Source organism: Aedes aegypti, chromosome 2 (genome assembly GCF_002204515.2).
Source record: "Aedes aegypti strain LVP_AGWG chromosome 2, AaegL5.0 Primary Assembly, whole genome shotgun sequence".
Lineage (NCBI taxonomy): Eukaryota > Metazoa > Arthropoda > Insecta > Diptera > Culicidae > Aedes > Aedes aegypti.
In genome coordinates, this window is record NC_035108.1 from 171,217,819 (window position 1) to 171,289,907 (window position 72,089).

At 37.2% G+C, this 72,089-nt stretch overlaps 2 protein-coding genes across 2 annotated transcripts; one reads left to right on the forward strand and one right to left on the reverse strand.

Annotated features, from left to right (window-relative positions):
- Positions 1–3,704: 3,704 nt before the first annotated feature.
- On the forward strand, positions 3,705–36,535 carry LOC5565973 (myrosinase 1). Its single transcript, XM_021843136.1, has 6 exons — positions 3,705–4,349; positions 19,227–19,458; positions 19,960–20,532; positions 20,591–20,902; positions 35,885–36,123; positions 36,192–36,535. Exons 1-6 carry the CDS (start codon positions 4,204–4,206, stop codon positions 36,436–36,438), a joined length of 1,749 nt encoding a protein of 582 aa, XP_021698828.1. The 5' UTR covers positions 3,705–4,203; the 3' UTR covers positions 36,439–36,535.
- Positions 36,536–56,446: 19,911 nt separating this feature from the next.
- Positions 56,447–58,361, reverse strand: LOC5565972 (myrosinase 1). The gene is made up of 4 exons (XM_001650290.2): positions 58,216–58,361; positions 57,960–58,149; positions 57,332–57,904; positions 56,447–57,265 (listed from the first exon to the last, which is right to left on the reverse strand). Exons 1-4 carry the CDS (start codon positions 58,257–58,259, stop codon positions 56,483–56,485), a joined length of 1,590 nt encoding a protein of 529 aa, XP_001650340.2. The 5' UTR covers positions 58,260–58,361; the 3' UTR covers positions 56,447–56,482.
- Between the last annotated feature and the right edge of the window lie 13,728 nt (positions 58,362–72,089).

Sequence of the window (72,089 nt, forward strand, 5' to 3'; positions counted from 1 at the left end):
ATACTCGCAATACAGTCCCATCAAGAAAATCATCATTTTGAGAAAAACGCATTTAAACATTAATGCAAATGTTTTCGATACACTGTTACTGACAGCGGAAAATTCTCGTGGCATTACTCTACACAGTATCATTGCAGTATAAGAAGATGCCCAACAACTATAATATAAACAATGCGATTGTTTTTGATGCCCAAATCCGAACTTCTACCATATGGGACTTGTTATCCGAGTATTTCTTTCGCCAAACGCAAATATACTCGCATACCAGTCCCATTACTTGGGACTCGCTTACTATGATATCACGTCACCCTGACAATTCTAAAAATTAGGATTCAAGACACTTTTTCTCTTGCAGTTGTTAGTAACCGTTCTATTAATTGCAATGGTTCCTCGAAATTATTAATCTATACGGTGGTGAAAGTGCAGAAGATTTCCCTGGGTTTGATTTGACCCATGCGGCCGGACGATACTAAACATTCCTTAGATTCAGCTGCATCACGTTGGATTCCAAGCACGCCAAGGTGTATAAGCGAAGAATAATGTTTGAACAATCTATTGACGACAGATTGCTACTAATTCGCCAGATATGGATAAACCTGCGGTTTGTCCTGGACCGTTTTCTCAGCATTAGACGTCGCAATTACTCAATTTTACCATCCCTATCGACGATGCCCGTCAAAATTAGCGCATTCATATGCTAGCCCAAACCATTAATTTCTTTGGATGATGAGCCTGCCGGAGACTTCAACAAATGTCGAAGCACCATGCAATTGCAATACCTAGTAGCAATGTTTCAGAGGTAAGCTATTTTGCTTTTTTTTATTTAGAGGATCGCTAGGATACATTTCTATATGTTGCTCTACAACATGTCAACCAGGAGGCATTCTGAAAAAAAAAATCGTCTCAAGTAAGAAGATTTGCATAATCTTCATCTCAAGTAGGAAAATTTGGATAATTCCTCTTTCTAATATGATAAATACTACGATACAAAATTACAGAAATCAAAAGAGGAGTAAATTTGCTGGAATTTCGCCGAAATCTACTGATGGGACTGTTATGCGGGTACTTTTCATATGGGACGCACATGGTTTGGTATTTTTTTCGCATTTTTTTCATACAAAAGTACAATTTTCTTAATGATTTCAAAAAGTACACTAACAAAGAACGCTATTCATGAAGTTAAGTCGAAAGTGACAAAAATTCAAATGGGACTGTTATGCGAGTATGGGCAGATTATGCTGAAGTTAAAGAATCGGCCTTTGATTCTTAACTTGCACATTCGTTCATTGATCGGCCACCACCCGATCACGCGCCTTTGCATATCACCCATCACTATGAAAGCTGTTCCCAGCTCGCGTGTGTTGCCGCAGCTCTGGGAGATGGCATGATTACCTCTAAACGTTCGCACCAATGCTCCTGTCCAGCACACCTCCTGCAGCGCTACGATGTCGAAACCGCGGGTCTTCAGTACATCGGAGAGTATGCGAGTACTTCCAATGAAGTTGAGAGATTTGCAGTTCCACGTACCGAGTTTCCAATCGCTAGTCCTTTTTCGTCGCTGTGGTCTTTGCCGATTGTTCCGGTCCGTATTCTCTCGTTGACGTTCCTGTGCTGATGTGTTTTTACGGTTGGCTTGCAGGGCCTGACACCAACCCCCTAGATTTCCGGAGGCCCATTCCCCCTAAATGTTCGGAGGGCCATAGTGCGCAGTTTAGCTTAGAGTCCTTCTCTGGCACTCGGACGATGATCAGCCGCCCCTGACATGGAGAACAGACGCTGTTGTGAGCCGCTCCTAACGTGGAGTACAGACGCTCCAGGTTTGCAAAAGCAAACCCCCCCTTCCCTGTCAGCATACGACCAAAGTTCCCACCGGGGGTTGGTTACCCGATCTTCCCCAAGGTTACTCGTACCCCGGCCAGTACCACGAGGAGGTAGGGATAGGAGTTTCTGGGCAAGAGGCTAAGGACCGCACAAAGGGGTCTATTTTATTCCTGCAGGTACGCGAGGTACCAATGGTACGCCATGCCCAGCCATTTACCGCGCCCAATATTATATGAATATTAATAATGACACGAAAATGGCTCCGTAATGCCTTCCAGCGCTTGAGCCTTTGAAAAATGAATCAATTGTGAAAGATTTTGGTGTTATGTAAGAGCAATGTGTCTTTGAAAACATTTGAACATGCTTAACGGAATGCCTGCTTAAATAAATTCCTAATATTTTATTTGAAATAAGTGTTTTCAATGGTTACGCTTCCAAAAGCACGTAACTCCAAATTTCGCCTTCTTCTTCTCATTCAAAACTCCACCAAGAGGTTACAAATAACTATATAAACCAACTTTGATTCAAATTTCGATGGTATATTTCTTATGATAATCACGGCCAATGAAAACCCCTCTACACTCCCGTGCAAAAGTTTGGGTTCACCCCCTCAAAAACATACAAAAGTGTTCTGTCCATATCTCTGTGATTACGCGTTTAATTGAAACTCTCTAAGCCGCATTCGAAAGGGAAAGAGTTATTCTTACTTCGTATGTAATTTTCTCAAAAACATTTTTTTTAATTTTTGTACACTGAATTTTAACTTTAAGTTGTAACATTTTTCAAAAATCACACTGAAAAAACATTTGTAATTTCCTCAGCATTGGATCGACCAAAATTTTAAAACAAGGAGTCTTTAGAATCGTAATCTTATATTCTTTGAAGAGCACTCACGAATTTTTCGGGAAAAATCTGAAAAGTATTCAAAATCATTGAAACAGTCATTCAAGTCATCGTGCAAAAGTTAGGGTTCACCCCCTAACAGACATGCAGCTTTGCCCTAATCCGACCCGAGCCGAAGTGTCAGGTTTGAAAACCCGAGATCCGACGATCTCTAATATTTCCCCTAGCATCCCAAGATGTCCTCCTCGATCACTAATTCAAACTTTTGAGATAGAAAACTTTTGGAAATTTTATTAAAGTCAACACTTTTTCTTAAATTATCGTGAAATTATAAGTAGGTATATATATAAAAATAAATATGTCCAACAGTGTTAGCGCGGTGATTTAAATAAGATTTTTATTCATATTTGCTACCAAAAAAGGGACTCTTAGCTAATAATAAACCCCTCACTCTTAGCATAGTTTTGATGAACTGCTCCCTGTTCACCGGCTGTTTGTGCCTAAAAAATTACAACTATTTAATATCGTTCTTTTTAATGGAGAAAATTAGTTGAAAGATCAGCAATATTTAATAATCGGGACTTTAATTAGTCCTCCGGATTCTTTTTATTCTCCGGGAGACATTGAAACCATCATTGGTCAACTTTTACTGTAGTAACATGTCTTGAATTCATCCCATCAGATCGTTGACCATTTGGGTATTAAAATCTCCGTGCTGGTGACTAATTAAGACGACAGTGCCTTTTAAAATTTCCATCCGGTGACACGTGCTTCAGTTGACCTTAATACTAGCGACACATGGATAAGCACATTATATTTCCCCGAGAACGAGTTGTGCATTGTTGTTCTGTAGTTAACCGATCGGTAAGCTATTAGGCGAGGATTTATACTTAGTACTTGTGGGCAAGAACGATCTGATCTGAGCCTTACGCGTTGTTCTGTCCAGACATAAGACGAAAGCAAGAAAAAATACCACAAATCGTATTCGTTCTCCCAGCATCACAGTGCCTAATAGCCATTCTGTAGCCGGTAGCGTCATATAAATACCTCTTCGAGATCAGTAGTTGCGTTTAGTCTCTTTCCATAGCTATTGGGCTGCACAGGTGCCAGGCAGCCCAGCAAACTATTAGCACTGAGTGAGCAAATTTCATGCGTCGTGCGGTACCTCTCGTAATACCCATCGTCATCATCGCTGAGGTGGTGTGCTACAACCGTGAAACCGTGAAATTTTGATTCGATCGATTGAATTTTAGCCTCGTCCTTCAAATAAGTGCAATACTCCAGTGTTGCAAACGGTGATATTAACGATCTTCTGTATTGTTGATACGCGGTGGCGATTCGCATAGGTGTGATCAAAGTGCAATCAAATCAGTTCAGTAAACAAAACACTCCACTATCATATTAGATATTCTTAATGTGTGACAACTTCTAAGGTGTCGAGAGGTCGTAAAATAAGTGTTTTGAGGGAGTTTAAAAAGATTTACGATTGTGTTAAACTTGTTAACGAGCGTACTCGCGGTTAGTGTGTGAATAGGAAGAATGCAAATCTCAACGAATCGCGTTTTATCGGAACAACAGAAGCAGCAGCAGCCTCGAAGTCGCCGATGTCAACGGATTCTACCACCTCACATTGACCAGCGATCAAGCATGGGGGTGACAACAGATCGGTGCTATTGCCATATGATGTAAGTGTGATGATGAACGCGATCGCATTGAACTTGCCACTGAATTGAAGCCACTTCAGCATGGACCCGAGAGAGAGACGCGGTCGGTCGGCTGCTTACCTACATGTGCTGAACATAATTGTGTCGGTTTAAAACACGCGTCTAGCCGCTCTGATCAGCCGACTATGTACTATGTACACGGTGTGTCTGAAACCATTATTAACGAAAACAATGTCTAATAATTCGGCACCCACCACTCGGAAGAAATAGTATTCGAGCATATTTTTTTGAGAATTTGAGAATATTTCAACGAGGGAAACGACAGTGATCTTGATTTGTCATTTTTTAGAGGTGATAAATACATGCTTCAAAATATTTCCAAACAGTGCATCATTATCAATTTGCAAAGCGGCCAAGTAACGATCAGCTTTGCATAAGGTATTTAAATGATGTGATAGCCAGGTATTTTATCTGTGAGTTTTGAATCATTTTATCGAGAAAATTAAGAGTGACAGTGATTTGTACATTTATTATTATGAGGATGAACATGAACATTAGGGCGGTTCACAATTTGGAAAAGTTCAAATACCATTCTCCCATATCTTCCTTACTATCCTTACCATAAAAAATGTTTTGTGAAATTTTCAGCATTCTAGGTGGTGATTTAAAGGTGGCCCAAAGACGATGTAGGTTTATATTGAAATCATTTTGGAGATCCTTATCATCCTTTAATAAAAACCTGGGATGAAGAAACCGATACAAAATTTGTGTACGTCAAGATGAGCCGAGATTCTGGTGTCAGGACCTGTCACTGTGAGCCGGGATCTTAAACAATGGACAAACATGATAGAAGCACGTAATTGTTCGAAACATATTTTCTCATTTATTTAAATGTGCCAAACAATCTATTGAAAATCTTTTCATGCTTATTCAAAAGAAATAAACATAGAAATGCATAGAAAACTTTGGATCTTTTTACAAAGATCGAAGGTACACATCAAAAGAAAACTATCGATTTCTATCAAGTTTGCCTTGCTTGAAGTTGACAAACCTGAGTTTTCTTGTAGTTCTAAAAGAGTTTGTGACATATTTCATGTGTAGTATCTGTGCCCCGCTCTCAGGTAAAAACTCATTCTTCAAATAATAATAAAGAAATTATTTTCTACAAATAAAAATAAAGAAATCCCAAACAAAATCAGCTCAAAAGGAATTTGTTTCTTCAGCAACATGCTTCATTAGAGTTTAAAGAAAGAGTTTTCACTATGGGATGATAAGTTTTTACTTACATTACAGTACCAACGTGTTTGGAATACTTTTCAAAATTTAGTCATAGTAATTTCCATATAAACCTTCTTTGCCTTTAGGCCAACTTTAAACAACCACCAAAAAAAGCTGAAAATTTCACAGAATTATTATTTTTATGGTTAGGATGGTAAGGAATACCTATATGAGAGATTGAATTTTCAAACATTTTTTTTAATTGGAATTGCCCGAATGAGCATGAGCATAGATGACCGTACAATTTGTAGTTGCTACTCCGTGATTGACCAGCACAATCAAAATTGCACAAGGAACCAACAAATGGAGTTTAGAAGTAGCATACCGTCCAGTGTACAATTTCGAGAATTCCAAACATTTCAAAGTCAATAACGGTGCCAGCCACGCACTATGGGTGATCCCCATACAATCAGGCGGTCAAAAATATTTTTTTTGCAATTCCGTCGTATATGACCCTACTTTCATCTAGGAGATGGACAATATAATGGCCTACTTTTCCTACCAGACGAAGCAGTGCTGAACAGTAGCACTTTTCTGCACTGTTTTTTGGAGTCGTCAACTATTGAATAAGTCTTATCGCACGTCTCTTTTCTAATTGCTCCGAATTACTCAAACACTTATTTGACTAGTTTCTTTTTCTGCATCCCTTGGGCAATCCAAATCCAGCTCAGAAGAGTTATTCTGATTAAGAATATGATCGTCTGGCGGACGTAGAGTTAAGTTGGCATGTTAACTCGCCAAAAAAATCCGGATCTCTCTGCGGTAGTTTGTGTGGGCCTCATCTGCCAAAATGAGGAACAACTGTGTGTGAAATATGGCAGAAAATGGCATGTGAATGCAGTGTCTTACTTGTTCCGCATGTAGTTCAAATGTGCTACCGATGGAAGAGTGAAAATTTGTGCCAGTCCTGTGTGAACAGTGTTATACCCTACGTGATTGAAAAATCTGTGGCGATACTACACGTGGATGTTTGTCCATGTGGGTTACCTTATGTTATTAGAAATAATCCAACTAAAACGGCAGTTTTCGTAATTGCAGAAAATGTTGTATGCAACGCGTTGCAAAACTCGATTTTTTCAGCACTCGTCGCATTTAAACAACTCGACAAGCCTCGTTGCCTACAAGTACAACTCGTGCTGAAAAAAGTTGCTTAAATAACTATTTTGCTATTCCGTTGCTTATTAGCCTACTTTTCATCAACTAAACGAGCAACATAATGGCCTACTTTTCCTAACTAAAGAAACAGAACTAAAAGTGCAGCTTTTCAGCACTGTTTCGGGTGCTGAAAAGTAACACTTTTCAGTACTGTTTTGAGAACCGCCAACTAAATATCTGAATGGCTTATAAAGTCATTCTTCGAATTGGTCGGCGTTAAGTCAATAAAAATCGATAAAAGGTGCAGTCAGAGTGGACCAAGTACTTATTACCGTATCAACGAAAATGATCAGCGCGCTGAGAAATGCGAGGAAATGAAAAACATTTCAAGAGATTTGTCAGATTTCTCGACATGGAATGATTCTTCTACTTATCCAAAAATAGAAATTTAAAAATATTTCTCAATTCGATGCATTTGATTTTGATTTTTGGCAAATTTACCATATTTAGATGGGCGGTCAGAAATTGCAACAATTTCTGTGCAGACAGAGCGGAATAAGTTTTGAAAAGCAATATACTGATTGATTATTGCAGTTTTTGAGTCAATTTCAGAGTTCGATAGAAGTTTATGGTAGTTCTGTGGTGTATGTATGGAATGTGCTAGAACCCGCATATTGGACCAGTATATTTTGGTCGGTACTCAAGATTTTCACTTGGTCCACTCTGACTGAACACATATTTCAATATTTCTGGCCTTCAGTACTCTGACCCTGCAAAACCTTAATTTTCAAGCTGGCACTGATTTCGGTATTGACGATATGGATTATTGAAGAATTTACGATACTGATGTTGAAAGGTCTTGATAATTTGTTTTTCATAGAGATATGCACCCAGTTTGACCATGCAAGCATTGAATGATTGTTATTTTCCTAGAAATTGTTCAGTCAGAGTGGACCAAGTACACATAGTCCATCAGGAAATCGTTCTATCAGAGGTTTGGATTATAATTTTTCATGATAGCCCCTTCACATTATATTCTTTAAAAGTTACACAAAGATGTGTAGAAATACTCAACCAAATTTTTAACGAGTTCAAAAATTACAGAGCGTTAGACTTTAAATCCATTTTTCTCAAAATATGAAAAATGTCACTTGGTCCACTCTGACTTAACGCCGACCAATTGTTTTGTATACAGGTATGTTCCGTTTTTATCACGTTCCGATTTTGTCACGCTCCGTTTTTGTCACGTTCCGATTTCGTCAACAAATTATTCCGTTTTTATCTACACAAAAAAAAGTTTCATTTTTATTTTTTTAAATTTTTGAAATATAAACTAAAAACCCATTTTGAAGCTATTTACATGTTTTTAAATAGCCTCAGGCTTGAATTTTCGACTTTATGTTAGTGTTGATCACCATGTTTCATTGATATGTGTCAAGTCATATACGATTTGATAAGGTTTGACTCCTTCCTATTCGATAATCAATTAGAGTTTTCAAACTAAGCAAGAGCTGTTGGAAAAAATGACGCATCTTTCAACAGTCGAGAGTTGCACTGGCCACGTCCTAGCAACCAGACTTGACAGAACTCCTCTGCGATACAAAAATGAAACGATTTTGATGTTTCAATACAGATCTTGATGATACAACACAGATCCTCAAACGATTCAAATGAGAGTGCAAAAAAATATGAGGATTTTTTCTAGTACTCTGGCACTTCCACAGTTATTAATTGACAGCTTTCTTTGCCAAAGTTGCCATTTTCGCATTCGTATATTGTGTGGCAGGTACGATGATACTCTATGCCCAGGGAAGTCAAGGAAATTTTGCTCTGTTCAGCATATTTCTCGCTCAATTTTCGTTGTCTCTTTGCTTATATATTTTTCGCTCCCTAGCAAAGAGGCAAAAGCAGCAAGCTGTTCTAGAGTATGTCAATGAACTCTGATTATGTTGAGGAGTATTATCAAACCTGCTAGCAACAACTGAAATTTGTGATTAGTTGAATACGTACTTAGTAGAGATGGGCGACTCACTCAAAAGAGTCGCCTCTTGAAAATTAGTGAACGAGTCACGATTCTTTTCTAAAGAGTCACGATTAGCTATCATCGCATTTTTTGGAGGAGAGCTCAAGAAATTTCCAGGGTTAAAAATTTTGACTTGGATTTATCACAGCAAAGTGCACCAGACATGTGTAAATAGTTCAACGTTCAACTAGTTATATGAAAAATGTTCTAATTCAAAAGCGTTCGTTCCTTATGCGAGATACATGATTCGTTTTTCATATTATAAAATGAAAATAAAATAGTAAAAGGCGTGTTCAAAACTAGTTTAGATTACTGAAGAAAATATATTTGTATAAACGAGAGCAAAATAGTAAGATTTATTCGCATTCTTAAGTACATATTTTACTTTATGGTCATTTTACTAAAAACTCTCATACTTTTAAAATCATGTATGCGTATTTATCGATCTACATCAAATTGTAAACGTTTTTCTCCAAATATTCCAATCGGTAATCTAAGAATAATATATTATGAAAACAATATGTGGAAAATAAAATCGATTTCATTACAGCAGTGTTGCTAGTATGAATGATTGTCATTGGGTTTTGAGAGATCTTCTAAAAATAAAACATTTATTTTTATTTTTCGATTGTGTTTTAAATGTGACGTGGGAACTAAATGAGCACCTCTATGAAGGCGTAAGTTATTTTTTTCATATAATTACTATATGAGTACTCTCGTCAGGACGTACTTTAAACCAAAAAATTCTACTAATATCAGTTCCCTATTAATTCAAAATATTTTTCAATAAAAAATTTATGAAAATTTTTTCAATGATATCTGGAAAGTTGTTGCTCCAAAACTAACTTAATTTTTTTAGCAGGCTTCTGATTTGAAAATTTTGAAAATTTTAACGATCATTGATTTTGATAACCTTCAAAAATCGGTCATTCTAAACGCTGTTTCTTATTCGTGTGAAATTTAATTATGTTGGAGGCTTTTTTATTATCACAACATTGTTCTATATTAGTCGAACGATGTACAGAAAACCGATAAATTAAAAAGATACAGCATGCACAAGGTGCCCACTTTATTAAATGAACAGTCCTTACCTAGGATAGTTGTAGAGACCTCTACCTTTTCTTATATAACATGGCATCATAGAATTTTCTATGTGCATGTGATAGACATATATCAATCAGAATGTTCAGTTCTTTGTTATAAGGGATGTTTCTGGGAATGAACTCAAGAATGTTTTAGCAATAAGAATTGAGTTTATTTTATTTTTGATAAGACTGTCGACCCCGTCAAATTTTGTACATTATCTTTTATCTCTCAAACTCGATAACATATGTCACAGATTATAGCAACAGCCATTGATTAGGTCCTGTTGCAAAGGTCCAGAAAAACTTAACAATCTATTGAAATATTTGAATTCTCTATATAATAAGTTTGCATCAAGGAAGCGGGAAAAGGACTGAAATGGGTGACAATATGAGAAACTGTTAATAATGGATGGTCCCATGTCAAGCACGTTCCTATCTCATATTTGTTGGGATCTTGATCTTTGAGCAAACTCGCACCTCTTCTTCACGTGGAGACAAAAAGTTTAAAAGAGAGCTTATAACAACTGCCATACGCTTATTCATAAAACTTAACAAAAGAGATTCTAACCAAAAGGTTCTAATTTGATTATGCTTGCTCTGGAGTTTGTACACTTTTGTGTGATTGATAAACCTATTCGATAATGTTTCACTAAACAAAACGGTAGAACTTAGTTTGGTTTTGTGCTACCGAACGCAGAGCTAAAAGATGAAGGTGGCGCTGTTCTAGAATGGCGATTAGTCCATCCCACTCTAAGTTGGTAGTGATAACTTTAGAAGAAAAATCACCATAATCATTTTACAGAATTGATTTTGACAATTTAAAGCACAGGAAACATTAATTCAATTTTGCAAAACTTTTGCAACATAACCCCACATTTGATCGCCAACCGGCTGGCAAAAATTCAAAAATGTACTTAAATAAAAAAAACTCTCAATTGATAACTACGGAAGTGTTAATAAGAACAATAAGCTGTAAAAAGGCTTTTCCTCAGTTGGGATATAATACCATAAAGAAGAAGAATCAGAAGGATGAGGATGAAGGGAAGGAAAAAAGATTTGTTTCTTGTTAAATATTTCTCGAAAAAAAAAACAATATCAGCTTGACCCACTTTTTTGTAGTTATTTATACAAATGTGACCTTTCTCATGATGCAAAGCACATTTATGTGATTATCGTTTTAATATTCTATATTTCATACATTGAAATTCTAACCAAGAAAACTTGAACTATTATTGATTTATTGCATTAATTAATAATATTGATTTATTAAAGTCTGCAATCCACCTTATTTACGAACTCATACGAATGAACAATTTTAATACTAATCAACGCTCCTAAAAACCAATACTGTGTATTTATATGATGAAATTGTGTATTATCCTGGCAAAACTGCAATTTTATTTAAAAATTTGTAAAATATTTTGTCTAAGAAAATTATTCCGTTTTTGTCACGGTTCCGTTTTTGTCAACTGAAAATTGCCGATCGTGTTGATAAAAACGGAACATACCTGTATTTCAATGACTAGCTACTCAGTCTTCAAAGATCATCCTTCTAGTCCAGGATTCAAACAAGCATGCTTTGAATAAATCCCAATAAGTGGGATCGTTTTGAATCCTGATTTTTCAATCTCAGTGAGCGTAATTTTGCTAGGGATTCAATCCCAGGATTGAATCCTTACTTATGAAGTGTCATCTGTACGGGTGAAGTTTGTTTCAGTTTTGAGTGGAATTCTGCAGTTTTCTAGATTTTTGCGAATGCTCATTTCCGTCACAAATAGACACCCTTCCTGATAAGAATCAAACGATGTGACAATCGGCTTGGGTGCGTTCCAAAACCAATAGTAAAAATTATATGTGAAGGGTCGATTGTAACACAAATATTGGAGAAATTTTTGGCTTCCAGTCATCAATCCTCAATTAAAACAGTCTCTTTCTACTATTTAAATTAAAGTTTCAAGACAGTCCTCCAATAGATAATTTTGATGATCGATCTTAAAAGCCCCAGAAATAAAACGCAGGATCCCTATAAGGGAGAGAGCTTACTTGTAGCGGCCATTTGACGCTCTTTAAAAGCTGGATTGGTTTTGGTTTAAATATTTTTATGTAGAGATGAAAAGGTTCGGAGATGAACCAGCCTCGGGCTGAATTTCCCCATAATAAAGAGCCAATTAATTAATTAATGAAAAGGGTTTCCTACGAGCAACGATCTAGCTTTCGCTAATGTGAAAAGGATGAAATGTCTACAATTTAGGGACTTCTAGGGGTTCAGTTTTAGATCTCACTTGCAATCCAAAAAAGGGAAATAACAAACAACCCTACACAAACCTGTTAAATGAAAACAACTATATTTTGACATAAATAATATATTATTCAATATATTTGGTGTCCAATTCCTAAGAGTTTTCTTAAGGACTTCAGCTGAACAAGGGACGACTTAATTCTTGGAACTAATCCGAATCAGTTTTGCTTGAATTTTTAGTTACATACATCGTACGGTCCGGTGCCATCATAGTTACGAATATGACCTATGCTCACCTTTTGGAAAATTGGAAGCGTTAGACTTGAAGGGACTTCGACAGGTGTGTTTGCTTGAAGTTGTCTGAAATATTTTCACATTGGTTAGAGAAGCTCAGATATGTATCATATGAATGGTTTCACCGTTTCACTTATGGACAGCTAGAATCAACAAGATACACTGTAGTAGAAGTAAGAATATGTCCTGTTAAACCAAATTATTCCTGACACTTAATCATCAACGGTAACTAGATATATTTTGATCGTTACGCCAGACGTAACCATCATCAAGGATTCAATCCTGGGATTCAATCCTTTCATACAAGAGGCAAGATTCAAAGCGTGCCTTGATCAAAAAGAATTGAGCGCACACAAACGATCTTGCCTTGGAAGATTTGGATCTTAGCAGCTCTTGGAGTGAGATTTTTTGAAGACTGAGTGACAGTCATGCAGTATGTACATATGTATCACAGCCTACCTGATTGAAAATTATTGAGCCTGTATGACGCATAAATGGCCACGTGGGTTCTCTTGCAAAATGTTTGTAATCATCCTAGATACAATCCGATTGAACGGTTTTTTTCGTAATAGCAAAAAATGTTGTATGCAACTGGCGACCGGTAGCTAAAAATTGTGACGTGCTGGAACATTTCTAAGAACGGCGTCAGATTCAGCAACCTCAAATCAACTAGAGACACATAATTTAATTCTTGAGACACACAAACACACACATATTATTTTTGTTACGCTGTGTAGCCCTTTATCAGTATCTAAAGAAAACATCGATGCTTCTAGTATCGAACCTTTCAACATTTTTTACAATTACGAAAACGTAAGTATAGGTATATTCATTTCAACGTGTTTTGAAATATATGAATAAGAATATGCCGACACTTGTAGTGGCGAACTAATCATAATTTTTTTAAATAAATACATAAACCGTAGTCACAAAACGGTGTGTTTGTTCATAAATAACTCATTTGAAATATAAGCATGAAACGAGCTCACCAATTAATAATCCATCGTTGATAGGGCAATTACCAACCACCTTCAATCTCTTCACCAGCACCCTCAGCCATTGTTGTAAGCAATCACGATAGTCGACACGTTTTCGTTGACATTCAACAGCCTTTGCTTTTAGTTCTCACAACGCGAGCGATCAAACGACCGTACAAAAAAAAAAGGTAATCGAATGCAGCTGACAACGATGGCTTCGACAGAAAACGTTCTGATTTTGTTTATTACTATCTTATTTCGTAATAAGAGCAGATTTCAATGTTTGTGTGTCACAGTAGGGCAGTCCAAAATTTAAGAAAGTTTGAAAATCGAAACTGAAGAATATAGTTGTTTTGGGGAATACACCTCAAAACTCACGTTTTTTTTACGAAAAAGTTTCAATTTCGATAGAAATTCCAAACGCCATCCCACAGATGTGGATCAGTGGAAGAGGAGGATCCTTATCATGGATCAAATCGACTCATATTATAGTTCAGAGCACTCCAACAGCAATTTTTCTGCGCGGTGATTGACTGGTGTATTAGTGAAAGCATACGTTTTGGCTTTTATATCGTATTCGTCTTATCTTTGATCCATAACTGTGGTATGGTTTTCAATGCCCACTGTTATGACTCACCTACCTATGAATATGGTTGACATTTTAATTCCTGCAGACGGAAAAAAATATGATTAAGCAAATTACAATTCATTGCGATGCTGTAGAGATTTATGATTCACGTAGGTAAAATGTGTTCTGCGTAATTCCAACTATATTAGATGAGATGTTCTCAATTAAATCCAACATTGATCCATAACTGTGGGGTGACTGTAATTTGTGCCAATCGAATTAGACGTAAATTTGTATATGACTTCTGATTATCTGGGTGTATCTTTCGAGTGGTGGGTTCAAAATGGATGAATTTCGTTAATAACGGTATTTTCGTTAATAACGGTTTCAGACACACCGTAATGTACCCTACCTGTTGCTGGACTTGGCCTAGTAGTGCGGAGGTGTTTACGTGCATGTTTACCCCGCTTGCGATGATTTAAGCATATGGTTTTAGCAGCGAGTTGATCGGTAATGAACTTGAATGCAAAGATAGGTGTACATAACTCGGGTGATTCTGCGAGAGGGTGGAATGTGAACGGAAAAGTTACTCTTTGCAGAGCTAATTGGATGGAGCGTATAAATGAAAAACTGATAATATTGCAATGGGATACACCGTATTGCGTAATACTAAAATTCGTGGAAAATAGTTGATCGCATTTCATGTGATAAATTTAGTTTGTTTCAATATAACGACTTTGGCAAATGGTTGTTCTAATATTCACAGTCTTTTGTTCTTGGTAAAATTTACTAAAAATGCCATTTTAAATTCAATTGAAACTGTTTTCAAGAAAAAGAGAGTTATTAGATAACACCGTTAGCAAGATCTTTGTAAAATTTTATTTGCAGCTATACAAATAAACTAATCGTTATTACATTTGATAAAGTTCCAGCTCTGATATTGTCTTCCATATAGACAAAGTTTTGTCAAAAGTCTCCACGGAGATCAAGTCTACCCAATCTTACCCACAGAAATCTGGTTCGTTTTCCTAAACATGTTTTTATGGTGTACGATGGCTAACCTCAAAGTTTTTTTTTTATTTTGGTGAAATTATCAGCGAAAGAAAGAATCTATCATGAGTAATTCTTGCTGAGACCGGACCACTATTTACACTTGGTCTTTCAAAATTTTCAAATTTCTGCTGCTTCAAAGGCTCCTGTCGAGTTACTAAAAGAACTGCATTCGGTTGGTAAAATTGATGGATCCCTCGGTAGTTATCATCAAAACAGTTATTGAGTGCCGGTCGATTTTTGACAATTTTTGGCTAACTCAAAATGCCATAACTCTGCAATTTGTTCAACAACACATTCAAAATAACATGGTTTTGGATTGAGAAAACATAGTAGCTTCATTTGCAAAAATAAAAATGTTAGGCAGCCATGTTAAATTTGGCCACCATATTGGATTTTATAGGAAAAACTGTTTTTTTGGTTTTCGCAGCCAGTTTTACTCAACCCATTAAAAAATTACTTTCGACCTTCGAAGATTTTTTAACGCTTGTCACGCTCTGCTCGACCTCCACCACCCCTTGGAGCGGACATGTTTTTCGTGTGGCCCCTATGAAGTATCTAGACTGAGAACAACAAAGTATGTGTGCCCGATATTGCAATTAATGATCATTACTAAAGTCAAAGTTATGTTTTGATCTTCATGAAATTTAAGGACAATCAATTCATTCAATTCTCACTTAAGGGCGCAGATCATAATTGTGAACTGAACGGACCGTCCTTGATGTGGAACTCGAGCTCGAAAGGTGTACCCGCTTTAATTTTTCCATGCTGGTATAAGAACATCGAAATGTCAAAAGAGTTATACCACTAATACATTAATCGACAAAGGTCTATAGACGTTTCAAATCAGCTGATTGGGAAGCTTCTTGGCAATTCTTCTCTGGAATCGACAGCTTCGTGTTTGCACCGATCCTCCACCGATGTAAACAAATACATAGACGGACCTGCCACATAAAAAGGCCTATTGTATTGGAATGAACCAAAAATAACATATATTCAGAGTGGCAACGAAGGAAAATGAAAATAACTATTTTTGGTCCAACTTTAGAATTATATTTACGCTACTCCTAACCGAGATAATTGTGTCAATGTATGATCCATTTTGTATGTTTTTCAGGTAGATTGAAAGATTTTGGAAAACAAAATATTTTCTACGCAATGAATTAGATTAGGAACTATTTATTTAGGAAAAAAATATTTTCGAAAATTTCACTTTGTGGTTATGAACAGGGATTGAATCCTGAGAAACTTGAGAGAATCTTTCACGTATCTCTCTGTAACTATCATAATATGCAGCACATTATGAGAGACTGTTTATCGTATACTGCTACAACTTTGTTCAGATCGGGGGGATAGCAGTGCATGATATAAACCCTCGAAACAAGCTCCAATCCTGGGGGACACTATTACTATCGGAAGTTCGGGGATTGTTTATCGTGCCAGTAAAGTAAAACACCAATCCCCAACGGTAAACAAGCGAGAAAAATAGATTTTAACATCGCTCTCTCTTTGGGGCTCTCATTCGCTGTTCCTATTTATCAGACTTGTTACAACTTGCGATACATTGCTGATCGCGGATCGCAACAGTAGAAGCATTAGCCTTAGAATGCTAATGTCGTGACTGTTCGTGTGACCAACATCTAGTTTGCCACGCTCTGACAGCTTGAGTACCGGGTCTATAAGTGTCAAATCAATTTTTTAAAGCAAAACAGAAGATTCTCTACAACATGGCACTAAACAAACAATCAAAAACTTCAATAGTAAGTATTAATAAAATAATTCCTTTTTGTGATAACAGCGCCACTAGCGTTCTACTTCTTATATTTCTATTATCGCAACAGATGGGATGTTTTTCTTCGCTTGCGTTGATCGTGCTTCAAAAACGAATGAGAGCGAATTCAGCAATGCCTGGATATGAAACATCAATATTGGAGAGAAAGACAGACAACATTTAGGTACATCTCGTCCCATTGATGCTACAACTAGATAACTCGAAATTTGAAATTTTTGACTTCAATATGCCAAAACATTTTTCTCAATTAGATCTGTAAAATACCTACAGCTCATGAGCGTGTGATTCAAAATACACAAGTTAAAGTTTATTTTTGAACCATATCCTCTGCGATTAACCGTCACCTTGTAAAACGGTCTTATTTTCAAAGTTGCACATCCCAAAATTTTGATTTTCGAGTTATCTAGTTGTAGCATTAAGGGGACGATCTAATCTATATAAATAAAAATGGAATGATGTTTGTTTGTAACAAAATAACTTGAGAACGGGTGATTTGACTTACATGATTCTTTCACTGTTGAATTCGTCCAGGGCTCCGAAGTGTTTGTGCGAAGAAAAAATTAAGAAAGTCTTCGGGATAGTGGGGAGAACGGGAATAAACTAATCTGACATTTTCTACACGGGACTTGCATAGTGTTTTTCAACAGCCTACTTGATGGCAAGACGAAGTTTGCCGGGACCACTAGTGAAAACATAAAAATTTGTTGTTGTTGCAGGAACTGGTCAACTGCTTGAATCATATGGTTTTTGTTAACTATTGGCATTTACAGTTCGATGTCTTTTATACAAGATATACCATTTGCCAGCAGCTGGAAGTGGGTACAAGCTTTCAGCTCGCTTTCCCTTTTAAGTTACACGTATGTTCTATGCCCAACTATTTGTCCTTGATGATGAGAAGGTTGTGGTGAAAAAATGAATGAATCAGCCAGTGTTGATAGACTAGCACTCAAATCTCAATCAATACGCTCTCTCGTGAGAGCTAACTCATTAGTGATCTGCTTTGCAAATCTTACGCTTGAAATTTTGATGCAAAATCACTCAATAACTCAAACCGTTAAAAAAATGATTCAATCGCAAAACCTATTAAAAACTCGTGAAACCCGAATGTTGTTGTTTACGTTTACGTTAAAGATTACTATAGTTTTACCAGAATAACAAGATATTATTGCCGTGTGTGAGTAAACTGTGGAAATACCAGAGAATGAGTCAAAAAGGTGAGCCAACTCATCCATGATTTTTTGACTGCTGAGTTGCGTGATTAACAACTCACGCATGAAAAATCTCAAGCGTGAGTTATGAGAAATTGAGTTTTTCACAACACTGGAATCAGCATCTGAAGCTGGTTTCAATTTATGAGAGAAGTTTTTTACCGAGTTCAATTGCTTATCTTTAGATATCTCGGAGGTAAACGATTCCAAATCAGTGTAGTATCAGACCTCCTACCTTTTGAAATAAGCTTCTAGTTTCTGGAATAAGGTTAGACATCAACATGTCTGATGCGTTCACATTAAAAAATAATAATAAATAAACGATTTCAGTCCCACTAATTCAGCAATAATTTGATACGCTAGAGTACCGATGCATGGTGAAAATCAGTATCATTCAACTAGTTTAGTGGCCAAACCTAAATGAAAGGCGCGCTTTTTTAAAGTTTAATGGTGGCATAGTATTTGCTTCAAAAGGTATAAATAGCGGTATTTTTTCTTGAAAGACTATTTGCAAAATGATAAAGAATGATAATGTATAAATAAGGGCTTCTTCATTATTTATAAAAAGTAATATAGTAGAACAAAAACACATCGAATAGGCTTCAGATTTTGGCTATGGGGCGAACAAAAACCATGTGGTCATTTAGAGGGAGGAAGAATTCTGGCCAATCACTACGGACCACACATTTTTCAATTTATTTTTGTGTGAACAAAAAACCCATGGATGGAATGAAGGAAATGACCACGTGGTTCATGGTCAGCCCCTAGTTTCAAAATGTCCTTAAAATATACGATTAGTTTATGATCGGCCGTCAGTTATAGGTATGGGCATATTGTAAAGGGAATAAAATGTGGATTGTTTCCGAACTCCAATCGAGGAAAACTTTAAATCATACGAGGAAAAACTCCTATTTCGTGTTCTATTCATTGCCTTATGTAAAAGATCAGACAACCTCTAGTTGAATACGATGTTTGCTTTTTTTTATTATTGTGGTGAATTTTAAATCACCTGCACTAGTTCCGGATGCATATGAGCACACCTGTTTCAGTTAGTAGTCGGTATATGCAGTTTTAGTATCTCCGTTCATCTATTTCAATACAGTTAAGACCGGTAAAATCTGAAGTAGTTAGACTTTCATTAATTTATATTTTATTGACTTGCATATATTAAACGTGATGTTTTAAAGCTTGACGACAGAGAATTATTCAGGATACTATTTCATGCAGATCAGCTCGTTAAAAGCAAATACTGCACGCACTTGACACTGGCGTTTGATTTACAATTTCAGATTGATCTCAACCGGTCTGCTACTGTCGTTGGTTTGTAGTGCGAGTGCCCAGCTCACCAGGAGGTTTCCAGACGACTTCCGGTTCGGAGTGGGTTCTTCCTCGTACCAAATCGAAGGTGGCTGGAATGAAGGCGGCAAAGGCGAGTCAATTTGGGATCGGATGACTCACCGGTTTCCGGACAAAATAGAGGATAGCAGCAACGGGGATGTTACTGCCAACAGCTATCATCAGGTAAGTTGTGAATAGTTAATGTAAATTTTAAAGTATCCAAAAGTTGCTCCGGGAAGTTCAAAACACATGTGAGCGGCGCTTCAAACTTACAAGTTTTACCGTCGAGAGTAACGACTAGGGTGTTCCAGAAAAAAATCTAGTATCGGAAAACCATGGTGTTCACCCTTAGAATGAAAGATATGCTGAACAATAACATTTCTAAAGAACAAGTCGTTGGTTTGTAGTATTTAGTAATTTTTCATAAATTGATCTAGCAAAACCGTAAAACGATGTTAGAAAATCTACAAAACATAATCAAACATTCTAGGGTTCTAATACTGACTTTCCGAACTTTGATTTTTTTCCCGTGACACCCTAGTGACGACACTTTGATTGGGAATTTATGAGTGCACTCGGGTTGAGTCTAATCGAGTTGGCTTACCCTGACCGTTTACCGCCGGCATGCGCTGTGGTTTAGTTAATGAGATGTAATTAATTAGTTTGTTTTGTGGGGTTTTTCAGTGGCGGCGTGACGTTGAGATGGTACGTGAGCTCGGTGTTGACATCTACCGGTTCTCGCTGTCCTGGCCTCGGATTCTTCCGAGTGGATTCGTAAACAGTGTCAGCAAAAATGGCATCCGGTACTACGGAAGATTGATAGATGAACTGCACAAGTACAACATAACACCGATGGTGACACTTTACCATTGGGATCTACCACAGCGACTGCAGGAGTTGGGTGGGTGGACCAATCCGGAAATGATTGGATACTTTAAGGACTATGCACGGGTTGCGTTCGAGCAGTTTGGAGATCGGGTGAAAATCTGGACCACCTTTAATGAACCGTGGCACGTTTGCGAGCAAGCTTATGGTATTGATTTTATGGCACCAGCTATGGATTTTCCAGGCATTCCATCATACCTTTGCGGGCACAATCTTCTGAAAGCACACGCGGAAGTGGTTCACATGTATAGGAGACGGTTTCAGCCTAAACAGCATGGATCGATAGGAATCACCACGGACGTTTCTTGGCCAGAACCCATGACTAACAGTGATAGCGATAAAGAGGCCTCAGAGCATGCAATGCAGTTTTATGTAAGTTTAAGTAAGTTTGTCATGAGCATATTATAAAACCAGTATTTTAATCCTTTAGGTCGGTTGGTTCGCTCATCCAATTTTCTCCGAAACTGGAGACTATCCGCAGATCATGATCGACCGGGTGGCGGCGCTCAGCAAACAGCAAGGTTTCTCAAAGTCACGTCTTCCGGCTTTCACACGCGAAGAAGTCGACAAGATCAGGGGAACCGCTGATTTCTTCGGTATCAATTCGTATACATCGGTGCTGGTGAAGAAGAACGATCGTAACAATTCGGTTAACTATCCGGTTCCATCGTTCAATCATGATATGGGCGTGGTGGAGTCCAGTGATCCGAGTTGGCCCCGAAGTGGGTCCGTTTGGTTGCATGTAAGTATACATCTTGCCTTTAGAAAACTGAATATACTGTCAAACCTCTTTGAGTCGACATTTGAAGGGATCATCGACTCATGGAAATATCGAGTAATGGAACAGGAATGCTTTGAAAAACTGTTTGAAGGGACCATCATAGTAACCATGTTTGTTTTTAGTATGGTTTTAGTATTTTTATCGACTCATCGAGGTTTCACTGTAACATACTATTTGGGATCATAAATTAAAACAGAGTAGAAAGGTATAGTGTACACTTCATGAAGTGTTTTAATACACAAATCTAACGCTTTAATGAATGTTCGAATCCTCTGAGCAGAATCTCAAATAGAGAAACTTTAAAGTAGATGGGGTACCGTGTCCACGGATACGAGTAACTGACACTGAAGAAGACTGCAAGTGGTAGTCGAAATACGCGTATCTGTCAAAGATAAGCATTTAGGAGCGGTACTCCATCTACTTTAAAGTTTCTCTACACAAATCTAGTTGGTTTGGGTTCACTCTACATCAGGGTTTCTCAACCGGTGGTCCGCGGACCCCCAGGGGTCCGTGAAGAATCATCAGGGGGTCCGCGAAGCCGTTGTAAATAGATGTCGTATTTTTGGTTTTGATGAATATAATTGAGGATTTTTTCAATTCGCTTGTTTTGCAAGAGAGTATCATTACCGAGTTGCAGTATGTATTTTTGAAATGTTGATTTTTTTTAACTACTGAAATACTGATTTTTCAATGACTTTCTGTCTATAAGAGATTGCAAATTAGATACCGTAAAACGGGGTAACTTTGATAGTTTTTTCGAAGAAAACTTGAATATTTCTACATGCTGTTTCAAAGAATTACAATTTATATTTTTAAAACAAGTACTGACATTCTAGCTATCTATTGCACTTGATAGATTGCCAAAAGATTTATTCTGAATGGATATATAATTTTTCATATAATCGAAAGTTGGTTTTCTGTTTTGGGGTAACTTTGATAATGGAATATAAATCGAACAAGATTGAATGAATTACGGAACATTTATAGGGCGTTGCATACCTCTAGGCGTTTAACGCTATATGGAAATTTCTGACTTAGATTACAAAAAAGGTCCCAGTTTGTAAAAATGGTTTTCGCTAAGAGATTTGAGACCGAATTCATGTTCTACTATAACTAGGCTGTCATGGGTAAGTGACAAACTCATTATGACTTCATCAAATAGTGGTCGTAGAAAAGATTGTTTGTAAGCGTTGCAAAGATGCTAAAATCTTGTAAATTTTTAATATTTGCATAAAAATCGTCACATGCACTTGATTCCAATGAAAATAGCTTTGACATGAAGTATCATACTAATATTCTTTAGTTTTGCATTCGTTTTTCTTAACTGATTGACAGAAACTTCGTTATTTCTTTTTATATGTGGGGGGTCCCGCACTATCAAAGTTACCCGCATTATCAAAGTTACCCCGTTTTACGGTATATGTTTCTTATCGGTGTTGCTTAAGTATTTTCCAGGAAAAAAATTAAAATGCAATTAATAACATTTCTATAAAAAATCATAGCATATTTTCGGCTTTAATCTTGTTAAATTTCATCGGGAATTTATGTTGTATTTATGTGTCAATTCCCGGTAGAATCCTAGTACTGACAGGATGAAAAATTCTGAATTTTAATTGTTTTGACTCTAACCATCACAGAATGTTTTCGAATATATCAGCAGTGCTTTTGAATAGAGGGATTCCACGGAGGCATGCAAGTCGATTCTGATCGACCATTTCAAAAATATCTGAAACTTTGCACAGTTTTTCAGTTCCATCTAAATCGTCATTTTCCGATATCAAATCTGGACAAACATTTCAAAACGGCACATCGACATTGGTAAACAATGGCTTTGCAAGACGCTGTAGGGTCCAATTCCACTCTATCACACTCACCAATACCACTATAAAGAAGAGCTAACACTATTCTTCTTGACAGTGGTGTTAGTTTGCGTTGGCGGGCTAAAATGGGCTCAACAGCAACGTTTTCGAAAAAAGGCTCAAGACCTCTTGAGCCCTTTTCAAATGTTTATCCAGAAATCTTTAAGTTGAGTCACGACTAACTTTTCAAAAGGGTGTATGTGAAAATGGTTCAAAAATATTCAAAAAGCTGCACAGCAAAAACGGTTCGTTCGATTGTTAGACAACTAAAGAAACAAAGTTAGACAACTAAATAAAGATTCCAAAAAAAATACACACAGTAAAAATTTTTTTTTTTTTTGCATTAAAAAACATCATTTTTGTCACAAAAACTCAAATATCTCAAAACCCTATCGGAATACCAACGTTATTTTTTGAGGGAAAACGGACCATTATATTAGCTATCTACCATAAAAATTTGGTGATGGTAAGCCAATAAACAAAAAAGTTATGACATTTCAAATATTTCACAAATTTGACACTTAGTGAATTTTTTTTTTCGTTGTTAATTTTTTTTAGGACCGCAGTTTGTTGCTGAATTTTTTGTTAATGGTACCACATGAGGTTAACAAGTTGTTTTCATGATATTTTATTTAATTATTCATAACTATTATAGCATCTATTAGAAAGTTAGACGCGATCCAGTGTTGTGATCTAAAGTCTTGATAGTGTCATATTTTTTATTGTACGTAACTGAAGAAAAATTCTCTCAATAGTGTTGAAACCTTTTGATAAAAGAAACCTATAAGAAATCTAATATTGAAGACAAAAGCTACAAAAAAAGTTTTCTATACAGGTATACGACTAGTTTACCTGCAAAAAGTTTACCTCGTAGAGAACAAGGCGGGTCTATACCCTAGTATACGTAAAGCAGGTCGGTTTTCTCGGCGCTGGTTTTCTCCACAAAGTAAAAATCTGATTACACCTGGGTATAGACCCGCCTTGGTAGAGAATAGACTTTGTTAAACATATTTGGGAGAAAGCGAGTAACTTCAACAACATCAAAAACATGATAGGTACATACCATGAACATACTCACGAAAAAGCTAAAAATATACTACCACTATGGTTATAAAAGATTTAATTGTAAAATTTTTCTTCAGTCAAGCAAACGACACCAAACTAGTCAGTAAAAACTTAAAAGTGATTTTGTTTATTAAAATCTAACGAGCAACATGAGTAGTCGCTTTCTCAACTGTTGCAGGCCGTTTGCAGAAAAAAAGTGTTCGAAAGAGCTACGAAATCTCACCGAAAGCACCATAGATAAACTGAAAGCGGCTGGTTATGCTCTAATGTCTACATTGAATACAAATTTACGCATTTGTACGTCCTGCCGTTTAAACGTTGACAAACGGGCAATCTGTACATCATCGGTGGATCAGGTTGCAGGAAGTTCGAAAACAACAACAACTGAGGAATTACTAGATGCACCGACAACAACTGAGGAGTTACCAGAAGTACCAAGTGCAGATAGTCTTGCCACGGTACCATCAGCGACATCTGTTTCAACAAATCAATCAGAAGATGAGTGCATCCAGAAGGTCAACATCGAACGCTTCAACGAAGGGATAGCTGGAATAAAAGTGACTCCGATTAAATGGACGAAGATGGGTTACGTCAATTATCCCGAGAAAAAATACCGTGAAATCAACGAAGCTGTACGAAGAAACCTCATCAAATTAGGACCTGAGGATGTGGAAAATACAGACTACGATGAGGTAATTATGAATATGAAGGAAAGGTTCTCGAATCTAGCCACGACAAGGAAAGAAAAATTATTGATTTTGTCGATGCTGCCAAGCTCGTGGTCTATTCAAGACGCCATTGATGAGTTCAAAACCAATAGAAATACAGCAAAAGAGGCAAAACAATTCAAAACTAACTGTCTTGCAACCAAAAATGCTAGGTCGAGTACTTCATTAACAGATGAGACAAAAGAAAAAATAATTCAATATTTTGAAGACGATGAAGTAAGTAGAGCTATGCCTGGCCAAAAAGATTATGTATCTGTAAAAAAAGATGGAAAGCGTCAAGCAATCCAAAAACGATTAATGATGACTACTTTGAAAGAAGCGTATACACGCTTCAAGGAAATTAACGAAAATATTAAGGTAGGTTTTTCCTCATTTGCAAGCCTTCGTCCAAGGCAATGCAAGCTTCTATCCAATTCAGGAACACATAATGTTTGTGTGTGCACAACACACGAAAATATTAACCTAATCTTACATAGTTTGAAAAGAATCAATTTATCAAAGGATATTAAAATGTTAACTGGTAGTCTTTTGTGTGAAAATACAACATCAAATTGCTATCTACGATCTTGTTCGGATTGTCCAGATTCTTCATCATTGGAAAATACTTTATTCGCTGAGTTTGAAGAAAATTATATTGATCAGTTATCATTTGAGCAATGGGTGACCACGGATAGGTGTGACCTAGAAACTATCGTAAAACCTGTAGATGAGTTTGTGTCATTTTTTTGCTTGAAATTAGAAAGTTTAATTCCTCACGACTTTATTAAAACAGAGCAATCCCGCTTTTTAAAAAATACGAAAAATACATTACAAGATGATGAATTTTTAGTCATTTGTGATTTTTCTGAAAACTATAGCTTTGTATTGCAAGATGAAGTGCAGTCCCATCACTGGAACGTACAACAAGCTACAATTCATCCATTCGTTATTTATTTCAATGGAAGTACGCAAATTGAACATTTTAGTTTTATTGTAATTTTCGAAGATTTAAGACACGACTCAGTATCTGTAAATTTGTTCATTGCCAAAATGATTAACTTTTTACGCGTTGATAAGGATAAAGAAATCAGAAAGATATATTTCATGTCTGATGGAGCAGCATCGCAGTACAAAAACCGTAAGAATTTTTCGAGCCTATGTCAATTTAAATCAAAGTACGGAATTGATGCAGAATGGCATTTCTTTGCTACGTCACATGGCAAAGGTCCTTGTGATGCTATTGGAGGAACCATAAAGCGCATGGCCACAAGAGCAAGTTTAGCCAAAGAACGTGAGCATCCAATTAAAACTGCAAAAGAACTATTTGATTGGGCGAATCGCAGAAAAGAAGAAGATTTAACAAAATTATCATTTTGTTTTACTACTACTGAAGAGTACGAATTAACGGCATCAGAGCTCAGCGAGCAATATAATAACGCGAAAACGATCCAAGGAACCCAAAAATTTCACTGTTTCATTCCATTGTCAGAAAATAAAATTAAAGCAAAACTATACTCGAACTGTACTGATAATGATGCAAAAGTGTTCGATATTGTAAAAAATTGAATAACAATAAATAAATAAATAAGTATTAATAAAATGTTTTCATGATCTCATAACGCATACCCAAATCCAAAACTTTTAAAGTTTATATATAACATTTAGAAACTCATCGATCATACTCTAAACAAAAATATCCTGGTAAAAAAAAAATATTTTCGTGTAATCTGTTAATTCATTTTAATTTATACATAGGTATATACATATACATATACATAATATTTATACATATAATATACATAATACTAATGAATACATGAAAACGACTTGTTTAATTCACGCAAGGCCCTTAACAATAAAATCAGCAACAAACTGCGGTTCCCGTAATAATTTACACCGAAAAAAAAAATTTTTTTTCTACTAAATGTGAAAATTGTGACATGTTTGAAATGTCATAACTTTTTTGTTTATTGGTTTACCATCACCAAATTTCTATGGTAGATAGCTAATATAATGGACCGTTTTCCCTCAAAAAATTACGTTGGTATTCCGATAGGGTTTTGAGATATTTGAGTTTTTGTGTCAAAAAATATGTTTTTTAATGCAAAAAAAAAAAATTTTTTTCACTGTGTGTATTTTTTTTTGGAATCTTTATTTAGTTGTCTAACTTTGTTTCTTTAGTTGTCTAACAATCGAACGAACCGTTTTTGCTGTGCAGCTTTTTGAATATTTTTGAACCATTTTCACATACACCCTTTTGAAAAGTTAGTCGTGACTCAACTTGAAGATTTGATATCGGAAAATGACGATTTAGATGGAACTGGAAAACTGTGCAAAGTTTCAGCTCAATAGAAAAAAATGAATTAAAAAATTTACCAAATTTTGGTGCTGTTGCTTGGAATCACTCAATAGATTATCAACTGTAGTAGTGATCTTTTAAAGATTTCGGCGATGATTTTGGACGGATGTATGACAAGGCATTCGAAGAGTTGAAGATAGTTGGTGGATGTTTGACAGTTTAGTGTACCTACTCAGTTTGATTGTAATTTTGAGCAGCATTGATTTTATTTGACTCAATGCTTATGATCCATATCATATCTATACAAATTCTTGATTATCATAAAATTTGATTCCAAGAATGTAAATTTCAAGGGGTCCGCCAGATGTTTCTATAATATTGAAGGAGGCCGCGGCTACAAAAAGGTTGGGAACCACTGCTCTACATGGTGTTGAGTGGATTTTCACCATAATTACACTAGATCGTTGGAAAATTTAACTTTTTTCAAACACTAATTTTGCGTGAAATAAGATTGATGCGGTGCACGATGCACCACTTTTTGGGGCAGAACGCACCACAAGAGGCAAGACGCACCTAAACAAAGGGGCATGATGCACCATTGTGTTTTAAACGTAATTTTATTTATCGTGAAAACATGTGTTTTGGAAGATTTTGGTCTACACTCTACAATTGTGCATAAATATGTTAGTAAAGGCTTCAAATGACCTAACTTTTATGATAGTAGTTTATTTGGGAATGGATCGTTGTGCCCCGACCAATAAAGTGCATGTTGCCTCAGTCGGGTGCTTAACAGAAAATGTCATGGAAATAGGAAATCGTTGTGTTTTATCGCCAAATAATCTCAGCAACAATTAACCCTGTCTCTTATCATCTGTTTTATGGTTAAAGGTTGTAAAAATCACAATTCATTGCATTTAAAACAACAAGTGAAAGGATCGGGAAAATAAGATCAGAATCGTGCTTTTCGAATTTATCGTTCTATCCCACTGTTAAGTTTTTCGAAATGTATCAAATTCTCAGGATGTCAACAATTTGCAACGTTTCATCAATCCGCATAATGTTTTTCTCTCAAAACTCGTTTATTTCAGAGAAATTGACAAGGTGCGTTTTGCCCCGGCAGTGCATATTACCCCAGGAACCCCTACGCTTTTCCGAATCTGTTTCAGAATTTTATTACCAGTTTTCAATGAAATTTACAGGACGCAAACCAGGGTTTCTCAACCGGTGGTCCGCGGACCCCCAGGGGTCCGTGAAGAATCATCAGGGGGTCCGCGAAGCCGTTGTAAATAGATGTCGTATTTTTGGTTTTGACGAATATAATTGAGGATTTTTTCAATTCGCTTGTTTTGCAAGAGAGTATCATTACCGAGTTGCAGTATGTATTTTTGAAATGTTGATTTTTTTTAACTACTGAAACACTGATTTTTCAATGACTTTCTGTCTATAAGAGATTGCAAATTAGATACCGTAAAACGGGGTAACTTTGATAGTTTTTTCGAAGAAAACTTGAATATTTCTACATGCTGTTTCAAAGAATTACAATTTATATTTTTAAAACAAGTACTGACATTGTAGCTATCGATTGCACTTGATAAATTGCCAAAAGATTTATTCTGAATGGATATATAATTTTTCATATAATCGAAAGTTGGTTTTCTGTTTTGGGGTAACTTTGATAATGGAATATAAATCGAACAAGATTGAATGAATTACGGAATATTTATAGGGCGTTGCATACCTCTAGGCGTTTAACGCTATATGGAAATTTCTGACTTAGATTACAAAAAAGGTCCCAGTTTGTAAAAATGGTTTTCGCTAAGAGATTTGAGACCGAATTCATGTTCTACTATAACTAGGCTGTCATGGGTAAGTGACAAACTCATTATGACTTTATCAAATAGTGGTCGTAGAAAAGATTGTTTGTAAGCGTTGCAAAGATGCTAAAATCTTGTAAATTTTTAATATTTGCATAAAAATCGTCACATGCACTTGATTCCAATGAAAATAGCTTTGACATGAAGTGTCATACTAATATTCTTTAGTTTTGCATTCGTTTTTCTTAACTGATTGACAGAAACTTCGTTATTTCTTTTTATATGTGGGGGTTCCGCACTATCAAAGTTACCCGCATTATCAAAGTTACCCCGTTTTACGGTATATGTTTCTTATCGGTGTTGCTTAAGTATTTTTCAGGAAAAAATTTAAAATGCAATTAATAACATTTCTATAAAAAATCATAGCATATTTTCGGCTTTAATCTTGTTAAATTTCATCGGGAATTTATGTTGTATTTATGTGTCAATTCCCGGTAGAATCCTAGTACTGACAGGATGAAAAATTCTGAATTTTAATTGTTTTGACTCTAACCATCACAGAATGTTTTCGAATCTATCAGCAGTGCTTTTGAATAGATTATCAACTGTAGTAGTGATCTTTTAAAGATTTCGGCGATGATTTTGGACGGATGTATGACAAGGCATTCGAAGAGTTTCTGTCGTTTTTTTTTTGTGGTAATTATTTCCCACTAGTAGATTTCTAAAAATATTCTTGGCAGTTTATTGGTGATTTATTATAGATATCAGGGTTGTTAACGTTGATCAACGATTAACGCCGTTTCGTTAATTCGTTGACGTTGATTTCAACGATTAACGGAACTACCGTTGATTTTTAAAAACCGTTGATTAACGACAACGATAACGTTGATTTAACATTAACGACAAAGCGTTATTTCTAACGTTAACTTTATCGTCTTGTGACAAGATGACTTGTTGTATTTTCTTACACTTTGTTCTCTTTGTCTCGGGTAGTTTTTTTTTTTCTTAAACCTATTAGGCTGTGGTTTCGAATCTCATTTGAGCAAGTCGATTTTTTTCATAATTTTACCAATAAATTGTACATATTTACACGCGAGCAATTAGTTTTTTTTTTCTAATCGGGAAGATGGATCTTTGCAACATTTTTTTTTGGGTGCTGAACAAGATAGTTGGTGGATGTTTGACAGTTTAGTGTACCTACTCAGTTTGATTGTAATTTTGAGCAGCATTGATTTTATTTGACTCAATGCTTATGATCCATATCATATCTATACAAATTCTTGATTTTCATAAAATTTGATTCCAAGAATGTAAATTTCAAGGGGTCCGCCAGATGTTTCTATAATATTGAAGGGGGCCGCGGCTACAAAAAGGTTGGGAACCACTGACCTAAACATTACATATAAAACTTAAGTTACTCAAAATTTTAATCGCTTCACCTTCCAAGCAAAAAAAAAATACAGCTATGTGCAAGTGTTGCAATTTTTATGTGGACAACCAATCTCAACGTAACTGTAAAGCAGTTAAAATTTGCAATGTGACTAAACTTGTTTTTTTCTTGAGTAACCTTACTGATTTTGTTGTAGCTGTTCTTGTTTATACTTATAAGTTACGGTCGGAAGAGTATAAGAGTGTAATAAGGCACTAAGACCCACCTATTTGTCGTAGATGATGAGGAGCTCGAAGTGGAAAAATGGCTCAATCAGCATCTGAGGTTGGTTTCAATTCATTTGACAAACTCTTTTCGAATTCAACTGTTTACCTTTCGATATCTAGCAGTCAAATGGTTCCAAATCACTGGAGTAGAAGCACTCCAATCTTCTAAAATAAGTTTCTTGTTTGAGAAAATGCCTTCTAAGACTCCAAATGTTTGCAAGTCCTCCTCGAGCAGCGTTCACGTTCCATGCCCGTAGAGGCCTTATGAGCATTTTGTACATTTGGTACATTTGGTGCGGGTTTGAATCTTTTGTGATCGCATCTTCTTGTGGAGTCCATAGTAGGCCCGACTCCCACTGATGATGCGCCTCCGTATTTCATGGCTAACGTTATTGTTAGTCGTCAGCAAGGATCCAAGGTAGACAAACTACACACTCCGAAAAAATCATGCGATTTTACGTCTTTTGGATGCACATAAAAGAAGCGAGCCAAATGACGTGAATTTGTGTCACATTTTTAATACGATGGTGTTTGATTCGGGATATGTCAATCATAGAGGCATAATTTTCATGTCCTTCATCATGTAAAATTACATTTTTCTTTCAATACATATTTCAGAACCCATTTTTACGTCATTTTATTGCTTACATCATGTGTCATTCAGTCATAATGTGAATTGCGTCCGGAGTGATTTTCATTATTTTTAAAAGTCATTTTCTCCGTTGTCCCGTCCTTCATTGCCTGTGCTCTCAGCGCCATTCAGGTGCTCGTCGACGTGCTGCTTCCACCTCACGCTCGTCCGTCAAAATGCTCCCATCCTTATCCCTGTACAACTGAGGTGAACCAGCCACGGGCTGAAAGCCTCGTTAATAAAGACAATAATAATAATAATTCCTGTACAACTCGGCTCGCGGCACGGAGCTGTTGCGGGTTGCGTTGAGCTTCTGATAGAATTTATGTGTTTCTTGAGACTGGCACAGCTTTTACATCTCCTCACACTCCGTCTCCTCCAGGCGGTGTTTTTTTCTCCCGAAAAATGCGGGTCTGCTGTTGTCGTTCCCGTCTATAACATACTACGTTCTGCCAGGTCCCTTGCTGCAACATGACCGCTGCATTCTTCTCCATCGAACCAGTCGTTCCATCGACTCCATCCCACGTACCTGACGTTGCTCTCAGCTGCATTGTTGATGGTTGCCTTCACTGTTCTCCAGCAGTCCTCAAGAGGAGCTTCATCCAACTCGCCCCCTTCCAGTAAAGCAGCCTCGAGGTGCTGCGCGTATGCAGCTGCGATATCCAGTTGCTTGAGCCGCTCTAGATCATACTGGGACGTTGTTAACGACGAAGAGTTTTGGGCGCAGTTTTCCACCAACAGATAGTGGTCAGAGTCGATGTTAGCGCCACGATAGGTCCTGATGTCGATTATGTCGGAGAAGTGCCGTCCATCGATCAGAACGAGGTCGATTTGTGATCCCGTCTGCTGTGGTGATCTCCAGGTGTGGAAGGTTGTGCTGGAAGTAGGTGCTACGAATGGCCATATTCTTGGAGGCGGCGAAATCAATTAATCGTAAGTCGTTTTCGTTCGTCAGCCGGTGGGCGCTGACCTGTCCAATAGTCCGTCGAAACTCTTCCTTCTGGAGAAAGCATTCAATTTCCCTAAGTGGGCACGATCATCCAACACGCTGCTGCTCTCCTTAAAATTTTATAAAAAAAAAACGATACACGGTCTTCTTCAAGAAGATCGCTTGGCTGTCGATTTACTCTTAGCGCCAAAATCGAACAGGGAACTCATAGGCCAGGGGAAGTGATTCATCCAGAGTGAATTTATAGCAGAGAAAAAGTAGATTTTGTATGAAAATACAGGAAAATGAATGACAAGTTCATTTACTTCTCCTGGCCTATGGACCAATGCACGCGTTCACTCGTTGACGTTTTAGCGGTGCCGTGTTATTTATGTGACTATGGAAACTAGTGAATTCGGCACCGCTCAAACGTCAAATTAGTGAACTCATGCATCGGTTAATTCTGCAAATGGTTTGCGGAGTAGAGCAAATGAACAAATGAACTCGAATGAATTATAACACTCAAGGTGATTGATTTCAAGGGGTATTTCAAAGGTCTAATTGAATGTAGGGAAATTCATCTGAACAATTTAAACTATTATTCATTTTTTATTCAATTATTCGTGGTTCTGACACACTATTACTTTTTTATTTCAAAATAGTAAGAGAGTAATAGTAATGAAAGTATACTACAAAAATAAAATTATATTAGTCGCACTGGTTCAATCCAATCAGAAGAATCTCACAGATTTAAGTAAGTTGATCGAAAGTGCTTATGATTTGATAACTTTCTACGGTATTTACTCGAAATCGTAAAAAAATACAATTTGCAGCAAGTATAGGCAGTAGTTCTGTCATCTAAAACGCATACATCAATTTCTTGCGATCTAACAGTTAATTTATTGAACGATTGTGTTCATTAATTGGCCCAAACACCTGGTCACTGTCACAGAAACTTGGTGCTAAACCATCCGAACAAAAACAAGATAAAACGTATGTTTGTTCATATAAGTTGGCAAATGCATCCATGTCAACCCATTCCCCCTTATAACTTAAATGTTTTCGAACGAAAAAGTGTTGTTCGAATGTTAAACGAGTGAAATTCCAGATTGTAAGACAATGAGAATTGTAGCTTTGTCGTACTACAATACAAATAAAGAAAATGTTTTCAAATCATACCCTTGGAATTTCTTGAATTATGTTAAATCTATGATAAATTGTAGCATTTTTCCATCCAAAGATCATTATTTGTCCATTTTTCAAGTTTTATTCTTGACGCCGAGCAAACTCAGCACTGCTGGTTTGAAGCCAAATCGTTGCATTTTACTTCCGCTTACCTCTCATATAAAGGATCCACTGTATCTTTCATATAATGGATCACTTGTTAAGAGTGTAATGTGACAGTTCGACAGAGAAGGCGAGGAAGCACGAGAGTGGACGATTAGTTGGTTGGTTAATGGAAGTTGTTCACTTGATTTCCGGAGCTAAAGAAAAGCTTTATGTAATGTATGGTCAGTTCTAGAATATTGTTATATTATTTGGTCTCCACATAAAAACACACGGGGATAGAATCGTACAATTTTATTTCTCTTACATGCTTTATGCATGTCGAAACCGTTTCCACTGTCATCATAAGATTTGTATGTTTCGGATATGATATTTTTTCAAATATCTTGGAAAATAATTTTCTTAAATAAGAGTATTCGGGGGATTAGAAAATATTAAGTTTTTGTGATACTCGTTGTCTGTGGAACTCCCAACCTGAGAGAGAGGAGACAGCTCACTGACAACATGCATGTTTTCTAGCCTTCTTTGACTCCTTTTTTTAATTCTTGGGTAGTTTTTGGGATTGGTCTTTCAACAAGAAAGAAAACGGGATTTCACTTTCACTACTTTTATTCACATAATTGACCTTTTGCCAGGTCGATCGAAACTGTATGCCACAGCGTTCCAGAAGGCCTGTTTTATAGCCCAAAACCAGGTACGTCGCACTCGGGCTCAGATTGAGTACTACTTCTAGTACTGCATTTGGTCCCTCGGTAGTGCAAAAGGTACCCAAGTTTGACAGATCGCAGTACACTTTTCACGGCATTCTAGATTACCTTATGAGCCATAAAATTTTGGGCAACTGCAAGGGATATGGAGGTCTTTAATTTGTCTTTGCCAAAACGGTTGTTTGGATCCTTCTAGAACGCTGCTGCCATGGTGAAGACGTCGATGCCTAGATGCTTGGCTCCTTATATAGAGCGGGTGGTAGACTGTCTAATGTACAAAACATAGAATTTGAATTTCTTCCAAGTTGCTATGATTGGTTAATATTGAAGGAAATCGTGGCTGGACACGTGGTTGTCGGAGCAGTCAGTTTGGGCGCGAACATGTAGTACACAACAGTCAGATGAACTTATTTTGGTCAAAATCATATTTACTTCATGTTGTTTACTTTGAAAAAAGATTTACATACAACAAAACCATTACCAGTTCGCCAACACACAACTATATAATACTTTTTAAAATATGAAATCATCGAAAAACATCTAGAAATTTTAGTTACGTTTACATGAATTTCGAAGCTTTTTCATGTTTTCCCCTCCGAATGTATTGGTTTTCCTGTGACAGTTGATGACCGGTTTCCTTGACTTTTCGGAGCTCGCAATCTAAGCCAGCTGCCTAACCAATATGCAACATAGTAGCCATACTCCTGTTGCAAATCTTTACCGATGAAATAAGGAGAAGAGCATCAATTTTCGACCTAGCACTTATTTTCGATCCATTCATATGATTTTAACCTACTTTGTACGAAAGTCCGAAAATCGGCACAGAATGTTTGTAGGTCGAAATTTAGTGCTTTTCCTCTATAGTTTTATGTAAACCTGTTAAGGCTGATACAAATATTAATTTTCATTTATGTCACCCCCCCCCCCCTTCAAAAATCCAAAAATTTTCAAGGAGAGAAAAAAAAGATTCATCATTTGTTTTGAACATCAGTTCGTTTTTTTTTTTTATTTTTAAAGTGCAAAACAGGTAAAATAATGATCCAGAGGACGATTAAAAAAAGTTTAACAACTATCGTTAAAAATAAAAATTCGAAAAAAAAAACTTTTTTTTTTCATTTTATATTTTTGTTCCTTATTTATTTTTATCCCCCCCCCCTCGTACCCTCCAAGTGGTCTCGGACATAAAAGAAAATTAATATTTGTATCAGCCTAATTAGATAAAATTTTATTTATATCGATTTGTTTGTGAGATACATTTGGATGGTATCGTATGAATATTTTCCAGAACCACAAGATGTAATAACCACTCCATAGTAGGTTCCAGGTGCCCGGAGAGAAGTGACCAATTCGAATTATGTCCAGGATCATATGAACAATTATATCTTCATGTTTTCGAAGTGCATTCGGAAGCATTGGCAACTCCCCTCAGGGCACCTACTATATAGTGACCAGCGCTTCCAATTGTTCTTTTTATGCTTCCGAAATCATCATCTCGAAGACAACGGATCATATCTTTTTCGTGCAGCAAATTCCCCAGAAATGCCCATCGTATAATTGTACATGGATACAGGGAAAAATGTAGGAAATTGATTTGTGTGGCATTGCTCAAGTTGTTGACCGAAATATGCATTGAACCCGCTCTCTTTGGATTAGCATTCCTACATTCCGTTTAGCACAAGGCCAACTGGACGTATGCTGTTCCATTGCATTCATAACAAGTTTCCTTAACAGTGGGTCCCTTAGTACATATGTTAACACTTGTAATATGTCAAAATGAATTAGCCATTTAACGGCAATCAATATTTACGATCGCTATCAGCCAACGCAATCAATTTTATAAGCAGATTGCGATTTGCTTGTTTGCCTCTAGGTTTACCCGCTTAAGACTATCTTGTTTGTAGTGCAATAACAACGTCATCATTATCATAATATTATTATCTTCATCACACTCATGTCCGAATCGGATTTGCTCCATTCCATTCCTTGGCAGGTGGTACCATCGGGAATGAACAAGTTGCTCAACTGGATCCGCCGCGAGTACAACAACCCACCGGTTTACATTACCGAGAATGGAGTTAGCGACCGAGGTGGCACCCACGATGTCAAGCGAATCGACTACTTCAACTCGTATCTGGAGGCCGTGCTGGACGCCATCGAGGACGGGTGCAAGGTGCAGATGTATATCGCCTGGAGTCTGATGGATAGTTTCGAGTGGAAGGCTGGATTCACGTGAGGCGAACTGCTTAATCATAAATGTAAATTATTTCTAATTGTTTGGATCTGTATGTTTTTTCTAGTGAGAAATTCGGATTGTATCACGTGGATTTTTCGAGCCCCAACCGAACGAGAACCCCGAAGGCTTCGGCAAAGGTCTACGCGAAGATTGTGCGAACGCATCGAATCGATTGGAGCTATCGACCAGCGCCGGAGGTTATGATCAAAGTGCCATCGGCTTATCGCTCAAACAGTAGTATTAGGGTTCCTGTGATATACTTGACACTGGCAATGGTGGGGATCGCACTGAAAGTGATTTACAGCAGATAGGTGGTGTGTATCTTTTCGGTGCCTATGACAGTATTTGATATTTTTTTACTAGATGTACATATGTGTAATTATTTTTCGAAACATGAGAATAATTTTTTAAAACTTAACTGTATGAATACTATATGTATCCGAATATCCATTTATAATAATCCGTTATTCCCGTACATTACCATAAATTGGAAGCTTCTTGATAAATCTAGAGATTAAATAGAACATTAAATTCACGCATTCATTCAAATATCAAACACATAAGACACCAAGTGAGAATCTAGGGTAAGTGGTAGCCTATTTGTGCAAAGGTTTTCCAGGGGGAATTCTTAAAAATAAACTGACGATATAACGATATGGAATATGTTTAGCACAAAACATATTGTTATTTTTACTACCAGGTGCACCACATGGACATTTTCGCTGTAACATATAATATATTTCATTTGCCGCAGCTGTTCAGAATTTTTACAGGTTTGCTTAAAAAACCTGCTTATAAGAGAACTCTCAAATAACTTAACCTAACTCAACCTCAATATATAACGCATTTATCGTAGCAATAGAAGATTGCATCAATTTATGCCTAAAATTATTAATGTTAATGTGGCATCTGTTCCAATATTTTAACAATGGATATTCTATGAAACTCTGATGTACTATACCTGGGAGTAAGCTTGGTAATCATTTTCAAAATTTTATTTTGAATCTTCTGTAGAACTATCTTCTTTGAATTTCAACAGCTATTTCGTATTGGTACAACATACAACATGACTGGCCTGAAAATTTGTTTGAAGATCAAATGTTTGTTTCTAAGTTCTAAGACAAAGTTTTGATTTTATGTTAAAAAGTGGATTTACATTTTTTTAACACTTAGCTAGAATGCCCCCAATGTGATATTTGATAGTTAATTTTTTATTCAGCATGAGCCTTAGATACTTAGCTTCATTTTATCAGTTTATTGGAACCCTCCTCGGCACGGTAAATGGCTGGGCATGGCGTACCATTGGCACCTCGCGTGGCCAATAATCGAATAAATGACTTGTTCTGATAGGTTTTTCTTGTACATCATTTCAAAGTAAACACTTCTATTAAGGTATTCCTGAAAAATCAGGGCACGATCTTTTTTATTTAAATTGATGCAGTAGGTCAAAGTTAAAGTTTTCAAGAAAAATGAAGAATTCAGTGCAAACACAAGGTACACATTGAAAACAATATACTGCATTATTTTATACAGGCGTATAATGATTTGTCCGAAAGCTTATTCAAAAAGCTATCTTTGAAAAATAAATGATGATAAAAATTCGTACTTTACATCGGAAAAATACGGGGAGTGGACTGAAACAAAATTGATTCTATATCGAAACTTTACACATCCCATACTTTTTTGACCCAAGTTGTCCCATTCTAAAATATATTTCTAAGGGTACTTTGAGATAAACAGGGATAAAGGATTGTGAAGAAATTAGCTGCACAAATTTGCACTTTTTTAATTTAGGGCTTTTTAAATTTTTCCAATATTTTTAACCATTTACTATTAAAACAGCTAAAAATTAATTCAGAGGATAACTGAATATAATAATTTCTATATAATATCTAATATTTATAATGATTTGAACAACGTTAATCGCATATATGCCTTATATGCATCATTAGTAACAAAACTTATTATTTCGTTATATGTCATTTTCAAAAGTTAAACTCGAAAACTTGTTTTTGAAAATAAACAATCAAATTTGTATCACAAAACTCATAAATACGACATGAGATGAAAAAAAATATTGTTGGCCGCCAGTCTGTATGAAAACCGCCCATAGTGCTCAGGAAGTACTGATGATGACAAAGACGCTTTTTACGCGCAGCTCGAACGCGAATACGACAGCTGCCCAAGCCACGACGTCAAAATCATCATAGGAGATCTAAACGCGTAGGTTGGCCAGGAGGAGGAGCTCAGACCGACTATTGGAAAGTTCAGCGCCCACCAGCTGACGAACGAAAACGGCTTACGACTAATCGATTTCGCCGCCTCCAAAAATATGGCCATTCGTAGCACCTACTTCCAGCACAGCTTTCCATACCGATACACCTGGAGATCACCACAGCAGACAAAATCGCAAATCGATCACGTTCTGATTGATGGTCGGCACTTCTCCGACATTGTCGACGTCAGGACCTATCGTGGCGCTAACATCGACTCTGACCACTATCTGGTGATGGTTAAACTGCGCCTAAAACTTTTCGTCGATAACAACGTACGGTACCGACGGCCGCCTCGGTATGACCTAGAGCAATTCAAGCAACCGGATGTCGCAGCGGCATACGCGCAGCAACTCGAGGCTGCTTTACCGGAAGAGGGTGAGCTGGATGAAGCCCCTCTTGAGGATTGCTGGAGAACAGTGAAAGCAGCCATCAACAATGTAGCTTAGAGCAACGTCGGTTACGTAGGACAGAGTCGACGGAACGATGGCAGATATTGGAGGAGAAGAATGCAGCGCGTGCGGTCATGCTGCAGCAAGCGACCTAGCAGAACGTGGAGCGTTATAGACGGAAACGGCTACAGCAGATCCGCCTCTTTCGGGAGAAAAAACGCCGCCTGGAGGAGATGGAGTGCGAGGAGATGGAACAGCTGTGCCGGTCTCAAGAAACACGCAAGTTCTATCAGAAGCTCAACGCATCCCGCAACAGCTTCGTGCCGCGAGCTGAGATGTGCAGGATTAAGGATGGGAGCATTTTGACGGACGAGCGTGAGGTGATCGAATGGTGGAAGCAGCACTTTAACGAACTCCTGAATGGCGCTGAGAGCACAGGCAATGAAAAACGGGACAACGGAGGAAACGCCGTCGTCAGTCAGATGCCATTCACCACCGGAGAGGCTAGCCATTTGTCAGCACCGGCTGATAGGCACTATCTGGGAAACAGAACAGCTACCGGAGAAGTGGAAGGAAGGGGTCATATGCCCCATTTCAAAAAAAGGCGATAAGTTTGTCGGCTATCTCAGTCTTAATTTGCGAACGTTTTTTTTACTGTGCCCGACGTTTCGGCTATTTGTTGTGGCCTTTTTCAAGGGAAAATGGTCAATCGTTTTTGTCCTTATTGACCATTTTTCCCTTGAAAAAGGCCACAACAAATGGCCGAAACGTCGGGCAAAATAAAATATAACGTTCGCGGATTAAGACTGAGATAGCCGACAACCATGAATTTACGTTTCAACTTCCAGTCGCAACCCTAATTAAAAAAAGGCGACAAGTTAGATTGTGAGAACTTTCGAGCGATAATCATTCTAAATGCGGTCTACAAGGTATTGCGGCGCTCATATTAAATCCACGTGCGGCGGCGGCGGTAACGCGCAGAGAGATACCCGCGATACAGACGCAGTATCAAAATTTGTTTTGTTTTGAATGTTTTTTTATTTCGATCGAATTCGGTTTTGAAGCTTTTGGTCTCAATCAAAGTGATTCTCTTTGCAATTCATTTAAGAGGAAAATAACCATCATCGTTTTACAAATTTTCAAAACCATTGCTATCTGCATACGATGATAGATTTTCATGAGGATGTCTTCAAATTTGAACGAAAAAACTGGTTTTCAACTTTCAATGATTGCTGATGATTGAATGATGGATTCTTGAACCTTAAATAATTGTAATTAAAATATACCCGTGGTAAGGAATTTTTAAGAGTTAACCGTATATCATTTAACAAAAATTTCACTGTTTCTTGTCAGGTATCATCAATCAAATAGTGAATTCTCGAGCGCGAAATGGCTGCAATTAGAAAAAATGTTCTTGGTCATCATGCCTCCGTCAACACGGTTTATCACTGCCTCTATGGATATTATTACCTAGGCATTAGGAAGTGCACCTTATCTAAAATGTATGCTAAACATCATACAACAATTTCCCAATGGATTCGACAGTACGAAGACAATAAATATTTCGGGCGAAATGAACGTGCATAACTATACTTGCAGTTCCGCCCCAAGGAAAGATCGTGGATAGTGGAGTTTAAAACTGTCCTATTTTGTACCTGCACGAAACCAAAGAGCAGTTTGAGGGAACGTTTCACAAGCCCATTAGCACCGCATCAGTCAATCGAATCTTTCATTCCGAAGGGTACAGCTGGAAAGTTTTAGATCGAAGGGCCATTCAACTGCGGCAAAAAGATATATACCGATTCCATTCCGATATGAGTATGATTACTTGGAATTTCCATGACCTAGTGTTTTTGGATGAAGTTTCCTTCGATAATCGTGGGATGCTTCAGAATAAAGGCTATGCACCATTGGGGAAACGCCTCATATTCCGTGGGGAATTCATAAGGCGTCCTAGATGTTCTATGTTAAGTTTCTTGGGATGTAATGGTGTGATTGAAACGTTCTCGACCGAAGGGACCTTTACACGAAAAACTTTTTTTGATTGTGTCCGATCTTTTGTACTAAGTGGAGCAGTAGTACAGCACTTGGGTGATGGATGGTGCTCGCATTCATTGCCATAACGCAATCATAGAGTATTCAAGATCACTAGGCATCAATGTCATATTTTTACCTGCTTACACACCTTTCTACAACCCTATTGAGTTTGTTTTTGATTATCTCAAAAGGCATCTTAAGAAAACATATATTGAGAATAGCTCCAAAGATTTAACAATAACCATTTGTAAGGCTTTGCAGCATTTCAAAAATTTTGATTGTTCAAACATTTTTTAAAAGTGTGATTACCTTCCAGGAGGCCCTTTTGATCCCAGCATTGGTGTGGGCCAAGACATGAAAACATTTGGTTTCTAAACGTAAATGTTCAGGGGGCTTCCATAAAGTATTTCGCGTAAGGACATAAAGGAAGGGGATTAAAAATAATCAATTCTTCTTTCCTAATGGATACTCTCTAAGCAATTCTTTCTTTGTTGTACAATAAAAATATACCTTTTGAAGTATGTCTTTTATTTATTTAATTCGGAATAGAACAGAAACTCATCAAATCAGTTGAAATTAAAAAGGATACATAAATCAATCATGGTCACAGGTGGTCAACATCAATGCAGTCTGTTATGGACTGAGCTAGCTCCACTGAGAATCTATTCTCTCTGACCGATACTGAGCTGTTCATAGCTGTGAGCATGTTTTCAAATTCAGTCTGCTTTTCTTGTAGCATAGTGATCCGTTGACCCATCACAGATGCAATGTTTAACAATTGCCGATGATCGTCGTTCAGATCCTGAAGCACTTTAACATAAGCTTTGTTTACAGTAGAAGCTACCTGGACATCTAATTTTGCTTTTTCCAAGAGAACATCACTGTGCACAGGAACCGTACTGAATAATCCAACAACATGTTGAGGTGGAGTCTGTTGTGTCAATTCATTCCGCATATTCATTGGTTTGCTGCAAATCCAATTCGCCCAGCAGCCCCAACTCACATCATCTGCGCTCAAATATCTTCCGTGCCGCTTTCTTAGGTCTTCCTTAACTTGATTGAGTGATGATATTGATTCTGCAACTGCTCAGTCCGTTGTTTGTGAAGGTAGCAATTGGCTTTTAACCTGGTTCCATTTGTGAAGAGTTGGTACTGCATCAGCATATTTGTCGTTTGCAAATTCTGGAGTGTATGGCCATCAACCTTGGAGGGAGGAGTGCTTTTCTTGCTAACTTTATCGAGGAATAACATGAACTTGTCACGATCTTCATACGTTGGAGGATTATCCCATTTAAGTTCCCCTGTGTTCTCAGATGCATCCGGAAAAACAACACCACGATCAATGAATTTGGAACAATATTGCCAAAAAAATTTCCAGCTCTGCTTCCGCAGAGTTTCCACATCGTCACCACATCGTTCAGATAATTTTTGATTTTTGATCTTTTTTTTTTCAAAAAATCGTTGTTTGAAACGATATTCGTCATTTGCATTGGACGTACTTGGTAATTCGTCAAACTCAGTAGGGAGGCTTTGATTTCCGAATTTGTTTTTCTTTTGCCAAAATAACACAGAATATAATCAGGACCAGTTCAACTACATATTTACAAATTTACTCACTCGTTTCGGTGGTTTAGATGGTCCGGCCTCCTTAAGTGGATCAACGCTGGAACCGGATAGTTCCAGCGTATCGAACACATGTTCCTCATCAAGATATTCCACGTCGTAATCAAATGAATAGTTGAGTTCTTCTTCGCTTGGTTTCGAACTGCCTGCATCGCTCGGCACACCATATCCACTGGCCGTAATCGAAATTGAAACGTTCAATTCATCAGCACGAGCAGTAAAGTTCTCTTCTGTGTATCCGTTAATGGGATCGGCCATATCTTATTCTTTTTTCCCGGAAGATTTTCAACTATGCTCACTAACTGCTTTGTAAAAACTTTTCACTCTGCCGCACAGAAGTAGAAATCGAATCGAAACAAAAACAAAGTCGAGTGGGCAGGGATGGAGTAGCTTTATCAAAATACAGTTGCACCAAGAGTAACCCAGTATCTTTGAATGCGAGTTTGATGACACCTTTCGTAACTAGTGACTTTTACCAACCTAGCGTTTATATTTTGACAGCTTGCTCAGAAATGCTGAGATAACCGCCGTTCGTGGATTTATCTTGCAAGGTACAATATTGTAGCGTAGCGAATAAAACAGTTCTGATTCGGATTTATACTTTCACAAGAGTCACGTTTATTATACTCAATCCTAGCTTGGCCTACTTGGTGAATTATCATAATGACAGCCTACTACATCTTTCCCTTTTTCCAATATGACAAGATTTTCTTTTACACGTGTCAAGAATATAATGAAGATGATATTTATAAACCAGCCTATACTCTGCATTTGTTTTAACTGGTGATAACCCTATATTTCCAAGTCATCTGTATCTGTTTTAATCAAGCTATTTTTTCCAAGGTGGTTTCTTGATGCTTTGGTTCTTCAAACAGGTTGATAATCCTGCGTGTACATCCGAGGTACCCATACTTCTTGTTTTGCATGTTCTGTTCCTCAGCTTCGATCACCTGCATAATTAAATAGCAAACATAATTTTTCGATCCATTTCTATATTTTATTTTATTCAACTTAGCCTTCAATCAGAGATTTCCTTTCCTTGTCATCATTAAATTGATATTCTTACCTTTCCTTTTAATTCGAATTGTACAGATATATGAATAGTGTAATCTAAAGCTCCTTTATTGTATACTTCTGTTTAAATCATTTTTTTACTCGATTGTAAAAATTGTTCTTCCTCTTCACATTTTTTTTTCAATATTGATTGTCTGAAATTAAATGTAATATTATTATTGATGTCCCTTTACCGTAAACATTTTTGTCATGGTAGACTGGACTTTTAGATTGCAACAACCATACATATCCCTTTACCATTAAGCTTGATGGTCTGAAGGTGTACTTCCTATGGAAGACTGGATTGTCAAATGGACTAAGATTATTCTTCTTTATTTTTTTTCAGCTGAAACAATGAGTTTGCCGTTTGCTTATCCCTTTACCATTAACTAAGATGGGCCGAAACTTTCTATGCTTCCTTCATCTCTTGGTAGACTGGACATTTTGCCAAATGGACTAAGATTACACTTCTTCATTTGGTCTTTCAACGGACTGGTATCTCGCAGATACCCTACGTTTCTGAGAATGGACTTGGACGCTTTATTCTCTTCGTTTCATTTCGATAAGCTTCCAACACTTTTTTTTCAAGAAGCGGACTGGATGATATGTGTTATTCCTAATGCTCTCTTTTTAACATGACCGAATTTCCACAATCTCCCTTCGTTCTTTTTCCAGAAATGGACCAGGATTGTTTAATCCTCTTCATTTCTTATGAAGAAGTAGACCAGAATCATTTATGATGTTCTCTTTACTCTCTATCTTTGACTAAGAGCGGACCAGACGATTTGTGTTATTCCTTCATTTCTTCTTAGAAATGGGCCGAATTTTCACAATCGCCCTACGTTCTTTCTACAGAAACGGACCAGGTTTTCTAACCTCTTCGTTTCTTATGGAGAAGTAGACCGGAATTACTTAAAGTATCCCCTTTACTCTCTACTGATCATAAATGAACTAAAATTCCTACACTTCACTTTAGAAGTGGACCGAATTTTATATCTTTCTGCCTTCCGTTTGTTAAAACGGGCCAGGATCACAGTATCTTTGTAGACTGATGTAACTTGATGATTGCTTTTCATTCTGCATATTTTATTCCGGCGACGGTTTTGCATTTCTGTCGCTTAATTTTCTAAATAAATCGAAATTTCTCGATCTCTGAACTTATTTATACAGAATCGGACCAGGATACTCAATCCTCTTCGTTTCTTATTAAGATGTAAAACGGAATAACTCGACGTATTCTCTTTACTCTAAATCAGTCTTACCAAACATCCGCAGATATAGTAACCATTATTGAATATTAGCTCAAAGTTTCAAATAATATTTGTAAGAGCCATACACTGTTAAAAATAATTTTCATCACGTCATGTAAACTTAATCTATGTGGTGTAAACATGAAGTCGTGAAAAGTTAAATCTGAAATCATGTTAAAATGTATTACGTAATCTCACAGAATCCTGCTGGATTACATGAGATATAATTGAAGTTTGCATGACATTTCATGTAAATATACATTATATGCCACGCTCAAATTATACGCATATAATGTCACAAAAATTTACATATTTTTTTCGACACGACATGACATAACACTCTTATATCGATTTCAAATTTTAGAATTGAAGTAATCAAATTTGTAGAAATCTGACGGATAAAGTATTGGCTAACTAAGAAAAGGAAAATTGAGTTTAACATGTAATATGCCTTGAAAAGATTCATTTTTTTTTCATTTGTTTAATTTGAGTTCCTTACATGATTTTGTATTGAGCATTTGAAATAAACTCTAACATTCGTACCAATTTAATTGTTTGAATGCAATATTTCAACAAGCTCCAGTTTAGTTATGACAAATTATTGCATTAAATACTTGTCACACTTGCTGGATTCTGTATAGAACTTCCTGCACGAATGCCACGCTAGTGGTAAAATGTCACAAACAAACTAATAATAAGAATAATAATGTATATTATGAACTTTAATATTCTACTCTAATGAAATATCATGCAAGCGGTTAAAATCCTCGAGAAACCAAGAGATGGCAACATCCATTGTTTTTGAATAAAAATTATTTAGCTGTAAGTTTAATCATTTGTAATAAGTATAATTGAACAGGTCAAAGTTGTTCGTATAGCCAACTCTTCCTTGCTCGATTGAATGCGTGGTATCTTCAATCTAGTATGCTTAGAACTCTCTATGAATCGATATCTCTCAAACTCAATGCGAACTGTTTTAGTTAACTTCTCTCACTCGATGATCCCTTCAATATCGAGTAGAAAAGAGCTGACTGTTTTCCTCATTTGTTTCAATTTTGAGAATACAAAGAAATGAATTGTAGACTATTTGTTTTTTTTTAATATTTAATAAGTCAAACTGATTAAATCCCTCGTTTGAGACTTTATGATAAAACAAGATTTGTGTCTTCATAACAAATTAAAAAAACTTATCTAGGTGGTTTCAAATGCATTACTTAGATTTATTTTACTCATCATTCAACTCAAAACTCAATAGCCAAATCCACATTTTTCTCAATACGCAGCTTTTAATACAAAAAATATGTCTATATGTTTCAAGACATAAATGCCAAAGGAATTGTAAAACCATTATTTTTAACTACCATCAAAATTTTCAGTGATCTACATTTCTATAGAACAAATGTTTTCTTCTTAGCATTACGTCCTCACTGGGACAGAGCCTGCTTCTCAGCTTAGTGTTCTTATGAGCACTTCCACAGTTATTAACTGAGAGCTTTCTTTGCCAAACTTACCATTTACGCACTCGTATATCGTGTGGCAAGTACGACGATACTCTATGCCCAGGGAAGTCAAGGAAATTTCCATTACGAAAAGATCCTGGACCACCCGGAAATCGAATCTAGACACCTTCAGCATGGCTTTGCTTTGTAGCCGTAAACTCTAACTCGGGTTAGCAAGGCTCTCTGTAAAACAAAATTTAATATGCCATCGTTACATTAAGCGCTGCTGCTTTTTCAGTTCCAATAAAGCACACTATTTTCGTTGAGGTTCTTTGCAAGCCATTTTTTTTCATATGAGCAGATTATTCATTTTTACAGCATAATCACAGAAAATGCATCATTTAGAATACCACCTGACTTCCATAAATGAAATTTCTTCAGAAGATTTGCTTTCCATTTCCTTTTCTTGACATTTCTTTAGCACTAAATTGACCACTGGCAACCGTCCTGATTCGGATTTATACTTTCACAAGAGTCACGTTTATTATACTCAATCCTAGCTTGGCCTACTTGGTGAATTATCATAATGACAGCCTATTACAAATATTATCCCAGATCATCTTGCGTCGTCTGTCACCTGTAGTAAACGAGTTCGTGGGAAGTTATCAAGCCGGCTTCGTTGACGGCCGATCAACAACGGACCATGTCTTTACTGTACGGCAAATCCTCCAAAACTGTCGTGAATACCAGGTCCCAACGCATCACCTTTTCATCGATTTCAAGGTGGCATACGATAGTATCGACCCGGCAAACTCACGGACTGATAAAAGCGACGATGGAAGATGTGCAAAACTGTGTGAAGGTTTCAGGCGAACACTCCCGTTTATTTGGATCCCACCGGGGACTATGACAAGGTGATGGGCTTTCGTGCCTGTTGTTCAATATTGCGCTAGATGGTGTTATGCGGAGAGCCGGGCTTAACAGCCGGGGAACGATTTTTACGAGATCCAGTCAAATTGTTTGCTTCGCGGATGATATGGACATTGTCGGCAAAACATTTGAAAAGGTGACAGACCTGTAACCTGCCTGAAACACGACGCAGCAAAAGTTGGACTGGTGGTAAATGCAACCAAGACAAAGTACATGCTTGCTGGTGGTGCCTAGGTAGCAGTGTTACGATAGACTGGGATACGTTCGAGGTGGTCGTCGAGTTCGTTTACCTTGGATCCTTGCTGACGGCTGACAATAACGTTAGTCGTGTAATACGGAGGCGCACCATCAGAAGACGTAGGGCCTACTATGGCCTCCACAAGAAGCTTCGGTCTTGTGATTCACACCCGCACCAAATGTACCATGTACAAAACGCTCATAAGGCCGGTAGTCCTTTTCGGGCATGAAACGTGGACGATGCTGGAAGAGGACGCGCAAGCACTTGGAGTCTTCGAACGTCGGGTGCTTAGGACGATCTTTGGCGGTGTACAGGAAAACGATGTGTGGCGGCGAATGATGAACCACGAGCTCGCCCAACTCTACGGCGAACCCAGTATCAAGAAGGAGGTCAAATCTGGAAGGATACGATGGGCAGGGCATGTTGAAAGAATGTCGGACAGCAGCCCTGCAAATGTGGTGTTTGTGTCGGATCCGGTTGGTACAAGAAGGCGTGGAGCGAACTAGGTGGGCAGATCAAGTGCGCGTCGATTTGGCGAGCGTGGGGCAGAAACTAGGATGGAGATATGCGGCCACGAATCGAGTTTTGTGGCGTGAAATTGTTGATTCAGTGTTATCTGTGTAGATGTTAACTAAATAAATGAAATGAAGATCTGACATAGTGCCAGTAGTTGAGTACAGGACGATACCAAACACGGATCTTTTTTTACGTTACTTCCCAACTGGGACAATGCCTTATTTTCAGCTTAAAGTTCTTGTGAGTACTACCGCTTGATTGTACCCCGTTTGGCATAAAGTCGTTTGGCATATGGTCGTTTGGCATAAAGCCGTTTGGCATAAAGTCGTTTGGCATAATGGTCGTTTGGCATAATGGCCGTTTGGCATAATGGTCATTTGGCATAATGGCCGTTTGGCATAATGATTGACTTGAAATATATATCGGCATTTTTTAAGCTTTTACCGAGATCAACACCACCGAGCCCACAGCAAAAAAAATTTGGTAGGTTCTAAGCAAGCGTGGTGTTCGTTCAGAGATTATCCGAGCTAAGAATTTCAAAAATTGTTGTGACATTATAGAGCATTACTAAATAAAACTCGTGACGGGTCTCGACATCCCAGAACATAGAGTACCCTTGAGCTTGTTGCGATATACATATTTGAAAACAGTAAATTGGCATGGAAAGTTCGCAGTTATTCATCAAGGGAACGCTCATAGAATATTTAGCTGCATATCAAGCTCTGTTCCAGTTTGGACGTAACACTCGCTAAAAATTACTTGATAAAAGAATGATTTTTTTTTTTTGCAAAATATTAAAAGCTCTAATCAAAAGATCTATTAATGCGACATAATACAAAAATAGCCTTTATACGAGAGCAGATTATTTTTCGTTTAAAATGTTTCAGACTCTAACGCAAAAACAAATCTTTTCACAGCACAGCTCAAATGAATAACACATCTTTAGAAAAAATATTTGTGCAAAACTTTTCAACGGTTCAATATAAATTCTAATTTTTGAAGTGTACATCAAAAACACCGTCTTTTATCGAGAAAAGGGAAAATTTGTGATTGAAATAATATATTTTCCAGCTTATCTCGTAAGGAGATCACGCGTTTGCCCCAAAAATAGTATATATTGAATATTGGCAGGTTCTGAAATAATTATAATTCTAACAACACATCTGGCAAGAATTGATAATAAAAATGGTTCACAATTAGCTTTACTAAATAATAAAATTTATAACAGTATAAACATAAAAAACAGCCTATTTTTAAAAGAAGGCAAAATTTACAATTAAACCAATAAGGTACAGTGGGGGAAGTGTATCAGTGGGGTAAGTGGATCATTTTTTTTAAGCTTAAATACTTGAATATGTTGAATGTTTTTGCACCATTGCTTCGTTTATGGTTATATTCTTACGTCCATACTAATACTATTGCAAAACTGGTACTATACGTACACTAACACAAGCAAACTTGTGAGCCGCAAAAATTGATTTATTTTGAAATTGTTTTCTATCAATCAAAAACCCATTGTATCTCTGTCTAAAATCGAATACTATTAGTTTTTTCAACACATGATGAGCATTTCAGTTCTAATTGAATGAATCACAATGAAAAATATGAGATTTTTATAAATAAATACAAATATATTGGACATGGTACACTTACCCCTAGTTTTGAATGGGGTGGGGTAAGTGGATTAAGTATTATTATCATTTGTTGACACACTGTTTACGAGAATTTGAATAAGTTTCAATATCCGCAAATGTTGTTTTCCTTTAACTTTTCTCATTCCTAGCTTAAATTTGTCAAATTGACTATAAAAAAATTGAATTAATGCACCTAACAGTTTATTTTTAATCTTTCTGGTATAAAACATATATAAGAATGAATATTGCAATATTTAAACCAAAACTTTACGTGGTTTATCTAAGCTGAGTTGCAAAAGACCAAAATATTTGTTTCTTTCAATTGAATGCTCAATGTCGCACCTTATTTGACCATATAAATTGTTCTAGACATATGATACAATTATATTCATCAATAGAATAAAAATATTTCAGTTTTTTAATCAAAAATATGTAACTGTTATGTAACTTATGTTTTTAAACAATAATTGTTTTTTGAAAACATCGTTTGGAATACCCCTGCAATACTTCTGTATAGCTTATGTGTATAAATGGATGAATTTCCTCCAAATTATACTTGCCACAATGCTTTTTTTTGTTCGAATTAGTGTGAACTAATGTAAAATATTTTAAATATTATTTTGATAAAAAAAAAGATATTTTTTTTAATTTTTAAACTATTAAAATGTAATATTACTAGCACTATTAACAAGAACGAAAGTAATATCATTCATACTATACATAATTACACCATACTAGTTTTGAGAATAGATTTTTTGTTTGGTGATCCACTTACCCCACCATGGTGGGGCAACTAGATCATTTGGTGCAAATTTTCAAGTCGCTCATACTCAATACATAACAATCAGAAAAATCGAAACAAGAAACGATTTGAAGCACATTAGTCCCTCATTTGTTATCCACAGAAAAAAATTTGAATTACATTATTCACGTTAGCTGTACATAACAATGAAGTTGACTGTTGATTTTTCTGTATCCACTTATCCCACGGTACCTTACAAGAATTGACGCCAAAAATTATTGCGGCAATGACTGGTTCCCCCGAAAAGTGGTGACGAGAAAGAACGATAAACAGTCAAAAGAAGGAAGTATTCTGTCATTCTCGGCTATACACATGTTGGCAAAAATGCTGAAGACGGTAAAACTCGAAAGAACCGTCAATTAAATAAAGAAGGGTGCATATTAGATGGTCAGTTTGTTCACCCCCCTGAAATGTATATAGTGACGACAATTATGGCTGCTAAACATTTTCCGGGGGAGTGGGCTAGTCGAGGAAACGGGATATTCGGGAAATGGCATTCGGGGAAACGACATTCGGGGAAAAGTAGCACAACCCATCAAAGTAACTGCAGTAATCGATTTCTCTTTTCGCTGATAATTTGAGCAGATCAATGTTATCGATTACCGCCCTATTGTCAGTTGTATACAAAAATACTTAAAAAATATAGCTCCAATGAACAGCCTATGCATTAAAGAAGGAGAAATTTATTGAAATTTTAAATCAACAGTTTTCATACCTATAATAATGGTTACATTACATTTAGGAAAAAAATAGAACAATTAATAGAAGGGTAAATTTGTGCTAAATTTATAAAAATCTTCAGTGCAAAGATTTGTTCCAATGGCGAAACTCAAAAGAAGAATTAATATATGAAAGAAGGGTAATTTCTGGATAAATAATAAAATACTATTGGCAATAACTTTCCTAATATGCTTAAATTTATTCAAGAGCGAATGATTGTTGAATAGAATGCCATTTTGTATCAATTGACACCAAAATAAGCCTTGTGTCATCAGAAAGATTCAATAGAAACGTAAAAACGAAAATTGAGAAATTCTTGGTTTCAGACTCATTATGCCAAACGACTATTATGCCAAACGACTTTATGCCAAACAACCATTATGCCAAACGACTTTATGCCAAATGACCATTATGCCAAACGACTTTATGCCAAACGGCTTTATGCCAAACGACTTTATGCCAAATGACCTACCACCCTACCGCTTATACCAACTATAAGCTTTCTTTCCCAATTCACCATATATGCATTTGTTAATCGTGTGGCAAGCACAAAAATACTCTTTGCTTATGAAGTGTAACTCAAGGGTCCTAGAAAGTTTGGGCACAACCTTGATAACGAGAATCTCCAAAGCCTTGTTCCTGAAAGCATTCTAGATGCGACTATCAAAGAAAAATAATATAGCTACGAAGCACGCGTATCTGGAACCATGATGTTATCAAACTGAAATGAACCTAAAATTTTCCTTTGCAGGATTTCAGTTTATGATCTTACCTTTCAGTAAATCCTTGCCTCAAAATTTTCTATCATAGCATAGCATAGCATAGCATAGCATAGACTGACTGTACATGTCAATGGTTGCTACTCCGTGATTGATCGGAACTGGTAAGAATTGCACTACGATCCAAATGAATAAGGGATGGGAGTTTCCGCTTACTCTTGAAGTGCAATTTTAGCAGATCTAATATTATTGATCAATAACGGCGCCGGTCATAGGGGCCCAGATAGCCGTAGCGGTAAACGCGCAGCTATTCAGCAAGACCAAGCTGAGGGTCGTGGGTTCGAATCCCACCGGTCGAGGATCTTTTCGGGTTGCAAATTTTCTCGACTTCCCAGGGCATAGAGTATGTTCGTACCTGCCACACGATATACGCATGCAAAAATGGTCATTGGCATAGTAAGCTCTCAGTTAATAACTGTGGTAGTGCTCATAAGAACACTAAGCTGAGAAGCAGGCTCTGTCCCAGTGGGGACGTAACGCCAGAAAGAAGAAGAAGAACGGCGCCGGCCAAGTCCTTACAGTCAGTTGGGATGGGGAAGGAATGTTAGGGTGTAATGATTGTTGCTTCTAGAGACCGAGAATACCTCTGCATCTCCACAATCACCACGGGAAGGGTGTTTATTAGTGAGGGAGGAAAAGATCTGGGAGTCACCTCTGGTCGGTGATGCGATCCATGAACAAGGGGGGAAATATACGACTTGTATTTAAAGCTAGTTTTGTATTTTCGTCTCGAGAAGTTTTTGGAAAAAATACGTCAACATCTATAATGTTGGGCCTTCCCAAATACGTACCCAGCAAGACGCTCCAAAACAGGGGAAAAAATCTCCGGCGACGAAAACGCGCGCGAAACCGTCAGCAAAATCTATCGGACGACGCAAAACCGAACTGTCCTGCTTGGGCTTCACGAAGCACTACCCAGCAAGACGCTCCAAAACAGGGGGAAAAAAATTCTCCGGCAACGAAAACGCGCGAATCCGTCAGCAAAATCAATCGGACGACGCAAAACCGAACTGTCCTGCTTGGGCTTCACGAAGCACTACCCAGCAAGACGCTCCAAAACAGGGGAAAAAAAATTCTCCGGCAACGAAAACACGCGCAAATCCGTCAGCAAAATCAATCGGACCCCTTGCCTCAAAATTTTCTATCTTAGAAAAAAAAATTAAATGTTCGAGTTTTGATATTTTATATGATATCTCCTTCATATGAAAATCTCCTAGGTAGACGACTCATCAGACAGAGTACCTTTCATTACTCCTAGCCTTTAAATTTATTTAAATCCTAAAACTATGAAAACATGATATGAAGAAATACGAAATTGACCATTTAATAACATTTAACTGAAGGCTCATGAAGCATAAGGCATGAGTTCCTTAGGGATTCATCCTGAAGCTTCTTCAAGAGTTCCTTCAGGAATGCCTTTAGGAGTTCTTTCAGGGATGTCTCTTAGCATTTTCCTGAAGTTTCTCCAAAGAGTTTTCTAGGAGCTCCTTCAGAGATTTCACGAGTATTTCTTTCAGGGAATCCTGCACGAGTTCCTTCAGGAGTTCCTCCACGATTATTTTCAGGGATTCCTTCAGGGGTTTCATCAATAGTTCCACCATGATTTACTTCGCAAACCTTTTAACTAATTTCTTCAAGAATTCTTCCAGAAACCAGAAATAAACCGTAAAGAAACTTCCGTAAGTATTCTTGAAGGAATCGTTTCAGCGAATCAAACAGGGATTCATCCAGATATACTATAAGATATTCCTCAGGGAACTCCCCAGGAATTCCTCCAAGTAGTTCTTCGAAAAATGCTCCTGACACTTCTTTAGGAATTCTTCTAAGGTATCCTGGAGGATTTCTTGATTAAATTTTTGGACCAAATGCTGAAGAATTCTCTACATACACTCTTGAATTCCCGGAGGAAAATCAGGAAAAATCCCTGGAGAAATTTCCGGAAGGACCTCTGGAGGAATAAATAGAGGAATCTCCGAAGGAAAAGTTGGGATAATTTTCTAAAAGAATAATAAGAATAACCTTAAGAGAAATTCCTAGAGAAACTCCTGAAGGAAACCTCGGAAGGATTTATGAAGGAATTCGGAAAAATACTTCTGGACACATTAATAGAAAATCTGTGGAGTAATCACTGGATGAATTTCCGTTTGAATCCGTTGATGAGTGCTTGTAGTGGAGGGATCTCTGGAGTAGTTCTTGGAGGAGAAACCCCCTGAAGAATATATGAGAATATATATGCGCACTCGGGCTAGGCATTGTATATAAATAGAAAGCGTTGTGTTTGGATGCGTTGCGCTTTGCGAAAGAGGACCACGTAATTATTGAGCTGAAATCGAATTCAGGTTAACTTCCGTGTCCATGAGTCCTCTCGTAGCATAGGTGTAACGCGCCCTATCTAGTGATCAGGGAGTCGTGAGTTCGATTCTTACCGAGAAGACGTGAAAATGTTTCGCAAATTTCACATCAATTTGTCCATCTAATCTAATTGCAAAACATATGTAATGCTACACTTTTTTAATCAAATTTATGGAAGGGATTATTAGAGTATGATTAAAAAAACAACTTATTGAATTTTAACACTTCACTTCACTTTTGTAAAGAAAGAAATAAAACACTAAAATCACTCTAGAGTAGGTTAGAGTACATAGTATCTTTTAATTCCGCCATAAATGCTTATCTTTGACAGATACGCGTATTTTGACTACCACTTGCAGTCTTCTTCAGTGTCAGTTACTCGTATACAGTTAGTGGACAGTTACGCATCTGTCAAAGGTAAGCATTTAGGGCGGATTTAAAAGGTACAAGATACTCCAATCTACTTTTAAGTTTCTCTATGGAGATTCTGCTCAAAGGATTCGAATACACTGAAAAGAGTTGAAAAGAACTAAAATCACTTGTAAGGCGAACAAATATCTTTAAGTGTCGAGAAGTCTGTAAGTCGCAGACGAAATAAGCTAGCAAATTAGCAACATATTAGAGTATGAAGGTACTTGCTCGCCTTACTAGTGATTTTAGTATTTTATTCACTTAAGATACTGAAATTTTTGAATGGCACTGGACTATACAAACTTTGAATTATAAACTTTAAATTTTACAAGGCCAACACGAATGCACCTTTCTGGTGTAAAGTGTCGTAAATACACAATCAATCAATCAATCAATATGACAGTTACGTCGTAGTGTGCGTGATATCTCGCATCATCAAAAGCCAGTGCACGGCCGCAGTGTGAACTGAGCGAAAAAGTCCCGTCGCGAAACGAAAACTCCTAGGCTCCGGCGCGGCGCAATGAGAATAGCCCTTTATAGGGTAGAAGTACCAATTATGGCAATAGTGGGAACAAAAAGAGATTTTTCTTATTGTTTCACTAGACTATAATGGCTTATATTCACAGGAATGATTAAACTTTTTGTTTTTGATGGTAACTAAACCTTGAAAAGAACATTCGTGCAATAAGCTTCGAAAAATGAACATTTGAAAATTTTGCCTCACATATATGTCACCTTCTTAGCAGTTGGCTAAGGGACCTCCGTTACAAAATGTATGTTTTCATCCGGATAAACTGTTTCAACCGATGAATGTATGTTACCTAGTGAGAACAAATGAATAAATTTAGCGGGTATGCAATCAATTCTACTGTTTTAAGTTGGAAATCGTGTTATTTCCACTATGTCGATAACTGGTACAAAGAATGTATGAGAGCCCAATTATGGCAACACTCTGGAGGCTGTTTGTTTACATTTTTTGATCAGTAAAATAAAAGAATTAAAGCTATTTTACGGGTGACTTCCACGACGGGACGGTTCGGTAAGGCATTATCTTCATGTTTTGTACTCAATTACTAAGATTTTTCAATCACACGTTCGAAAACGTTCGCGAGCGGAAGATGCTAATTTCATGATAGAGAGGAGTTTTCAGCGACACTCGATTTTTGAATTTTCCCTCTTTTTTCGTTAAAAATTGGCACTGGAAAGGTAATGTGAGATCATTAATGCTGTTTTGTATCATAATTTGCATTTACACTACATTTTGACTTATTTTTCGAAATTAATTTTCTCCCATGAACCCATTGCAAAAAATTGATTTAACATCTATTTAACCCAAAATTTTTGGAAAATTTTATGAGCGATATCTTCATTACATATTAGCGTTGCATTATCATTCGCTCTTCATGGCGTTTGAGTTCATTTCGTGCAAATATTCGATAGTCCATAATTGGTACACTTTTATGTCGAATGCTAGGAACGCTATTGCCATAATTGGTACAAAGACAACGCTTTTTAAAATCCATTTTTAGAAGCTTAAAGTCAATTTAGTACTAAAACTGTTTAAATCAACAGATTCGCAAGGCTTTAAACTAGTAATTGACACCAAAAAGTCATGCTTGCGTTTTAGAAACGCGGTTACAACTTGATTTTTATTACTACTGTTGACATATTGCATCCATAATTGGTACACCTACCCTATATAATAAAAAAAAAATCAAAAGTGTGATTCTATTCCTTTATCAAGAGTCAGAGCCGAATCCCGTCGTGTCTGTTGAAAAGAATATTAGGAAAATATTCAGATTATTCAAAAATATAGATGGTTAGCTAAGCTTTTTGGTAAAGTCCTTTGTCAATGATGGATTCATGTACGTTCTTTAGTATTAAAACATTTTATTTATAGTCTTCTCTAACGCAACTGTCTCAAAATCAGCATCACACCAGCTAAAATAATATAAATTGTAGGAACTATCGTCGAACTAGTTCCGCGCTCATACAAAGTATACTCCTCCGGTTCTGGCATCAAGGTCATATTAATCGAGCGTGTTGCTATCACATTAGCGTAGAATTTGGCCGAAGATTTCTGAACTCGAGTCAGATTTGGATGATTGTAGTCCACAAAGTACAAACCAAATCTCTCTGATAGCCCAGCTCGCCATTCAAAGTTGTCCATCAAACTCCACGCAACGTAGCCCTTAACATTGCATCCTTCCGCAACAGCATCCAGCACGGAGTTCAAGTGATCTTTGAAGAACTTAACACGTTTTTCATCACGGGTTCCACCAAGATCGCTGTAACCATTTTCGGTAACGAACACCAGTGGATTATTGTACTCTTTGTTAATCCATTTCAACAGCTTGTAGATTCCCCTTGGATACAATCGGAACCAGGTTGAACCGGTTTCTGGCCAATTGGGATCCTGATATTCTACGATACCGCGATCATGATCATATGATGGTACTGGAAAGTTTGCCAAATTAGCAGCATCATTTTTGTAAACTTTGTACGCAGTGTAGGTGTTGAATCCGAAGAAATCTGCCGAGCCTTTGAGCTTGTTGACTTCCTCTTGTGTAAACGCTGGTAGACGAGACTTGACGAAACCTTGCGAGGCACTGAAGTTACCAATGCGATCGATCATCACTTGTGGGTAGTTGCCTTCGGCGGAGAAGATAGGATTTGCGAACCACCCAAGCTGTCAAAAAACACAGACTGTTAAAAGAACACATCCAGATTTCAACACTAGATATAATCTACTCACGAAGAATCGCAAATTGATATCCGAAGCTTCCAAATCATCCGATGAACTACTGTTGGGCTCTGCCCATGAAGAATCGATGGTTATACCGATTTTACCCCCTTGACTTGGTTGGAACTGTTGTCGGTAAACTGCGGCAGCTTCTGCATGGGAAAGCAGTACATGATGAGTGCAGAGATAACTAGGAATGCCGGGAAAATCGAGCCCTGGAGCCATTGCATCCCACTCATAAGACTGTCTGCAGGTTTGCAATGGTTCGTTAAAAGTTGTCCACCATTTAACACGATCGCCGAATGTTTCGAATGCAAATCGAGCGTATTCTCGAAAATGGCCTATGACTTCGCGATTCGTCCAGCCTCCCATTTCCTGTAGTCTTTGAGGTAGATCCCAGTGGTATAACACCACAAATGGTGTGATGTCATTTTCCAGTAGAGCATTGATGAGATTGTTGTAGTATTCCACACCTTTCATGTTAATCTGGTTACTGATACCGGTAGGCATGATACGTGTCCATGCAATCGAAAACCGGTAGATGTCAACGCCTAGATCTTTAAGCATTTGCACATCTCGTCGCCACTATGGAAACGAACTAATTAGCATAATATGTTTCAGAATATAAATTTCCCCTTACCAGATGATAGCTATCGCAAGCGACGTCGCCATTGGAACGATCGGCAATCTTTTCGGGATGGTTGTGCACCAGATGATCCCAGATAGATTCACCTTTACCGTCTTCATCCCATGCGCCTTCAATCTGATACGCAGACGTTCCAACGCCAAACATGAAGTCATCCGGAAAAGTCCTCTGTCCGTTGGCAAAGCTAAGAACAGTTTGAACGGGTTGAGCAAAAAATTTCCACTCGAAATCAGTTGCTTCAGCAACTTACCCCACGGTCAGCAGCAGCAAACAGACCAACGCAAAACACTTCATAACATAAATCCGATCCTCTTCAAAGTGCTGTCCTAATACAACTGACTAGTGCTACTTCAATTTACCGGCAAAAAGTACTCATCGATGAGCAAGCCACACAGTATTAATCTAAGATAAAATTGTATTCTGACACGCTTAGACTGATAGCGGAATGTGTCGTTCCATTGTTGGGAGGCCCAATCATCATAGGCTTATTCGTCCCAAAATTGATTGGGAATTGTTTGCGCGTGAAAATGGTAATGTCAATATTTCCAAAGATTTGAGTGTTTGAGAATCAGAAAAATGGGATAAGAAGTTGTAATGACGATGTGAATCATACATAGAAAGTACTAACCCAAATTTGAGCTTCATTCATTAGATATTAAACATATTCGATAGCCGATTGTGCAACTTTTCCCCGAATGTCGTTTCCTCGAATGCCAGTTTACCGATTGACCATTTTCTCCCGCATTCCATTATTCCTAATGACCCGTTTCCCCGAAAAGTGATGCAATTTAAGAAGGTGTAAGTATAAGGTGACCAGACGTCCCGCTTTTCGCTGGACAGTCCCGCATTTTGACCATTTGTCCGGCGCTGAAAAGTGTCCCGTGAAATGTCCCGCATTTCAAAAGCAGTCATTACAAGCATTTCTGTGGGTAATAAAAATAAAAGCAGTCTTGCCCAACCTATTTAATAGACGGGACAAATTTTAGAAAAAATATTGTTTGTTGTGTCTAGACTTTTAGTTCATAAACAATTCAACCTCCAGTGCGCATCGTACCTTCGTGCTGTGCGTACACGAATTCTCTCTGCTCTTGGAAGTTTTCTTAAAAACTACCTAAAGCAATAAAACAGTACTTTTCAGTGCTACAAAAACAGTACTTTTCAGTGCTAAAATTAAAAACGGTACTTTTCAGTGCTACCAAAACAGTACTTTTCAGTACTATTTTTTCTACTGTTGATCCCTTTACGATCCTTGTTTGGAACCGTGCCTTCGATTTTTCGTTGGACCCGTTGGCGAAAGCTAGCGGTGGTAATCCTTCTTGGACACCGTCTTGGGAAAAAACCTTTCGAAGGTCACGTCTTCTTTCGTTTATTAATTAAACATGGTATCAACAACAAACAAAAGGAAGGGTGAATCTCTGAATTCACTACTTCCTTCCAAAAAAGTGGGTTTTAAAACTGTCACTACACGTGGCAAGAATGGAAGAAAGGACGCTTCCCCGGAATGCGAACTTTCTTCCAAGGGTGAAATGAATAATTGTATCGAAATGAGCAATCAATTCGATGCTCTAGACAAATTTTCCGAACACCAAATCGAAGCAGCCTCTAGCCCAGGTTCTTTGATTCAAATGAGGAAGCAAAGAGTGCCGCCTATCGTGGTCAGTTGTTCCGAATTTGGGGGATTCAGGCAAGAGATCTTGAACTCCATTAGGGGAATCAAGGTTTCCTTCCAAATCGCAAAGAAAGGAGACTGTCGCGTTTTGCCGGAAACTCTTAAAGATCGTGAGCTTCTTCTCAAACATCTTGAAGAGAAGAAGCACAAATTTTTTACTTATGACGACAAAACTGAACGTTTGTTCAAAGTTGTCTTGAAAGGTCTCTCAAGTGACTATAAATCACCTGAAGAGATCAAAAATGGAATAAATGATTTACTTGGTTTTTCCCCAGTCCAAGTAATCATTATGAAAAAGAGAACCCAATCTGGCATTGTTCGGAAAGGGCTTTCTCAAGAATTTTATTTAGTTCACTTTAACAAAAAAGAACTAAATAATATTAAAGCTTTAGAAAAAGCAAAACTTTTGTTTGATGTCCGTGTGACATGGGAACATTTCCAGAAACCTGGAGGAAATTACCAGAACCCCACTCAGTGCCGTCGGTGCCAAAAGTGGGGTCATGGTACAAAAAATTGTCGCATGGATGCTAAATGCATGATTTGCGGAGGTTCTTCTCACGCCAAAGACGTCTGTTCAGTGAAGGAAGATACCACCAAGTTCATATGTTGTAATTGCGGGGCTAACCATAAGTCCAATTTTTGGAATTGTCCTTCACGCAAAAAGGTGATTGAGGCTCGTGCCAGGCAGATGAAAGATAATATCCGTTACGATAACGGTCGTTTCCGGAATTTGCCTGGTAGAGTATCGAACAATGCTCATTTTTCAGTTAACGATCGCTTGATCATGAATCATACCCATCAGGAAGATCATAATCATGCTCATTCACAAACTAATATTAATCCGTCGGGTAGCCGTTCGAATCTTTCTATTTCGAATGTATCTACCCACGGTAAATCCTTTGCCGATATCGTAGCAGGAAATTCGAACTCCTCCCCAGTTCGATCCATGGGTACCCATTCTACTTGTTTCAAATCAAATGGAAAAAAACCCTACCGCCACAGGTAACTCCGCTTCTTCGTCTACCGGAAATTCCAATGGGAAATTACATGACATGTCTGCCTCTGATTTTAATTTTCTAACTGAACAATTGAATCTAATGATTGATGCAATGTTCAAAGCCACCACTATGACTGAAGCAGTCCAAGTAGGTGTAAAATTTACAAATCAAATTGTTATTGGATTACGTTTTTCTAATGGATCCAAATAATAATTTAAATATTTTAAATTGGAATGCTCGTTCTCTGAATGGTAAAGAGGACGAGCTGTTTAATTTTCTTACGGTTAATAACGTGCATATAGCAGTTATTACCGAAACGTATTTAAAACCTGGATCTAAACTCAAAAGAGATCCTAACTTTTTTGTTTATCGTAATGATCGACTTGATGGGGCATGTGGGGGAGTTGCAATCATCATTCATAGGCGTATAAAACATCAACTCTCGAAAACTTATTCATACAGACTCAAGTCAAAAAAGTATACAAACTTACTTTATCGATCCTACGTGTTAAGCAGGCGGAATTCTACACGTTCCGCCCTGTACCAACTCAACTTTTCACTTTTAGAACGATTAATTTCCGGATTTACAAAACGACGAAAGTAAGATTTTCAACTTTCGCAACCTAACCACTACTTTCGCCGCCCCGCTGTATGGAGAGACAAAGTGACTTAACCACGAATCAAAACAAAACACTACTTGAGCCGAATTTACACTGGTAGAAAAACGTCGAAAGTAACTTGATGAAACGGCTTATCATTTTGTGTAACTATTTTTTTTTTGGAAATAATAGAAACTACGTAGTTTTTGAACACGAGCTGATTGTATGCAAAATTTAAGTGGTGTACACTACGAAAAAAATGTTAAAAAGGTGATTCATTTTAAAACAGTTTTAGAAGACAGGTTGTGATTCTTCTGAATTAATTTTCTCAAAACCGTATGAAAGTTACTTACGTCGATTTGAAAAAGTAATCGTTACTGTTTTCATCATTTGAAACTAAAGTTTTTGAAACTTTAGGTGTTTCTGTTGAAACACAGTTTGGTAAATATACTTTCATAGCTGCCTATTTGCCTTTTCAATGCTCTGGGCAGCAAGTTAATTTGCTCCAAACTGACTTGCGTAAATTGACTCGCAATAAGTCAAAATATTTTGTCATTGGTGACTTTAATGCCAAACATCGGTCATGGAATAATTCTCAAAGTAATTCCAACGGCAGAATTTTATTTGATGAGTGCTCTTCAGGATATTTCTCAATTCAATACCCTGATAGCCCCACATGTTTTTCCTCTTCTAGAAATCCATCTACGATTGATTTGGTCTTAACCGACTCTAGTCATCTTTGTAGCCAACTGATTACTCATGCTGATTTTGATTCTGATCATGTCCCTGTTACATTTCAAATATCCCAAGAAGCGATTCTCAATCCTATCAGCTCCACTTTCAATTATTTACGAGCCGACTGGAATATATATAAAACGTATGTTGACTCCAATCTTGATGTTAACATTTCTTTAGAAACTAAACTTGATATTGACAATGCTCTTGAAACTTTAACAAATTCCATTGTTGGAGCCCGGAGCATTGCAATTCCAAAATGTGAAGTAAATGTGGGCTTCGTGGCCGTGCGGTTAGTGTCGTCAGGCAATGAGCCGATCGTGTCATGGGGTGTGGGTTCGATTCCCGCTGCAGCCATTGAAACTTTTCGTGAGGAATGTTTCTCGGCTGTACCATTGGAGCATGCTTGTCCGTTGTCTAGTGTTAAGTTACAGTCTGTGCAGCTAAATGGCTGAAGACGGTGTCCGTGTCTTAAAAAAAAAAAATTTGAATCCGTGATTATAGACGATGATCTTAAACTCTTGATCCGTCTTAAAAACGTGAGGAGAAGGCAATTTCAACGCACTCGCGATCCTGCTATGAAAATTATATGGCAGGATTTGCAGAAAGAAATCAAGAAACGTTTTGCTCAATTAAGAAACAAAAATTTTGAAAATAAAATTTCTCAATTGGACCCTGGCTCTAAGCCCTTTTGGAAATTATCGAAAATCTTGAAAAAACCTCAGAAGCCAATACCGGCATTGAAAGAGGAAAACAAATTATTACTAACTAATTGCGAAAAAGCTCAAAAACTTGCTATGCAGTTTGAAAGTGCGCACAATTTTAATTTAGGACTTACTAGTCCAATTGAAAATGAAGTTACTCAGGAGTTCGAAAATATTCTCAATCAAGAGAACGTTTTCGAAAATGCCTGGGAGACTGATTTGGAAGAAGTGAGAACTATTATTAAAAAATTCAAAAACATGAAAGCTCCTGGCGATGATGGAATTTTCTACATCCTCATCAAGAAACTTCCAGAAAGTAGCTTATCATTTTTAGTTGATATATTTAACAAATGTTTTCAATTAGCATATTTTCCTGACAAATGGAAAAATGCTAAGGTTGTTCCAATTTTAAAACCAGACAAAAATCCTGCAGAAGCTTCTAGCTATCGTCCAATCAGTTTGCTTTCCTCCATCAGTAAACTTTTTGAAAAGGTTATTTTGAACAGAATGATGGCCCACATCAACGAAAATTGACAATTTTTGCCAATGAACAGTTCGGATTCCGCCATGGACATTCGACCACTCATCAACTTTTACGTGTAACAAATTTGATCCGTTCCAACAAATCTGAAGGCTATTCTACTGGTCTTGCTCTTCTAGACATAGAAAAAGCATTCGACAGTGTTTGGCATGAAGGTGTGATTGTAAAATTAAAAAACTTTAATTTTCCAACATACATTGTTAGAATAATTCAAAGTTATCTGTGTACACTTCAGGTTAATTATCAGAACTCCAGATCTGAAATACTTCCTGTAAGAGCTGGTGTTCCTCAAGGCAGCATTTTGGGACCAATATTATACAATATTTTCACATCTGACTTACCTGAGCTACCTCAGGGATGTCAAAAATCTTTGTTTGCGGATGACACAGGCCTCTCCGCCAAAGGACGAAGCCTGCGTGTCATCTGTAGTCGATTGCAAAAAAGTTTGGATATTTTTTCTTCATACTTGCAAAAATGGAAGATTTCTCCTAATGCTTCCAAAACTCAACTAATAATATTCCCACATAAACCAAAAGCTCTTTATTTGAAACCTTCAAGTAGACATGTTGTCACGATGAGAGGGGTGCTAAGCCTGCTCAACGCAGTGCATGTGTTAAAACTACACAGAATGAGGCAAACAATGCAGGGCTCACTGGCTGAGTGAAAATTCTGTGTAAGTCGCACTCATGCTATGTGTAACCGATGTGTTGGCCATTAGCTGTGCGCGGATCGATGGAAATGGGACTGTCAGTCATCTCCCGCACGGCAGCAAACAGTTGGTCGTTGGTAAGATGGGGAGTTTTCTGGGCTTTTTCCAGCGAAAAGCCGGAATATGGTCGCAAATGAGAAAGTTTTCCCCCATTTGCTTCTGCTTCGGCTATTCGAATGAAAAAATCTCTGAACACTTTAAAATTTAAATGTATTTTCAATGCTTCCAGAAGCAAAAACAAATATGGAAGCGTATTCCGCATTCCAAACGTTCCTCCTCTGTGCGCTTTTCACTCATTCGGTTTGTTTACCACCGTTTGCACAAAACTGTGTACAGTCCCCTTTGCACAGAATCTGTGCTGCATGAAGAGAGGCCGATTTTGTGTACTCCCCAAGTAACCGAATAGCACTTTAAATCGCCCTGCGTGCCAATATAGGGCTATAATACTGCTGATATGCCCTATATTAGCCGAACAATATCCCTATAAGGCCAAAAAGGCGAATTAGCGGGCTAGTGGTTAGTAGTGATCCTTTATAGAGAGATAAGCGGAAGTAAAATGGAATGATTTGGGAACAGATCAGCAGTGCTGATTTTGCTCGGCGTCGAGAATAATATTGTAACACGGGCATGACTTCCTCATTGCTGTAAGTGTATTTTGTTTCGTTATAGATCTTTGAGCTACATATCAAAACTAATAAACAGCCGAAAAAATCAAAAACTAAAAATCGCATTGACAAAAATTCAAAAAAGTAAAACATTTCATTTTTTTGCTTCATGCAAAATTACTTTAACCGAAATAATTTCAAGCGGATTACATTACTCCTCAAAAAAATTTCAAAACAAACATAACGCATGTTCGTTTGGCTCACACTTTGACAGCTCTCGCTGCTCGATTGGCTCACACTTTGACAGAAATGTCAGCTTCCGCGAATCTCTCTTATAAAGGATTTCTAGTGGTTAGTGGTGAGCGGATGAAGTTTAGCGTGCATGCGCTACGTTGAGCAGGCTTAGCGTGCATTGGTTTGCAAGAATTGAGAAAGCGCGCAACTGGCGTCACGACGTCTGCTGTTGGAAGAGAAAGCGTCAACGCCATACATGCTTTGTGTGCATGTATGTTGCATGGAGCTTCCAGGTATCGCGCGATAGTAGGCGCAATATTGATTGGAACCAAAACTAGATGTTATAAACATATTGGCCAAATTGATTATGTTTTATCTTATTAAATACACAACATTTATGTGGCTTTGAATTGATTTATAAACTATGTGTGAATATAGTATTTCTTGCTCAACAGACCGACAACTGATAAATTGCGGTGGGCGTAAAGTGGGTTTCAGCGTTCAACAGTCAGTCATCATTGCACTTAAAAGCTTTGATGTATCAACAAAAGCATACAAAGAGATGTACCCAGCCCTGTCGTCGTAAAATTTGAGGTACTTAGTCGTCACTTATTTTGAGGGGCGTTTTTATAGTTAAGAGGGCGCTTTTACTCTCTGGCGTTAATGATCAATGATTATTAGAAAAATTCTGGAAAATTCGACGATCTATATTTATTATCGAAAAAGGCTTGTTCTTCGGAAGCATCAACAATTAAAAGCCTGCTACAAAATATCAAGTTATTTTTTGAGCATCAATTTAACAGATATCATAAATTCACCGATTTTTCTGAAGAAAAATATTTTAAATTGCAAGTTAACTGATATGAGTATAATTGTTAGGTTCAAAGTACGTCCTGACGGAAGTGCAAATATAGTAATAATATGAGAAATAACCTATGCCTTCAAAGAGTTGCTTATCTAATCCCCACCTCACATTGAAGTATCTTAGAAAAACAAATGTTTTATTTTCAGAAGACCTCTCCAAGCACAATGACATTAATCAAAATTGGCAACACTGTTGTAATGAAATCGAATTCATTTTCCACATATTATTTTTATAATATGTTATTCTGAGATTTCTTATCAAAATATTTGGAGAAAAATGTCTACAATTTGCTGTAGATCGATAAATATGTGTAAATTATTTTAAAAGTATGAGATATTTCAATGAAACGATCATAAAGGGTAAAATTTATATACAGAACGCGGTTAAAACTCACGATTTGGCTCTCATTTATACAAATGTATTCATTAGTAATCTAAACCAATTTTAAACACGCTTTCTTCTTTACTTTTTTTCTGTAAGTAAAAGGATGGTGTATCAGCAAATTTTCCCATAAAGGATAGACCCCTAGAGTAATCTAGTATCAAAGAATGGTGACATATTATTGATTTTTTTAAGCTCTACCTATATTAGAATAGTAATGGATACCAACACACAATTTGTTCATAAAAATAAGGATTTTTGTTGCGCCAAAAATAATTCTTAACTTTGATGAATAGTTTTTCTTAGGAGTTATTGGTAAAACCATTAATTTCTTCAACCAAAAGCATCTTGTAAGATTTTATCTTTTCATAACATTGTGGAATAATAGTTGAACGATGCACAGAAAACCGATTACGATTTTATCCGGAGATGAACCAGGCAAGGGCTGAAAATCTCCCAAATAAAGATAACTAACTAACTACGATTTTATCAATAAATAAAAAAGATATTGCATAAACAAGGTGTCCACTTTATAAAATGAACAGTCCTTATATTGGAGTTCAATTTAAATTATCCCCAACCACATCCTTGGGGATATCCGATTGCCTAAAAAGCGGTCACAATAGTTTGATGTACACATTGAGTCTACAGTTACGCTATTCACGATTAGAAATGAAAAAACTAAGCCTTCGCATGATATGTTTTGATGTGAAAACAGAAATGTCCCCAAATGACAGGATCTTACTGGAACTTCCGGTGGTGGCCATTCTTGGTAAATATCCATTTTCAGTCTATATTTAACTTAAGGAATGAGCCGTCTCACGATATGTATTGGAGTTCAATTCCAATTGTTCTCTAGCACTGGTTCACTCGGGGACATCCGACAGCCCAAAAGTGGCCTCTGTTGTCAAATATCCACTTTGCGTCTACAGTTGCCCTACTTACGAAAAAAATATGACTCACATTCATAAGGTTTAATAACCGCATGACTTTATTATTATGAAAAATTATTGGCTTTTTTCGGTGAATACAATACCTATACTCAGAGTGAAAGGGAGTAACGAAAGTAATGAAATGACAAGATGGATAGAATCGCAAGCGAGCGACGAGAGAAATGAATAGGGAAGGTGTACCGGTATTCGCCATGTACCAGTTATTCGCCACCCCAGATTTTATACCGTTTTACTTCATATATGGTTGCCAATTGTTTAGTGTTTGCTAAATTGCTTTGAGATGATACGGAAACATTCTTGGAAACCGCAAAATTTTCTCAGAAAATAATAGAAAAAAATCATTTTCCTTAAACTTTTTGCTCCTTTGCACCTATTTTTCGCCACCTGTTCCTGAATTCGCCACCCTCCATAAGAAATCAACGTAAGTGGCGAATTCAGGAACCGAAATTAAAATCGTGGCGAATACTGGTGCAAGTGGTCCAGTATTCGCCACCACCATTTTTAATACAAAAACAAAGTTTCTGATTAGTTTTAATATTTTCCCTGCTGAGTATGGATTGAAAGCTTTCGTTTAATGTCCAGACAGTAACCAAAGGTCTTTTGATTTATAAATAAACAATATTTTTCCTTAGGGTGGCCAAAACTGGTACACTTACCCTATAAGTTGAAAATTTGTTTTAACAGAGGGCCATATGTGTGAACAACACAATCGAAACGACAAATCGTTGCCTAACGTCCTGGCTAGATGATGTTGTTCGAAATTTGTACGCGACGTTTTTTTGTGGGCTTCGTGGCCTTGCGGTTAGCGGCGTCAGTCGTCTGGGCGTATGGTGCCACGAAGTGTGGGTTCGATTCTCGCTCCAGTCGGTGAAAACTTTTCGTCGAACGAAAAATTCATCACTGCTACTGGGTGTTTCGTGTTGTCCGTTGCCTAATGTTAGTGATCGTTCAGTCTGTGCAGCCTATGTGCTGAAGACGGTGTAAATTGTCTTTAAAAATTAAAATTGTGCCTCCGCCATGTTGATTTCCTCCAGCTTGTGAAATGTTTAGTATTTTCAAATTATCTGAATCATCTGAATTATTTTTTCCATACATTTCTATGATAGTACCTATATAGAGAGAAACGGATTTAATTTTATTAGAATCACAAGAGCTGCCCAAACATACCAAGAATAGCAAACATATTGTTGTTATCATCTGGCACTTTGTTCCCGTAAAAATAAAGAAATGTAACAGTTTTTGAAGTGAAACACTCAAAATTGTCATTCCTCGTATCAGTTCAATAGTCAATTTCAGCAGGCACTGAAACTTTCAACACCATATGGACAATAATTTATTTGAACAATATTGTTATAAAACTGAGATGATAACTATCAATTATCATTCCAGTTTAGTTGTTTAGCGAATATTTTAAGATATCGTATATTTTCGTAATACTAATCCCCAAAACCCCTTTTTAAAAGTCATACCGTTATAATTTTTGAACGCCTTTATTTAAGTTGGCAATACAAAAGTTTGTTGGTAAAATGCATATCTTGTTTATTGTTTTCTGCGTTCTTGTACGAATTTGGATCGCCTTCATTTGTATACAATGGTCACCGTCGTGGACTTATCTGGATTGACCCAGAAATTCTCTTTGATCCTACAAAGCAGTTCTGACCATAAACCACGAGTTGGTTTTTGTCCACACATTTTTCAACCGTAGTCTTAAGGCTAAGTAGCCCGTCATTCGTTTTGGCAACAATGATGACTTTACAGCTTAAATTTCAAAGTGATATAACTCAGTCTCGATAGTTTATATCGACTTGAAATAGTATCAATGTACGCGCTAACATGCATAAAGTATGTTGATACTTTTTCAGCTGTGTCAGTGCAACACCAACTGATTTTCTTTGATTCGAAATCGTGAGATAAATTAGCAACAATTATCAACGACGCGTACAAATTTCAATAACGACCTACTTCGCCTTAATGACTACGTGATTTTTCTAAATATCTATCTAGATATTTGAACCATAAATTTATTAAATGATTATGATAAATTCAAGGGATCAGGTGCATTCTGTTGTCCAACAAACAATCATATATTCAGCTATATCAGCGCACTGGAATAATTTTTCCTTATATTACGTAGAAAGGAGGAGAAATAATAAAATTTTCCGGAATATATTAGGGCGTTAGCATGCTCATGACCTCGAGAAGATCTCTGTGAAGTAATATTTAACATTGATACAGCTCAACAGCATCTATATGATCTACGAGAGATACGGCCAAATTACTTCAGGGCGTGGATAAAGCTTCGAAATTTCGACTGATAGCTTTCAGGGCGTTAGGATACACCTGGTCTACTCAGGATAAGATAACATAATTACAGGGCCTTGATACAGCTTGTAATTTTTAATTGATCCGAATTACGGTCAAATAAGGCTGATACAAATATTAATTTTCTTTTATGTCACCCCCCCCCCCTTCAAAAATTCAAAAAATTTTTGACACCAGTTAGGTTTTTTTTAATTTTTAGAGTAAAAACTAGGTAAAATAATGATCCAGATGACGATTGGAAATTTTTTTACAACAATCGTTAAAAATAAAAATTCGTAAAAATAACTTTTTTTTTCATTTTTATTTTTTTGTTCCTTATTTATTTTTATCCCCCCCCCCCCCCTTGTACCTTCCAAGTGGTCTCGGACATAAAAGACAATTAATATTTGTATCAGCCTAACTACGTGGTTAAAAAAAAGACACGGACACCGTGGTTAAGCTACGTGGGATAAGCTCAAATTACTCCAGGGCGTTAATATAGTTTATAATTTTCATCTGATGTTCTACAGGCCGTCAAGAGGCGCCAGATCGTCGTGGGATAAGGTCGAATTACTCCTGATTACTGTATTACTCCATTGTTGAAACAACTTGATCTATTTAGGATAAATTACTCCAAGGCGTTGATACAGCTTTCATTTTTCTATTAATATCCTCAGGGGGTTAAGATGCATCTGATCTACATGAGTCGAAGTAAAATTACTCCAGCGCGTTGATACAGCTTTGAAATTTCGATTGATGTCATACAGGGCGTTAAGTACACTTGGCTTTTGTGGAATAAGGTCAAATTACTACAGGACGTTGATACAACTTATAATGAATGTTCAAGTGATGTTCTACAGGGCGTCAAGTTACTTGTGACCTACAAAGCATAAAACCAAATGACTCAAGGGCGTTGATACAAGTAGGAATTTTCAGGTAACGTCCTCAAGGCGTTGAGGTACATCTGATCTACGTGATATCTAGTCAAATTATTCCATAGCTGATTTCTTACAGGGCGTCAAGATGCATCAGATCCATGAAGCATAACATTAAATTACTCCAGAGCGTTTCTACAGCTAAATCTAAATTGATGGCTAACAGGACATTAAGATGCAACAAGTCTACTTAGGACAAATTGCTGCAAAGCATTGATACAGCTTGAAATTTGCTATCGTTGTCTTCAGGGGGTCAGGGAGAGAAAAGGTCAAAATTACTCTAGCGCGTGGATACAACTAGAACATTTCCATTGATGTCCTACAGGAGGTTATTTACACCTGGTCTACGTGGGATAAGGTTGGGAAACTCTAGGGCGTTCATGCGTTCATGATTTTGATCTGATGTCGAAAAGGGCGTCAAGACACACCTGATCTACGAAGGATAAGGTCGAATAACTACAGGGCGTTTATACAGCTTTGAATTTTCAATAGTTGCCTTCAGGGTGTCAAGGTGTACCTAATCTACTTAAGATAAGGTCAAATTACTACAGGGCGTTGATTCAACTTGGACATTCAATTAATGTCTTTGGGGGTTGAGATGCAGCTGAATTTCGTAGAATAAGGTAAAATTACTGATACAGCTTATAATTTGCAACTGATGTACTACAGGGCGTCAAGATGCATCTGATCTTGGTGGGATAATGCACAATTACTCTAGAGCGTTGATACAGCTTGGAATGTTCTATTGATGTCTTACAGGGCGTTAAGAAGCATCTAATCTACTAAGGATTAATTACTCCTGGGGGTTGATATAGCTTGCAGTTTTCGATTAATGTCTTCAGGGGATTGAGATGCACGTGATCTACGTGAGACAAAGTCAAATTACTCCAGGGCCTTGATTTCGATTGATGTCATACAGAGCGTTAAGTATATATGGTCTTCAAGGGATAAGGTCGAATTACTTTAGGGCGTTGATACGGCATATAATTTCATTGATATCTTAAAAGACGTCAAGATGTACCTAATCTACGAAGGGTAAGGTTGAATTATTCTCGGGCGTTGATACAGCATAGAATTTTGAACTGATGTCCTACAGGGCGTCATGATTCACCTGATCTACAAAGGATAAGGTCAGATCATTGCAGGGCGTTCATACATCTTGAAATTTTCAAATAATGTCCTCAGGGCGTTGAAGTGCATCTTATCACGTATATAGTCAGCTTATTCCAGGGCTAATGCCTTACAGGGCGTTCAGATGCACCTGGTCCACGTATAATAAAGTCAAATTACTCCAGGGCGTTGATACAGCTTGAAAATGTCTATTGATGTCTTACAGGGCGTTAGGATGCACATGATCTCGCAATGATTTATCACTCTTCCTATATTTTTCATGAATCAGGGCGAAAATTGTAAAAAAAATCTGAGCAAAGCTTCTTAGTCGTCGACTAAGCGCGACTAAGCAGGACGACAGGGCTGGATGTACCAGCGCTGGACATCGTCAAAAAGCTAAGATATCGTGATACAATTGACAAGCTGTAAATAATAAGAATTATTATATAGAATTACAACGTTAGGAATAATGGAGATTCGGAATTTCGCGAAAGCCACGAAATCCACGGAATTTATCCTTTACCGCGAAACTTGGAAAATAACGCGTAAATAGTTGAATTCTGAAGGTTTATATGATAATCTCAGAAAAGTTCAGATTTTTAAAAAAAAAAAAAAAAAAAAAAAAAAAAGACAATTTACACCGTCTTCAGCCAAAGGCTGCACAGACTGAACGATCACTAACATTAGGCAACGGACATAACACATAACACCCAGTAGTCCAGCGATGAATTTTTCGTTTGACGAAAAGTTTCCACCGACCGGAGTGGGAATCGAACCCACACCCC

What these genes read in the sequence shown, in the direction of transcription:
- LOC5565973 (XM_021843136.1), top strand. Translation starts at nt 4,204, where the DNA reads ATGCAAATCTCAACGAATCGCGTTTTATCGGAACAACAGAAGCAGCAG. An exon ending in CGGTGCTATTGCCATATGAT is followed by an intron (nt 4,350 to 19,226) that starts GTAAGTGTGATG and finishes TTACAATTTCAG; the next exon opens with ATTGATCTCAACCGGTCTGC. An exon ending in CTGCCAACAGCTATCATCAG is followed by an intron (nt 19,459 to 19,959) that starts GTAAGTTGTGAA and finishes GGGGTTTTTCAG; the next exon opens with TGGCGGCGTGACGTTGAGAT.
- LOC5565972 (XM_001650290.2), bottom strand. Translation starts at nt 58,259, where the DNA reads ATGAAGTGTTTTGCGTTGGTCTGTTTGCTGCTGCTGACCGTGGG. An exon ending in TTGCTGCTGCTGACCGTGGG is followed by an intron (nt 58,150 to 58,215) that starts GTAAGTTGCTGA and finishes AACTGTTCTTAG; the next exon opens with CTTTGCCAACGGACAGAGGA. An exon ending in CTTGCGATAGCTATCATCTG is followed by an intron (nt 57,905 to 57,959) that starts GTAAGGGGAAAT and finishes TCGTTTCCATAG; the next exon opens with TGGCGACGAGATGTGCAAAT.